Consider the following 72,089-nt stretch of genomic DNA (forward strand, 5'->3'; position numbering starts at 1 on the left):
GCATGTCTCTCATCTCAGAGCCATTATGCTTCCTCCATAGACCTCTAGGCTTGATATTTAGCGATCTGATCTACTGGCTGTGTTCTTTTTTTTATTAGAGGTACTTTAACTTCTTCATCTTCTTCAGCTCATTGGTATTCAAAGGGGATGTCTTCCATTCTCTTGATCTCCCCACCTAGCTCAAAATCTAAATCAGTGCCCTCATTGTTAGGTTGTTCTTCTCTTTATAGGAGTGGTTGATGAGCTCCCTACTATTCTCACTACATGCTTGATTGAGCTATGACTCAACTTCATGCAAATCCTTGATCATCCCCAATGCTTGGTAGGCTATCCTGGGTTGGCCCTGTGTTCATATACATCTTATTTTTGTCCTTGTCCTTCAAGTTCTCTTCCACTAGATTCTCTAGAATGTAATTCCCGAGATCACACTTGATTACTTTCTTTTTGCCAACCCAATGGACAACACCACTCCCACATGAAGTATTGGTTCCGTGTACAGAGGTAGCTTTTGGACCTTCCAATGCTAAGAGATTAGTCACGAGTGCAATTTTTTCTCTGAATATATGAGGTCCTTGTACATGATCTTGTGCCCTTACTGCTTGTTGATAAATGCCTTGTCATTATCAAAAAAAAAAATTGTGTAGCAGGTTGTGACTTCCTATGTTGGTAGGTGAAGTGCCTGGCGTACGAGTTCGCTGGTGATTTTGACTCTGACAGTAGCTCCCGTCTTTGTCCATTAGGGTAGCTTCTCCTTTGTATTGAATAGATCTCATGATGCCCTGTGCCTTTTGGAAGTCTGTCCCCCAAGGAGCCTAGCCTCAATAAGCTATCAAGTTGGAGGCATCTGGCACCATCTAGGACTTCAAGTTTCTAATGTAATGTCTAGAGCTCCTTTGGGGAAATTATTTCTTTTACCTTTGTGCCATCTGCAGCTTGGAACTTGCCTATAAAGATGTGTGCTAAATTTGTGCAAGCTCTTCATCAATTATGTGGGCTTTCTCGTTGTATGATGTAAATAGTCGACTTCATATAGTGCTGCCTCCCACCCTTCCATCAACGCGATGTCATGCCGCTTTGTGGGCACACAGTGAAAGATGAGGGTATGCTTGTATTTTCATGGTTTTGCCAAACTGATGATTTAAATCAGATCTTGCTATAACATCGAGAGATGACTGAAATGTATGCTAATTGTGGTTTGAGGCCATCAAATGAGGTTGCTGTCTACAGACCATGAAGCAATGATGATTGTCAAAAAGTGGTCCCATAGGCCAATATTGTGATGTTTGAAGTGATTTTCAAGCTGGTCAAGACGGCTCATCAAACGGAGCCCTGGTGAGAAAGTTATTGCAATTTAAAGCTGGAGTGGTTATAAATTTGAGACGGGCGGGGTAGGTGGTGCTAGATAGTCAGAGCCATTTGTAGTGGATAGATGCGTAGTGCTTGATTTATGGAACTTGCTTGTCTTTTTAGAGTGGCAATCTGAGTCACGTGTATCAAGTTATTAGCTGTTGAAGTTTTGTCGGGGCCAGGTTTGTGCCGGGTTAGCCACCAATACCAGTATTACTAGTACTAGTATTACCAGTACCAATATGACCAATACTAGTGAGACTCGTACCAGTATTACTAGTACCAATGAGACCAGTACCAGGATTCCAAGTTATCAGCAGTTGAAATTTTACCGAGGCCAGGTTTGTGTCGGGTTAGCCGCCACTATAGTTGTATAGTTGCACCAGTACCAGTACAACACTGAAAATCTGAGATTAGTACCAACTCACAAGTGTTGAGTCGTGGAGCTTAAGGCAAGCTGAGAATAACATCTATAAAAAAAAGGGCGGTGCACGTGAGAAGGGTCTTAAAGATAGGGAAAAGTGAGGATTACACATGCCATGGAAAAGCTAAATAAAGAAAGGGGGGGGGGGGGGGGGGGCTAAAAATAGGAGGTATCATGCGCCCTAAGGGGGAGTTTTTGTTGGGACAGTTATTATTATTGGGCGAGAGCTTTTTGGAGGAGGAAAAAGGAAGAAGAAGAAGTGCACGAGAGGGCTTAGGAGGAAAAAGTTTATCTAGCAGATTGTGGATTGTTTCCATCAGGTTTGGGATATCTAAATAAGGGATTTCAAATCAACAAGCATACTGATGTTGGCGTATGCAACCGATTTGTAACAAGAGTTCCAGATATCTGATTAAGGGAAACATCTTCTGATTGCCAGCCTCAATTAAGTGTTAATATCTATTCTAAGTTATAGTTCAGCCATTAACTTTGTTCCGATCTGTGATATTCTCGTGCAAATCTCTCTAAGCATCTTTATATCATCTTATTAACACTAAATTGGCCTTAACCACACTAGTTTTGGTCGGTTTTTTCATCTCAAATGCTTCTCCGTCTACAGCCAGAAGCTCGGTGCTTTCTCGATCGACCCTGGAGAGACGCGCACTCCGACAGTGGGATTTTGCTATCAAATTTTCTGTTGTTTAGGGCCCAGAAGTTGATTCTTCAAAAGTCAAAAAATTACAAACTTGACCATAAAATGAAAAATGAGCATAAATTGAGGAAAACAGTTCCAAATTTGACAAAACTTCATCAGTGTGACTAGGACAACTATAGGTACCAGGTCAAACTATTTCAAGCCAATTCTAGGTCATATGTCAATGGATCGTGATCCATTTTGGAACCTCTTTGGAACACATTTTGAGGTGTTATCTTCACCATCTAGTTTAGCTTGCTTAATAGATTCTATGGGTGAAAAATTTTGTGATTTGGATCACTCGTTTGAATTTTATCTCATATGAAATTTTTTTCACAGGCTTGGAGGTTTTTGGCATTTTCAAAAGGGTTTTGATGTTCAAATGGATTAAAACTTGGGGGTTAGACTTCTTCTATAGCCTATCCTAGCATACTGGTGGAAACTTTTCAAATTTGGATCTATTTTACCCAAATTCTCAGTTCATGGCCCAGTTTTTCAGGCTTTGACCATATTGGCTTTTGGATACTTTGGTTGATCCTTGTGGCTAATGGGTGTTAGTTGTTCTTGATATGATGCTTGGAGACTCATCACCCCCATTTCTACCTATCTGTTAATTTTCACTATTATCAAAGTCTGATTGGTCCTCTTGGTCTGACCAACAATCTGGCCCCTTTTGCAAACATTTTTGGGTTAACATTTGACCTTTAGAGCATACCATAAGTTCACTTTCCACCTCAAGGCTTTGCTTTCTCAAAAAACCTAATTTTGCACTTGAAGTTTCCCATCTCTTGAAAGTCAAACAACCTTGCACCATTTTCTTGACCACTTGATGACTTTTACATCTACACACACTATGGACTTTGAATTGGCTAACTCTGCTCCCGGGGTACATGGATCGTGATCCATGTTTTGGGCACAAATCCTATCAAACTTGAGGGAAAGTATCTAGACAAGTCTCCAAAGCTTATGGTCATAAAATTTTGGTGTTTAGATCAAATTTTCATGTCATAGGTCAAAATGATAGTGTTGGAATTAGGGTTGCAGGGAAACACACACAGCTTGCAAAACACGAAGCAAGATCAAGGCACACAATAGAGAGTATATTACTTAGTGTGCAATAGAAAGATGAGATAGCCCTATAGTGATGGGTATACAATGCACGGGGAAAAAACATCCTAGTGAGGGAAAAAATGCCCCGATGGTCCTAAGTGTGTTCACACACATCACTGCCACATGTATACGGTAACAAATCCCCCGTGGGAGTGATGCGGTGAGCGAGAGCTGGCACATAGAGTATAGGGAAGTGCCATGCCCTAAGGACATGATAAATCCACAAAAGGGAGTAAGCCCAAATCTTTGCAAAAAGCTTCAAACTTCTCACGAGACGACAATGCCTTTGTGAAAAGATCTACAAGGTTGTCCTGTGTTGGAACAAAAGCCAAGCCGATCTCTCCTGCTGAGATTCTCTCCGTGGCATAGTGGTAATGCACCTCAATGTGCTTTGTGCGAGCATGAAAAACTGGGCTCCTTACAACTTCCAATGCACTCTGAATCTTAGTGTTGATGATGTTGGCAGTGTCATGTCCAACACCCAAGGCATTTGCGCCATACACACTCAACCGTAGCTGTGAAGACCACCATGTACTTAGCCTCACAAGTGGAAGTGGCCACATTATCATGCTTCTTGCTCAACCATGATATGCATGAACTGCTAATCATGAAACAAAAACCACTTGTGGGCACTCACGTTGTGAAGGATTTGGGGGTGGCCTCTATAACACCTCCATACTCACAAGATATATGAGGAAAAGTAAAGTAGCTCTCACAAGAGGATAGGATCCGATCTCCACTCTCAAACACACTCACCCTTGCATGCAAAAAACCCCGCCTACACTCGACTAGCTTCCCTCTATACTGTCATAGCCCTAGCTATGATCAATTGCAGTCAAGGAAGCAAAAAAGGCACTAAATTTTGGGAAAAAAACCAATGAAAACAAAGAAAAATCTCTGAAATTTTGTTCATAAACACCATACCCTCACACCATCTCAGCAGACCTTGCATATGCAAGAAGGGGCTCCATAGTCGCTCCCAACCATGCACACAAACCCATCAAAAACCATGCCAATCATGAGTTATACAAAAACTCATGATGCTCAGCCAAAAAACTCAGAAAAAACCATGGAAAACATGGGGAAACAATCTCCCATTCACAACAATAAGAAGGGGCTTTCACTGCCAAACCTGAGTAGCAGGCACAAGCGTACAAGAGAGCTTCGCTTCACGCAGCTTCCATCACCAAAAAGAGAGAAGAGGGGTGAAAGTGCAGAGGTCACCACCCATGTTCATGTCCTTCTTGATGAGAGACACACTCTCCAATCAAGGCTCTAGGCCCTCGCACACACACACGGGCACCTCCACTACACAACCCCCACGCACCACCGCAGACTGCAGCAAGAGAGGCTTTTTTCTTCACATCTGAAAACTCCCACTCACTCACGACCCCAAGATGATAAAAGTTTAGTTTTTATTCATATTTTTAAAGCACTTACTCACATTTTGAAGTCTCGACACTTTTATGTACAAAAACAGCAAAACTATGTACCCCGCACAACTGGCACGCATGCGTAGAGACAGCTGGCACACACCGCCTTTGTACACTTTGTACAAGCATGCTTTATTAACATCCAAGAGGTCTAAGAGAACCAAAAAACATCTCGCAAAGACTTTGGGGTGGTCCGTACCATTTTGCCAAAACACGTCACAACGTGTCAAAGCAACTAGTCCAATCTGAGTCTGAAAAAGCATGTAAATCTACTTAAACTATATGCCCAAGTAATGATCCAACAACCCCAAATCTTTCATCTTGAGAGTAACATTCAATCAACCTTAAATTCATCAATATGTGCCTCATTTGGACCAGTGATAAGCGAATCATCCACATATAGAACAACGATGAGAAGTACATTGTCCTCACGATTACATACAAAGTGAATTTTGTTGGACTGTTACAAAAGCCTTGGTTGACCAAATGAGTGTCAGCTTTCTCATACCAAGCACGAGGAGTTTGCTTTAACCCATACAAAGATTTCTCTTGTCCTTTCTTGAAAAAACCACAAGGCTATGTTACATAAACTTCCTCAAATATGTCACCATTCAAGAAAGTAGTAACTATGTTTGATTGATGTACATCCCAACCAAAATGAGCAGCCAATGCACATAGAAAACGCACAGTAGTCATACGACAAGTAGGAGCAAAAGTCTCTTCATAATCTATGACTTTCTGCTATGCATAGCCTTTTGCAACAAGTCCAACCTTATAGCGATCAATTTGACCATCCGGCTTACGTTTCAAGTTGTAAACCCACTTAGTACCAATGGACTTTTTGCTAGGAGGAAAATAACATAAAGTCCATGTGTCATTTTCTATAAATGCATCATATTCTCATTGCATGGCAACCATCCAATTTTTAGAATTTTGTGCTTCATCAAAAGACAAAGGTTCCTCAACATCACATAAATTGGACACAACCAAAGCAGAGTAATCTGATTCATAAGATGCATGGCAAGACCCTGAACGAGTACGATTAGACAAAGGTGTATCCAATTTATTGTCACACAAAGTATGCACCAACCATTTGGCATACCTCTAACCTACTCATTCTCATCCCTTCCCTCATCAAGTATATCATGTACATTTGCATCCGAAATTGGCTGATCTGTAACATTTTTAAAAACCCCCATAGGCTGTACATTTGCCTCATTGGAATTTACATTCGAACTTCCACCACTGAAAAGATGTAATAAATTGTCATAAATGTCGTATGAGCTTACATTATTGTCTCTAGTACATGACAAGGGCTGAACAAAATCTTCCATAAACACAACATCTTGTGAAACCAAGATACTCTTTGTTTGTGAATGGTACAACCTGTAACCTTTGCTTCCGGCATTATAACAAAAAAACACACTTGACAGCCTTATCATCCAATTTTTTGTGCTGCATTTGTGGCACCAAAGCATAACCCAAACACCCAAAAACACGCATATGATCAATAGATGGCTTTCTATCATGCCATGCTTCATATGGAGTCATAGACTGCAAAGGTTTTGTAGGACACCTTATGAGTACATAAGTGGTACACGTAATGGCCTCAAGCCAAAACGAATGTGGCAAAGCTTGACTCTTGACCATACATCTTGCCATCTTGGTAGCAACTTGTTCTTCCTTTCAAAAACACCATTTTGCTAAGGAGTATACGGCACTATAAATTGGTTTTTTATCCCACGACTAGCCAAAAATGCATTAAATTCATGAGACATATACACCCCCCCTCAATCGGAATGGAGGGTGCCCATAGTACATTTAGAGACATTTTTAGCCATAGGTAGAAATTTCTTGAAGCACATAAACACTTCGAACTTTGCCTTAAGCGGATACACCCATGCGTGCCTGTAGTAATCATCAATGAAAGTCACACTTGTCATAAAAAGTGAGCTTATACAGCCAAAGACATAAAATGCCTGATGCAACACCAAAACTGAGATCATGAAGTGTACATCTGTCATCCACAAATTTCACAACAAGACCAAGTCTAGAAAGTGCAGATATAGACAAAAGGTTCTACTTGATCCTAGGTACATAAAGTGCATCAACAAGTGTGAAATAACTACAATTCATAGCTATTAGCACAATCTTTCCAACTCCCTTGACCGGAGAAGAGGCATTGTTGACACAAGTGACTGAATTCCCATGAGGGACATACTCAAGAGAGGTGAACAAGTCATGATGAGAGGTAATGTGCTTTGTAGCACCACTGTCAAAGTACCACACATAAGCATCTTCAGCAATTGACATACATGCATCATGGATAGAAGGATCATAAGGGCACTCTGCACTAAAATTCCATTATGCATCAACATCGGCATCACAATCTCCTTTCACAAAAGACTCAATAATAGCTGCATTTGTAGTGGAACCAACCTCTTTCCTCTTAGCCTCTTTTTCCTTCAACTTATGATAGTTCTTGATCAAGTGATCATTAGCTTTACAATAATGGCAACACGTCTTCTTTTTGCCCTTTTCACCAGAATTCTAGCTGAAGCATTAAAAACAGGTGATTTTCCACTCACCGAAGAACCATGAGAAGTGGCTACATTGCTGTTACCACTTGTTCTTTGAGCAGCAATAAAGGCATGTTCAGATGCACGCTATTCAGCCTCATTTTTATGGAAAGTGACTCTTGCAACAACAACCTACATAATGCATCAAACTTGACAACTTATGGATTTCCTTGAGTCATAAGTCTCCAATTACTAGCAAAAGTCTGGTAAGATCTAACTAAGCGTCAAGAATAGTCTGCACAAGGGAATTGTCAGAAATGACTTTGCTTGCAAAAATAAGTTGCTCATTAATATCCTTGACACCATCAAGGAAAGTGTCTATCTCATCTTCCTCATGCATAATCTTCGACTCCAACTCTTTTTGTAGCAATGCAATTTTAGCCTCATTGTGACTTACATAAAGACCAGTGAGAATATCCCAAGCCTGTTTTGCAAATTTTGCTGAAAGAATGTGAGGAGTAATAGTGCGTTTCATAGAAAATACAATCAATGCATGAGCATGTGCATCTTTTACATCCCAACGAGCTTGCTTAGCCGTAGACAAAACAACTATTGCAATAGCAACCCTGCCACCAAAACCTGCAACATCCTCAACATCGCCTATATCCTTAGAACCAGGATGTACATCAATGCCATGCACAATATTACAAATGCCCTTTGACACAAGTACATGTTGCATCATGTAAGCCCACATAGGATAATTGTACCCATCCAATCTACCCTTAGCAATAAACATCTTGAACACATCTGTGTTGTTGTCAGCCATGATGAATGCCTGTACTTGATGTAAAAACTACCTGAAAAGAGGAGAAACAAAGTGGAACCAACACGAGCTATATAGAACAATCCGTATAAGACTATAAGGTACATGTTATGCAAAAAACGGCATTGACAGAAGTTCTGCAAAAATGACAAAATTGTCTACGCAGCACTGCCTGTAGTGGAATCAGATGCCAAAATGAGCCCGTGTCGAAAATCTGAGCAAACCTAGCTCTATGAGCTACCTCAAAGTATTTGTCGACCTACTAACACTCACCAAAGATCATTAAAATTTGGAAAAGTGAGCAAGTGTGTGCTGGCAACGCAAACAACTAAGCCAAGGAGTACGCAACCTGCTCTGATACCAATTGTTGGAATTAGGGTTGCAAGGAAACACACACAGTCTGGAGAAGATGAAGGAAGCTCAAGGCACACAATAGAAATTATATTACTTAGTGTGCAATGGAAAGATGAGATAGCCATAGAGTGATGTGCATATATACAATGCACGGAGGCAAAAACCTACTACTGAGGGAAAAATGCCCCGGCGGCCCTAAGTATGTTCACACACATCACTACCAGATTGAAATCTCAAGATTTTGGGGTTTTTGGGTCTAAAGAAGTCCATATATACCAAGAATTGAAGGGTGAGTTCCCCATATTGTGCTCTAACTATAAGTGATTTTGGCTTGATTCTGGCATGGTTGGGAGCATGGATCACAATCCATGTTTGGAAACATTTCTGAACTATAATTACATCAGTAATCAGGCACTATTGAGGGCATTCTCTAGTTGAAATCTTTTTTGATTCTCAGGTGGGAGAACATGGATTTCAATCCATGTCCATCTCCAATCCCAACTTTGATTGGGTGGTTGGATTCATCTTTTCTTGGGGAGCCCACTAGAAAAAACCTTTAAGATTTGGACTTAATTTGAACCCCCTAATCACCTCTGTGAGCTTGCTAAATCTTTGACCTTGATTTGATACAATTGTTTTGATGTTTTTTGTGTAGTATGGCTTACATGCATTTGTGAAGGGATGGTAGATGAGCATATCTGTAGAATCTCGTGCCCTGTGGTGCCCAAAATGCCTTTCGCAAGCAAAAACACGGCAGCAACTCTAGGTCACAATAGGAACTCTCTCTCTCTCTCTCTCTCTCTCTCTCTCTCTCATCCATGCAATTCAAGAGATATGGGTTACTACCAATTACAATATGCTACAACAAGAGCGCCACCCTCCTCCTTGCCAGTTGTTTGGCTTGAATGCAGGCTGAGCAAGCTGCAATAGGTGCACCTTTGAGTGCAATTTGAAAAAGGGAACTATTCCCTCACCCCAGGTGATTTTATAAAAGATGTTTGACATGGGTTAGAGAATTCACGAGGAGATTGCGAGTCAGTGGGTGTGGGAGAACGGTCCCCTGTGAATCAGGGGTTGTGGCCACTTCACAAGAGGGAGGGGCAAAGATGAAGGTGTGGGTGAGGGAAGGGAATATTACATGCTACTTGATTTTAAAGTCATACCAATAAGTACATTTCAACGAAATAAAAAGAAACCACACTTGCACGTAAGACAAGAAGTGTTGAAGAAAACGTAACAATGATAAGAAGAGACAAAAAAGTAAAAATAATGTGTAAAATACACACAAAATTAATCAAACAAATGATATCAATATTTCATGGCCTAATTCATCCTAAGAGGTTTCTTTTACTAAAAATTAGTGTGCAACCCTTGAAGTCCATGTCCCAGTAAGATGGACGCTTTTGTCAAGTTATTTGGAAGCATCATCTTTATCTATAACATAGACTCTAAACCACCATGCACCATTATTGTTGTGCAACCAAGTGCTACTAGAGGTTGGACCAAGTGAGACTATGTGTCGGAATATGCAAGACAATATGCCTAGCGTTCAAGGGTGAGGACATCATCGCAGAGGACGCAGGCAACTGGGCCAGTATGGATAGGCAAGCAACCACTTATAGCACATCAATGGGATGTATTGTTAGCATTATTTACTCTATTATTGGGTGGTGTAAATCTCAAGCCTTGACCCTCTCTCGTGGTTAGAGCTTGGTTACGGTCTACAAGGTTACCCAATGTGCTAAATTAGTATTGAATGTAAGATAACAAGCACATGCCTTGTCCATGGCATGCATATCGTTTAGATTATCAGGAGATTATCTCAAGTTAAAGGTTTCAATGATGTTGACACTTCAAGGCTTCAAGAGAGGTCTCATGGTCAATTATCTTCAAGCCCCTAAGTTGCTATTTTCTTTGCACAAATGTACAATATTATCACGCTTGTCATGTGCCAAGTTGTTTGCATCGTACTCTCCCCTTTCCATTCTGAGTCGTCCCAGACGAAGATTTATGCAATGTGTATGGGCGTGAACACCGTACCGTGTCTATGCATGGTCGTGTAATGTGACTCTATTATGTCGATGGAAGAGATGTATAGGGTAACAATATGTTGTTCAAGATGTGGGTATTGAATTGATTGTTCGGTGGCTTTTGCTAGCGAGGTTCCATCTATACTACATGATTCAAACAAAAGGATTTGAAGATGATGGCATGCTTTTGTTTTGATTGTTGGCTTGTTGAGTAACATTGCCGTGATTGCCATGGTTTGTGATGTTTATGGTACCCAATGGTATTTGTTTTGTGGAGAAGGTTGAGATGATTGTAATTTGGTTGCTTTGGTCTCCATTGCCAAGTTGTCTTGGTTGGCAGAGGTTGTTTGCGTTGTGGATCCTTCTATACTTGGGTGGATTTACTTGAGGTTTTGGTTGTTGTTGGACCTGCCTAACTGCATCGAGGTTGTTGAGATTTTACAGGTTGTTGCGGCTACTTTGTTTTGCTAACTTACGGAGTTATTGCTGCTTCGGTAATCAAATCTGTTGTGGCTTATTTTCCATGATGGACACTTTGACAGGCCTGTCTTGTGGTTTTTTTGTTGACTTGTTGAGCAAGTTTAGGCTTCATCAATGGTTGTGGTTCTATAACAATGGATTGTACTTCCAAGATGTGATTACTTTGTACCAAAGGAGTGACATAAGAGATTTTGTTAAGGTTATAATTTAAGGTATCCTCTTGCCAATCCAGAATTTCTTTGTAAGTTCGCATCTAGGACACACCTAGGATGACTCCTAAATTAAGATTTATTCCTACCATTACATAAAATTGGTGTGGACATTAATGGCCGTTGATGTTGATCAACAAATTTGCTTGACCTAAACTGACCATCGTCTCTCGGTTTTAAGCTTTGAGCTCAATCTAATTGGTCATCAATTGTACATCTGACATGTTCATGAATGTAGAGTAATTCATGGCATTGGCTCTATTTCTAGTGTCTACAAGTTCTCGCTCTATTGATCCATCTGCTAGCTGTATACGAGTCCATACCTCCAAGCCAATTCGGCATTGTCTGAATTGCTTGAATAGGAGGAGGTGCTATTGTTGGTTGTTGAAATTGACGTTGTTTTGTTGTTGATTACGCTTTAAGATGCACAACTTTGCTTCCTCCTGAGCCCTTGCTCGATTAGCTTTGGCTTGTTTTTGCATTTTTGTTGCGAGATCTATCTTGTCCAGCATTTTTGTGGTTAGTGGTAGATGATATTTCTTCAACCTGCAGCCAGTAATCCAGCTGGACATCTCTTCTCCCTCTAATGCTGCAAGTTTTATGGCACTACTAGATGATATGTCACCAATCACAAATGGTCCATTTGTGGTTAGTGGTAGATGATATTTCTTCAACCTATAGCCACTAATCCAGTTGGACATCTCTTCTCCCTCTAATGCTACAAGTTTTATGGCACTACTAGATGATATGTCACTAATCACAAATGGACCATTTCCTTGATATTTAAACTTTTTGGAGTGTCGTTTTAAGGTGTAGACAAATACATAGTCATCCTTTGCAAACTCCTTGTTGATCATGGAACTCCTTCATGCATCATTTTTGTGCATAGATTCTTGCAAAAACCAAGTGAACTTTGTTTAGCTTCTTGAATCCATTTACCCTTTTTGACAGCTCGTGGCTAGTTCCCTCTAAGTTCTTGGTGATTACAAGTGTAAATATCAAGAATTCCATAGAAAATATGGCATTAAGTCCAAACACTATATTAAAAGGTGTTGCATAAATAGCATTTTTATAAGCAAACTCAGTATGTCCAAAGAGTTGAATGTAACTTTGATTCTAGTGTGCTCTTGACTCATTCACTATCGTTGTGAGCATTGTGCGCATAGGATTTTGTTTGTGCTCTCTGCTTGTCCATTCGCTTAAGGGTAATAGGGTGCTGATTTGAAAATGAATTACCATGAATTCATCTAGTAAGAATTCAATCACGGTCACTATTTTGATCGGTAGCCCATATCTTGTAAATACACAATAAAACAAGAATTGTGCTATCATCTTTGCATTGTTTTCATGTGTACTTTTGGCTTCAACCCATTTGGTTAGATATTCTATGGCCACAATGATCTATTGAGCATACATATAATATGTGGGAGGTGCTATAGGTTTGATAAAGTCTATGCCCAACTTGGGAAAAGCTCTTGCCCCTATCATTGATCGTGAATATATTTTGTCTCTCTGTACAGGGGCTTTCGTTTGTTGACATTCATCACATATTTTCATGTATACTTTTGCATCCATGAACAAGGGCGGCCACCAAATTCTTACAACAAGAATTGCTTTCACAATTTTATATGCAGAAAAATGTGTACCTTGCTTGTCTAGCATGAGCTTGCTTGAGAATTGGAATGTATTCATCTTCCATGGTGCACATTTGTAATTGATTTTCCTTTTCTCTCTTGTAGAGGTGATCCTCAATCAACACATAATTTTTTGCTTTGGTTTGAATAGATTATATTCTTGATGTACTCAACCCCTCTGGAAGGATTCCTTTTGCAAGGTAATCCACATTGTATGAGCGCCACTGAGGTGCAACCACTACTCTAAACAATGTTGCATGTTTTACAGGTGCTTGAGTTGCACAAATGTCACATTAACTACTATAGTGTTAGGGTAAAAGCATTGCAACTTTGCTCGAGACTGGACGTCCGCTGCCCACTGTAGGTACATACACATTCCTTATTCTTCATATAAAAAAAGAATAGGTAGCTCCTCACCACATTATTGGAGGTTGCTCCACCCACACGGTGTGTCTTCTACTCTTCTCCTCCCTCGCACTCCACACGCACCGCACATCGCTTCCGCACCTAGTGCTCTCACAAGTTCTATCCGAACTTTGATTTTGCACGGATGTAGTGGAGCGGTTAAGTCAATAGCTTTGCAATGACAAGCACTAGTAGATTCAAGAGAAGGGAACAACTTGGAAATGTGTGCACATACGTTGTAAGAGATTTTGCTCGTGTACATGGAAGCTTCTACGCCGGTATTGTGTACACACAGATTGTAGTGCAAGAGAAGCCCATATTGCAGATCTGAGCTTAGTCATGTATATTCAGCTTGTATAGAGCCTGTGTAGCAAGCCGTTGCTGATTTTTTAGAGTGACATGCAAGATTGGAATCTACAGGGCCGCTTGCTGAGCATTAGGTGGTGAAGCAAGCAAAAACCAAGGCAATGCTAGAAGTCAAAATTTAAAGGCTTGGAAATTCACCTTGCAAGGTAGCACTGCTTACAAGTCTTGAGCAAAGCTTGGCAAATCAAAAGCCTTGATTAGCATTGAACAAGGGTTTAAGGGGGGACTTTGTCTTAAGAAACATGAGCATTGTTCTATGAAGGTATGCATACACACACACACACACACACACACACACACACAGGTTTTTGATAGAGACAACAAAGAAGCACTCTAATTTTTTCCTCTATGAGTGTGTTCCCACACTTGGTAGCGATCAAGAGAACGAAGAGTTTCTTTCAAAGACTACCTTTTGGCAGCTCATCATTGACACCAGAGCAGAGAGTGCTTTAGGCTCTTCTGTGGGCAGCCATGGCACAACACTAGTGGCTACCACTTTGGCAAACCCTTCTTCACGGCAATTTACCTTGGCTTGGCATGGTGATTCATGGCAACTCTCGGCATTGGAGAGCTAGGACACCCCCGTTGAGAGAGTTTCTCCTCGATCGTTTTGCTTCTTTCCGGCATCAATTTTTGGCATTCTTCTTGAGATTCACGGCAGATATGGCATCAAGCACTTTCATTTGGCGGAAAAACACGACATCAACCTTCTTTTCCCTTTGATCGGCAAGAAAGCACAAGCAAAGAGCAAATTCCAAAGTTGCAATTTTAGAGATCAATGGAGGAAGCACAGAGGCTTCAAGAAGGGAGGTTAGCAAAGCTAGTCGCAAAGAAAAAATAAGGTAGAAAGGCCTCCAAAGAAGATGAATAAGATGATGCCGATATCGACAAGAAGCTCAAGAAAACCAAAGAGGAGCGGGTAAGAAGATCAAACAACACAGATGCCACAACACGGATGAAGAAGACAAGCTAGCTAGAGCCTTCAAGGAAAGGATTCATGACGTTCTAAAGCACAAGGCCAAATAGAGGGTATAAGAGGATACCAAAAGGCAAAGAATGACAAATTTAGAATCCGTGATGGACTCACCAAGACGTCAAAGATCTATGCATAGGGAATCTTCTAAAGACAAGCCTACCACGACCCAGCAAGAGGAGATGCAATTTGAGTGAGAGAAACAATGAGTCTCACATAAACCACCAACTCCTACTCTTGCTCAAGAGAATGAAGAAGAAGTGAAGGAACAAGAAGACAAGACAAAATCTAAAGAAAAGAAAGAGGACATTCAAACTGAGCAAAAAGATTATGAGACAAAGAAGCTGGACAAAGAAACCGAGAAGAGGAACAAAGACAACTAGAAGAACATCTGAAGAAAGATCAAGAGAAGAAAGAGCAGATGCCGGAGAGTTTGCTACCAACAACACAAGTGTAGAGAGAAGTACCACCTCTCTCAAGAGCGGAAGTTGAAGCCGCTGACAAACCCTTCAAAGAATTTGAATTAGAAAATCACTTGAAGATGATTGAGCTACAAATTCGATGTCAAAGGGCAATTTTTGATATGAGAGAATCAGATGCACGAGATGCAAAAGAAGAGTCCAATGCGGCCATTGGAGAGATTGATAGACTCCATCAACAAATAGAGTGCCTACAAGAGGCTAAGGAAAATCTAAATGCTGCCATGGAATGAGAAAAGCAAGATGTGGCAAGCATCTTTCATGTTTTAGAAAAGAAAATCGAGGCAAATAATGAGCTTCAAGTGGAGCATTATGTGTTGGACGAGACTTTGGTAGGAGATCAAAAGAAGTACACAACATTATGCAGCTCATATGATGTTGTCAAGCACACCTTGTCAAGCCTCCTGGCCATGCAAGAAGTCCCTGCTCCTGCCTCGACCTCTCAAGCTCCTATTGCCATCATAGAAGAGATCAAAGCACTTAAAATAGAGTTGGCCCAAGAAAAGATTAAAAGGCAGATGATGTTGGCTGGCTAGATGGCTATTCACAATCAAAAGGAGTAAGCGATCAAGGAGCTCCAAGAACAATTGGCCAAATCTAAAGAAAATCTCACCAACTAGGCATAATAGCATGCTAAGGAGTTACAAAGTAAAGAGTTGACAATCAACACCTTACAATCAAAAGCCATAGTACTTGCCCAACAAACACTACAACAATTGGTGGAGTTTAATAGCACGGATCTATCCCCCGTGGATCTACCAAGCACATCAAGAGGGGGCGGAATACATGATTTTGAAGAAGAGATAGAGCAAACAAATTCCCATGAGGAGCTAAAGAAATGGATATAGGATATGCCAGATGGATCTCACAAGGAATACATGTTATATGAGCTCAAGCTGCTTGAATCAGAGCCCTATTAATGATAAAGCCAAATGAGGTGGTAAAGAACTTTGGTCATGAAATGATCCCACTCCCAATGATGAAATATAAGGCTACCATCATTGTAATCCAATGCCAAGGGTGACTACGAGGACATGTTAGTGGCAACAAATCAGGTACTACCAGTCCGTGAAAGTAACCCCTGTGGAGGAAGAAGTGGTTTGAGAAGCAACCACAAGATGAAACAATGTACAAAAACGCGCTGCATCATCTCAAGATCGACCCTACATATTTTCCAATTTCTCATCGGCAATCCTAGGATATCTATTACATATGGAAAAGCTCGCCTTTAGTATTGAATTGCCTAGTGCTTTCAAAGATAATCAACAATTACAGGCTGGCTGAATCATACACGATCCATTCTATGCAAGCATTGATTTTTTTAGATGAGAGATGTTCCAAACCTGACATGACAGACGCTGACCAAAATAGCAAAGATGATAATAACTTGCATACAAGCTTTTGAAGATATTGATGCAGCAAAGCATCGATGGTAGGTTTTTATGGAAGGAACTAAAGGTATTGCCTGGAACTTAGACACTGAAGAATGAAGACCAATTTCTTTCACAGCTACCACTTGAGGCGGCAACGGACAATACTATCACAACCACATGTTGAAGTTCCATTTTTTCTCCACCATACTCTTTCCACCAAACTGGTGCACTCATCGCCTTGATAGCATCTATATGCCAAGGATCCCCAAACATTCCTTCTCTGCTAGTATAGGCCGTCTTTTGTGTATATGCCAAAAGCGTCAATAGCTCTGTCTCTTTAACTTGGGACAAAAAGCATTCGTTCTTTCTTTCTACTATCTCATTTTTATCTCACACCCTAGCTAGATCCTATACGTAGGGCAACTTCCAATATATATATGTTCTATGTAATTTTCATATTTTTTTTAATAGCTACTAGGAAGGAATCAAATCCTAGTGGGACACTAGCTTGCATGATTTTCAAAGATACACCTATTTTAATGCATTATTGCAAGCATGATTACAAAACTTTGTCAAGGAGCAATGTCATGCTTTCATATTGCATGAGGTGTCCATTGGAATCAAACGGAAGTCTAGGCTAAGGGGACCACAAGAAGACTTTTGCTTCCAAAATTGTACCCTATTTTGGTGAATTTTTAACACAAGGTTTCAATCCAAATTGGAAAAAGTATATTTATGGAGTCGTAGCTAATGAGATGAATTTTTTGCTTCTATTTTATTTCTTTATTTAAAGCCACAATTGAGAAGATATTATCAAAATGGTGGACCCCAATCTGTCCACATCATGCAGGGAAATCTCATTTTAAACTTTGCCTGTTCCTGTTCACGCTGGCTCTTCTCTTTCGTGTATAACCCTTGGGGTTTCCTTTCACCTATAAAAGGGGACCTCTTCTTCCTTGTAAACTCTTCATGAGATGAATTCATGAGAGAGTGAGAGTAGTAATGCCTAATTGTACTTAGCCATAAACATAAGCCTAAGCCTACACTTGCTCCTAGAGTAAGACTAGCCAATCTTATAAGCTATCCTTGGAAGGTCAATTCTAATCAAAGAAGGTCTTGAACTTGGCGCATCAATCAAGGCTCGAAGTCTTCTCTCTTCTTCTCTCTCCATCAAAATGGTGAATAACTCATGAAGAGTGTCAAGTATGATGTGTTTTACTTTGATATTTTGTTGGTTTCTTGTTGTTTTTTTTTCATCTCTAATCCAACACACACACACACACACACACACACACACACACACACATATATATATATATATCTAATTTCATCTCCCTAACCATATTTATTTGTCTCACTCTTAGAAAGCCATTTCTCTATAAATTCTAGATTCTCCTTGCTACAGGTACATCTCTCCTCATAGTGTCCTTATTGCCTATGGGCAAGAATAGGGTTTGGGAAGAAGATTCTCTTTCCTTCACTTCTCTCATGATGTGAATTTCTATCGCTTCCACTCTGTACAATCTATTACAATTAACGTATGGATTAACCGTAAAATACACTTTCAACAACGTAAAGTGTTTCTCTTTGGCCTAGAGAGGCTCAATGAAATACTTCTTTCACCGAATCCCATCATACTACCTCTTATAGACTATAACTTCTCTTTTGACATAAGTGTAGTTATCTTTCTATGAACCAAGAGGATTTGTACACACAATTAATCCCAATCACTAGACAAAACATATATATTATGATAAGCAAAAAACTACAATTCCAAAGAACAATTTGTAGCATGTTTGGTTGGTAAAGATTGAACGTCATTAACTCATCTATTAACTCTTTCATATTACCCATGATACGATATGACCATAGCCTTGATGTTTTCATCTTTGTGTTGTTTTGCAAAATATTCTCTTTTGTGTCCTTTCTTTGTGTGTGTGAGTGCAAGAGAGAAAGAGTGGGGCTTCTTTGATTGCACTTCCTTCCAAACCCTAGACTTCATGGCATCTATGGTTTAACTCCTTCATATAGTTTTTGGAGTTCTCTCTCAAACTCTCAAAGTGAAAAGCCCGGTGATTTCCTAGCAAGACCACAAATTTCTCGACAACGTGATTGAATTCCCATGAGGGACATCCTCAAGAGAGGTAAACAAGTCATGATGAGAGGTAATGTGCTTGGTAGCACCACTGTCAAAGTGCCATACATGAGCATCTGTAGCAACTGACAAACATGCATCATGGACATAAGGATCATAAGCACTAAAAGCCCATTCTCCACATCAACATCACAATCTCCTTTCAAAAAAGACTCAACAATAGCTACATTTGTAGTGGAATGAGTATTAGTAATGGAACTAGCTCTTTCTTCTTAGCCTCTTTTGCCTTCAATTTTGGACATTGCTTGATCAAGTGATCATTAGCTTTACATAATGGCAACACATCTTCTTTTTGCCCTTATTACCAGAATTCCTAGATGAATTGCTGTCAGCAGAAGCATTAGGAACAAGTGATTTTCCACTCGTAGAAGAACCATGAGAAGTGGCTACATTGTTGTTACCACCTTTTCTTTGAGCATCAATAAAGGCCAGTTCAATTGCACGCTCTCTAGTCTTGTTTTTTCTAAAAAGTGACTCTTGCAACAACAATGTGCATAATGCATCAAACTTGACAACTTCTGGAATTCCTTGGGTCATAAGTCTCCAAGTACTAGCAAAAGTCTTGTAAGAATCTAGCAAAGCATCAAGAACAATCTGCACAAGGGAATTGTCAGAAATGACCACCTGTAGAAATAAGTTTCTCATTGATATCCTTGATACCAGCAAGGAAAGTGTCCATATCATCTTCCTCATGCATAATCTTTGACCCCAGCTCTTTACGTAGGAATGCAATTTTTGTCTCATTACGACTTGCATAAAGACCAGCCGGAATATCCCAAGCCTGTTTTGCAGGTTTCATTGAACGAATGTGAGGAGTAATAGTGCGCTTCATAGACAACACAATCAACGCATGAGTCCATGAATCTTTTACATCCCAATGAGCTTGCTCAGCCGTAGGCAAACCAACTATGGCAGCAACAATCCTGCTACCAAAACCTGTAACATCCTCAACATCGCCTACATCCTCAGAACCAAGATATACATCAATGCCTTTCACACTATTCCAAACAACCTTTGACACAAGGACATGTTGCAATATATAAGCCCACATAGGATAATTGTCCCCATCCAATCTATCCTCAGCAACAAACATCTTGAACACATCTATGTTGTTGTTAGCCATGGTAAATGATGCATCTGATGTGAAAACTACCCAAAAAGAGGAGAAAAAAATCGGGAACAACACGTTCCATATATCACAAACCGCAGAAGACTGTAAGGAACCTATCATGCAAAAAACGGCACTGACAAAATAGCCTTCGCAGTACTGCCTATAGTGGAAACGAAGGCCGAAATGAGCTCAAACCAAAAATATGAGCAAACCAAGCTCTATGAGTTTTCCCAAAATATTTGTTAGCCTGTGGACACTTGCCAAAGCTCACAAAAATCAAAGAAAGTGAGTAGGTGTGTGTTGGAGCTGCTGGCGACTAAGCCCAAGAGGACACAACCTGCTCTAATAGCAATTGTTGGAATTAGGGTTGCAAGAAAACACACACATCTTGGAAAAGACAAAGGAAGCTCAAGGCACACAACAGAGAGTGTTTTACTTACTGTGCAATGGAAAGATAAGATAGCCCTAGAGTGATGGGCGTATATACAATGCACGGGGAAAAAACCTCCTAGTGAGGGAAAAAATGCCCCAACATTCCTACGTGTGTTCACACATATCACTACCACATGTATATGGTAACACCAAGGACTTAATATTGATATCAACAGTGATATTGATGATGATCGGAGCTCCACTTCTTCTTACATCCATGATACCTATTACATTTAGCGTGATTCTCTGGAAATTACATTATATGAGTATGAGGATACTCCACCTATGGCCTGCAAAGAAAATACAATTAACAACTTTATTAAGAGGGCGGATAAGATTTTCAAGTTGGAAGCATCCTTAGAAGCTGAGTTGAATTGAGGGATCCGATTGTTGCATCGTGTCAAGAGTATCAAGATATTTTTGCATGGGATTATTCTAAGCTTAAGGGTTTTCCTCCCGAGGTTGTTGTGCATCGCATACCCTTAAAGATGGGAGCCGTTCTTGTTCATCAATGTTAGGCTTTAGCGGAGATTGTGTGAGCGTCGCAAGGGGGTATACATGGAGATTAAGAAGCTTTTAGAAGATGGGCTCATTTTTCTCGTTGATAAAACTGAGTGGGTTTCTCCAATTGTAGTTGTGTCCAAAAAGAATAAGCAACTTCATATTTGTGTCAACTATGAACAATTAAACATAGCTACAGTGAAAGACTATTACCCTTTGCCCTTCATGACCAAATTTTAGATGCATTAGTGATAAGGGGGAGATTTATGCATTCATGGATGGTTTTTTGGGATATAATCAAATGGCCATAACTGAGGAGGACAAGCTTAAAGCCACTTTTACAACCATTTTTGGAACTTATGCATATCACATCATGCCTTTTGGGTTGTGCAATGGTCCAGGGTCATATCATTATAAGGATGGGTGTTTTTAGAATGACCTGAATGATTTCCTCAAAACTTTCATTGATGACTTGGGAGTGGGCACATCTAAAAAGAACTTGGTAGTTGCATTAGAGTATGTGTTTAAAAAGTTTCGTGTGAATAATCCATAGCATTGAATGCAAAAAAGTGTGCTTTGGGGGTAGCTCATGGCATTTTTCTTGGGCATCTTATTAGTTAGCATGGCATTGCAATGGATCCACAAAAGCTAGAGTCTGTTCCTGCATATCCAACACGTATCACTGCTAGGTAGCTTAGAGGATGTCTTGGAGCTGCAAAGCATTATAGCCATTTTATGAAGGATATGACACATATTATGTTACCACTTGATACTCTTTTAACAGTTGAGCATAGGTTTATTTGGGGTGAGACTCAAATCATTGCTTTCTCCTACCTTAGGATTTCTTGGAGTGGCAAAGCATTATAGACATTTTATTAAGGATACGACACATATTATTTTTCCACTTAATACTCTTTTAAGGGTTGAGAAAAAGTTTATTTGGAGTGAACCTCAAATTATCGCTTCACTACTGCACCCGTTCTTAAGCCACTTGATGCATCTAAGCCAATTCATTTATTTTCTGCTTGCTCATATTATGTTGTTTTGGCATGTGTTTCACAACTTTATGAGACAAAGTTGCATCCTACTGCATATTATAGTAACAAATTAGAAGATGCAGAGACTCATTATACATGAGTAGAGAGAGCCTGCCTAATCATTGCAGAAGAGACTAGAAAGTTTTGTACATATATAGCCACTCAATATACTATTATCTATGTTTCCAAGGATTGATTATGTTTGATGATGATTAAGCTTGAGCCTCATGAGTGCATTATGAGCTTTATTTTACTAAATATGACCTTGAATAAAAACCCCCTGCATTACAAAAGCTTGTGGATTGCTTAGCCAATGTTCCTACATGTGACGATGAGCCCAAACATTTGAGCCGAATTTGTTTTGCATTGAGCTTTCTAGGGAATGGTAGAACCAAATTGATAATATTGTCTCTCCACACTTGAATTTCCTCCCCAAAGAATAAGGCTGAGAAGAAATGTCTAGTTACCCATGCACAAAGGTTTTCTATCATTGACAAGGATTTGTATCAAAAGGGTTTTGAGGGATTATATCGAAGGTGTGTTCGCAAGGAGGAGATTCCTCATATTTTGAAGGGGTGTCGTGATAGTTCTTGTGGGGGAGATTTTGTAGGGAGGTTGATTGCATTGAAAATCTTGAGAGTGGGATATTGGTGGTCGACTATTTTAAGGATTCATTTGAGTGGTGTAAGCGCTTTGATATGTGCTAGCATGCTACGCATCTCGAGAATCGTTTGAGACTATTAAGCCTACTATGGTTGCATTACCTTTTGAGAAGTGGGGTATTGACTATGTTGGGGCGAGGAGTGATGATGCACACAATTCTTGATTGATCATGTTATTTTTCATTGTGGGACACCAACTCAACTTGCTTTTGATGGAGGGCAAGTTGAGAGCACCAAAAAAACTTTGATCACCATCTTGAGAAAAAAAGTTGATGTTAAAAAGAGGGATTGGGATGAGAAATTGTCAGCCATTGTATGGGCATACAACACTAATTTTAAAGAGGCCATGGGTTTCATTCCTTTGTCTTTGGTGTATAGTCAAGAGTGTGTTGCTTATTGAGCATGAACTGATACCTTGAGATTTTTGCATGAGCACTCTTTGCCCTTGGAGGAGAGTTTGAAAGAGAGGTTGGGTACATTAGAGCACGTAGATGAGTGGATATTGCGAGCCTATTTCCATCAAGAAGTAGCAAAGAAGAGTCAAACAAAAAAAAGAGCAAAGAAAGCTGAAAATTATGATTTTGTGGATGGACAATTTGTCCTATTGTATGATGTACCTCATGAGTTGTTCCCTAGAAAGTGGAGCCATATTGTGTGGTCTGGTCCTTATCATATTGTGAAGGTCTTTCCTAGGAACAAAGCCCAGCTTGTAGAAATGGATGGCACATGGTTTTCTACCAAAACCAATTTTGATAAAATTGAACCATATTGGATGTAATTTTGTGCATGTGACTTAATCTTATTCTCCTATTTAGTTTTGTTAGTATATGTGCAATGCCCACTTGTCAATTTTGCCATCAGTACTATGGCTGATGGTTGGTGGTCGATGCACGGTGGTCGGTGGCTAGTGATAAATGGTTGGTGGCCGCCGTGGATGATGGGTTGACATTGTCAATACCACATATGCCACACACACACACACACACACACTGATCTACCACCTACCCATAGCATTATAAATGGAGGCCATCTCCATGAACCCAACATCCATTATTGAAGGATAACCAAACCTTGTACTTCTACCTACTAGCTCAAGTTGTCTATATCACCATCTAAGCTCTACCTTGAGAGTGCATGGGTGGATGAAGCCATCACTTTGTAATAGTTCTAATCTTAATTTTGATTTTCCACTAATTCACTTTGCATCATATCTCTCTCAACTCTTCTTGCTCTACAAGATCCTACTTTGTTCTACATTTCTTACAAGATGTAGATGCTCGTGATTCTTCTTCGTCTACGTGGTATCTCTACTTTGATGACGCTTGTCAATGCATAGAGAAGACGGAGAGTTGCAACATTACCATTTATCCACCTCATGGTTTTACTATTCTTTTAGGATTTTTGCTAGAGGATTACTTAAGTAATGATGTTGCAAAGTATCAAAACACTATTTATTGGGTTGAGAGCTTTGTATATATTGGGAGCTACACATGTGCGTCTTTATGGAGATACACAACTTGCGGTGCACAAATTCCATGGAATGTATGTACCCTTCACCCTTTGATGCACTGTTATAGCCAAATAGCCCGTGATTACTTCACCCATTTTACATCACACACCCTCACCTGTTTGCCTTGTCATGAGAACATTGTAGTAGATTACATTGCATTGATGGACCTATCTAGACCCTTTACCCAAAACTTTGATTTTAACTTGGTAAATTTCACCACATCACCTTTACCCATGGGAGTAAGTGCACAATATTAATTGTTTGGGAGTTGAAGAGTTGTGTCGCCATTTGAGAGATTTGAGAGCATCTAGCCCTTCTACCATTGAAAGCCTTATTTTCTCTATGACTAGACGCCTTATACATTTATGAGATGTCACTTTCTTGACTATAGACCACCCTACCCATTTACTTATGCTACTTTAGTTGCATCAATCTAACCTGGGTTCACACTAGTAGGCTAGTTTTCCTCGTAGGATGCCATTGTTTGTGCCGTTGAATGCATGTCATCTTCATATGTGTTGCATTTCCACTATGTTGTGTTTGTTTGCATCCATTTGATCACCATAAGCACTATTTTTTCCATAAAACTAATGCTTCTAACCTTGGGTGACAAAGATGCAAGCCTATTTTGTAGTGCAAGAGACCGTTTTGAAGCAGTCAAGAGCAAACTAAGCACAATGCAAAGTTGACAGAAAATCGGCTTTACTTCATTTTTAGTCGGCTATAAAGTAAAAAAAAATTGGCTAGGTTTTAAGCTTACCTTGGGGGAACACAAAAAATATGATATGATGTCATAAAAAAAACAACAAATGCTACAATTTGCAACCTCAAAATCGGATAGGGAATAAGTCTTGGGGAAAAGCATTGGTCATATATGTGGCAAAGGTCTAAGGGTGATTTCTTTTAAGCTTTAATCTAATGGTTGTCACTTTCTGGGGGTGATTGCTCATGGAAGAGAAAGAGGGAAGGAAGAGTCATTCGTCTCTTTGTCGGGTGCTTGATTGATGCATATGTGAGCATTTCTTTTCCGCCAGTTGCATAGGGAGCATGTTGTGAGCACGCTATGTGTGTGTGTGTGTGTGTGTGTGTGTGTGTAACATTTGAGAGGAAGAGAAAGAGAGAAACAGTCTCCCTTGTTGCAATTCAAAAGAAGGTGAAGTGAGAGGGAGAGAAGATCTCCATTGCCATTCAAATATAGAGAGAAATCATTGTTCCACAGTTTGAGGAATAGAGGAGAGAGAAGTCATGCTGATTAAAAGAGAGAGAAACAAGTCCTGATGTAGCGCTATCTAGAGCAAGAGGGTTCATTTGAGAAGGGGAGATTTTTGAGGATAGAATGAGAGGGGTGCATAGTGTGTGAGAGAAAGGGAGGGGGAGGGCCTCTTGTAGTCCAAAATCAAAGAGAAATTCTAGGTTGTCAAAAACGAGAAAAGAGAGAGAGAGAGAGAGAGAGAGAGAGAGAGAGAGAGAGAGAGAGAGAGAGAGAGAATTGCTGTCGAGCAAGTTGTGTAGGAGAGAGAGACCCTGTTGGTTGAGTGCAAGGAGAAAGAGAGGACCTCACTGTAACCAAGTAGTAAAATTACATTTACAAAAGGGAATATTAATTTCATATTATGAAAAATCCAATAAGGTTCTCATAGGTGATCCCCCCAATCTTCATTGATTACCATACAAGGAAAGTATGGTTGTAATTTTCATGAAGGATAAAAGTGAGGTATTTAACAGATTTTAGAATTTCAAAGTCATGTCTAAAAAATAAATTGGTAGTATGAACAATGCCCGAGGTCAAATAAAGATGGAGAGTATGTCTTTGATGCATTTAGGCTTTGTGAAAAAGCATATATACTTGGCAGAATAATGGTGTTGTCGAGTGGAAGAACAAACACATTGCAGAATTTGCAAGGGAGTTTCATTCATGCGTAGACAACTGTATAGAATTCCTCGTCCCCATAATAATGCAGCATATTGTTCTCATTCATCATTTCCCTTGCAAATTCTGCATTGATGAATGAGAACAATATGTTGCATTATTATGGGGCCGAGGAATTCTATACAATTGTCTACGTTGAACGAAACTCCCTCCACTACTTTACACAACATGATGCAAAGAGGATAAGTTTAGTGGTAGAAAAGATGATTTACTCGGCCTCACATTGTTTGGATACAAATCATATGGTTAATTCTATAAGTGGAAGAGAGGTTTCAGTCTACTAGCACAATTGTTATCCATGTTGATCTTATAGGTCAAAGAAAGCACTTGATTATCCATGGTAGATTGGTTGTGCCAAGTGTTGTATGGACTGATGAGTTGCTCATAGTATCCACATTCATGGTCTTGCACAAGACCTTAACATAAAATTCCCTCCGTTGTTGCATTGCCATGGTTATAAGATTATAATTGCATGGCAGACCCTCCACTCTTTAGTTATGACCTCCAAGCATACCTTGTACTCATAATAATTCAAGGTGTAATGACTTAGGGTGTGTGTCCTGAGGCATGTGAAGTATCATTAGTTGAATCTAATTATGGATAGTAGAGTACTTGTCCATGCTGGGGATATTCCCTCAATTTGAGTAGAGTGAACCTTAGACCTTTTGGAGAGTAAGAGGTTGTTCACGCAATTGTTGTAGAACAAGAGAAGGGAAGTTCATATTAATGCTGGTTGATCCATACTGTGTGTGTGTGTGTGTGTGTGTGTGTGTGTGTGTGTGTGTGTGTGTGTGTGTGTGTGCACTTTGTGTTAACCCTAGATTATTTGTGGATCCTCATATTGTCCCATACGCATAGCTTATGAGCTTGTGCTTAGATGAAGTGGATGCTAGCCTAGTCTGTTGCACATACGCTCGCTTGCACAATGGCTTTGGCCACAAAATGCATAGGAAGAAGACGCAAGGATTGCAGCCTTGAGCGCCCGTTTTGAGGCTGCCTGCACAAAACGAGCCGATTGCCAAGTTAAAGGTCTTTAAATTGGGGGTTTTACCCTAGTGACCTCTTTTTGCTCAAGAACATGGGGTTTGAACGCAAGAGGTTTTCTTATATCTATATAGATTTATCATTTATATATAAGAAAATCTACATTCATTATATATATATATATATATATTGTGGTGTACACAAGATTAGGCCCAAACTGAGTCTACCTTCTCCATGAGTAGGCAGCTCCTTATGTTGATAACCAGAGAGACTACAACCAACTAATTATCTTGGCATCTACATGAGGGTAGGTTCACACCAAGGCCGTCTGGCCACACACACCACACCTCCCCCCTTAGGGAGAAAAAGATGAACATCTTTTTACTAGTTTTGGATTGGGTAGGGACTCTACATGACTGAAGGGACTGCATCAACTCCAACGCCTCATCCGGGGGGAGTGATCATACAACGGCTTGGGGGCTAGGGACTGAATTTGGGGGCTAGAATTGACATCATGCCGATCATCATCAAGACATGGAACTCGTATCTCTCACTTATGCAAACATTAGGTCGCTCCCAATGAAATGGACAAGACAAGGAAGGACTGACTGAGGATTGGGTGCAAAATTTTTGCGACATGCATCCCTCCCGAAGGAGCTTGTGTGATGGTAACTGTTATTCAACAAAAACTAGATTGCGAAAGGAACCAAAGATAAAAAGACTCCCACTAAACACAATGAAAAGTTGAGCTTCATGATTGAAGCTCTACTTCATGACAAGCAAGACTAGAAGATCAGGTACCTCTGCAACAATCAAGGTGCAGCAACTCCCGTCTTTTCGAGCATGCTCAAAACAAGAACATTTGAAAACCATATGCAAACTGCAAAATGTCCCAAGAGAATCTGTTGTGTAGAGCATGTTGAGTGTAGGTTGTCGCATGAAACACTCACCAAAATCCAAATGCATTAACAAGGTAGCCACTCCTTTGATGGGACTGTCTGCCAGGCGTGATCCCGAAAGCTCCATGAGAGAGGGTTCTTGCTCTAGTCCAATTCTTGGACCTCTTCTTGTGTTCAGCCTTTTTCTTAGGCTCTCAATCTACATGAACAACTGAGGATTTCAAAGCGGAGGAGTTCAACTGGGAGTGACTATCCACAATGGAAGCTTTGGACGTGTCTGCAAAAGCTTCAATGGCGGGCTTGCTAGTGAGAAAGAGAAAGGCATGGAATGAGCCAGTGAAGGGGATGAGAGCTTTACTGGTGGAGTCAGGGACAGAAGCGAGAGGAAGGGTAGCGGGCTGTGGTTCAAGGTGAGGGGGGAGACGGAGTTGACCTGGAGCAGAAGAGCTTGTTGCACAAAGTTGGAACTCGCCACCGTCCTCTTCTTCATCATCATTTTCCTCCTCCTCTTCTTCTTCTTCTTCATCGTCTTCGTCAGAGGGAGGCTCATGGGTATTAATACTAGTCATTCTCAAAACACTACTGTAGTACTATCCGTGTCGAAGGGGAACGCCATGACTAGTGAAAGTAAGCCCAAGAACCTATGGATAACTAACCACCAAACAAGAAAATGTGCCCGTCTCCTCCACCAATGTGGTGTACACAAAATTAGGCCCAAATTGAGTCTACCTTCTCCACGAGTAGGCAGCTCCTTATATTGATAACTAGATAGACTACAACCAACTAATTATCTTGGCATCTACATGAGGGTAGGTTCACACCAAGGCCGTCTGGCCACACACACCACCAATAAAAATAAATAAATTATATGACACTTATTTTATAGATTTATATAAAAACAACTCTAATATAACAGAAAATGTGTATAGTTGTTGGAACCCATGTTTCACCAGCTTGACAAAGATACGACACTTATTTTATAGATTTATATAAAAACAACTCTAATATAACAGAAAATGTGTATAGTCGTTGGAACCCATGTTTCACCAGCTTGACAAAGAAGACTTCAGCAGCGATGGGGGATGAAGTCCGATGCGAGTGGCACGTCCGCTCGTGCTCATCAGAAGCAGAGGTTCATGCCGCCTCAAATGCTCTCAAGAGCGAGCTGTATAGGATGTGGCAAACGGCGCAGCCTACTGAAGAAGCATGTCTCGTTTTGGAGGCCCGCCCCCCTTCTGCCTTTGCTGGGTTGGAGATCGTGAATGCAGGATCAGCGCTTGTTGAACTTTATGGCCTACCGGATAATCACGGTGACAATAATGATGATGATGGCTATGTCATGTTGCTCTCTGCCCAACAGCTTATGAGCACCAAAGATGTCATCAACAAAGAAAACCGAAATCGCTCCTTTACCTACACTTGTTCTGATAAGCTTTCCAAGCTTGCATTACAACAAAGGTAAGTTTATTTGGTTTTGACAGTAAATATAGGTATAGGTATGACTGTGTGCTTGTTTTAGTTGACATGATCCCCTCCAATGGCCATAGCATGAAAATATTATTTTCAGGTCCAAGTATGCCCAAACTGGTGTGAGATCACGAAGAGTTTCCGGATGTTTTGCCATCCTAAGACAGGGTTTTGTAACATTTTAGAAAAGAGTCCTTTCACAATGAGGCTTGTGCCTCCAAATTAATAACACATTGTGGTTGCTTTTTTCCTTCAGCTCTTCTCACTCTGTTCTTCCAATTTGTTGTATTGTATGTATGGGACACACCTTTGTCTTCTTGATAAGTCAATGCTTTAAGCATCACTAGCTACATTGTTCTCAAAACATGTACACGGATACAGTCACTGTTGGCTACTTAACTTATTTGTAACTTACGATTGCTAGAACTAGAACTTCCACATACCCAAATCAGCCCCAAACTTGAGAAATGGCATAAAAAAACAGCAAGCTCCTTCTCTCTCAATCGAGTCCAATACGGCACTGGATTGGCCTATACTGAGCATCAAAGGCGGTCGAGACACCAAGGCTCTAATACCATCTTATAGATTAGACAGCGGGAGATGCAATGAAGACACAAGCTGGCCTCCGATCCGGTGGACACCTCGACTCCAATCTAACTCAACTCTGAAAAGATCCTTTAACACTAGAGAACATCTGTAATGCCATATACATCTACAAGGCAACTGTAAGGAAGAGATATTACTGAGGTAGAATGAGACAGGACATCTGAGCTGCTGCGTACTCTTCGCAGTTAGTGCAATACGTCTCTAGGGCAACAGAGCAGTGTAGATGCGCCTTTTGGCACACATGGGTAAGATTGTCTGTTCTTTTCAGTCAGGACTATGCTCACATCACATGGCATTGAACACCTCCCCAGTGGTTCATTTTACACTCATCGTACAAGCCACCTTGACGCTTACATAGCCTTCATATTGTTATCTCACTTTTGTATTTCCTTTGGGTGATAGGCCATTGAGCATCTCTTTTGTACATAAATTAAGCGCCCCCCCCCCCCCCCCCCCCCCCCCCCCCCCACACACACACACACACACACACACAAAAAAACAAAGAGACAGGACATGAGAATGTGTGTGTGTGTGTGTGTGTGTGTGTGTGTGAGAGAGAGAGAGAGAGAGAGAGAGAGAGAGAGAGAGAGAGAGAGAGAGAGAGGTCATATTCCCGCTTTCGGAGGTGCCGCCTATCATCCATCAACATGAAGCCTGTCATGACTGTTGTCTCTGCTTGGAGAAGGTTGCTTGCGTGACCTCGCCTCCCACACCAACCATCCTCCTCTTGGTGTTGTAGACTCCTTGGCAATGGTTCGGGCGTTTCTCCCTCTGGTGGTCCAACTGCTTCATCGGTGCCTTGCTGGTTTCGGGTTTGCTCCTTTTTTGTTTCTTTCTTTTCTCTTCTTTCCTTGTTTCTTGGTTGTTCTTGATTGTATCTTTGTGTGTGTGTGTGTGTGTGTGTGTGTGAGAGAGAGAGAGAGAGAGAGAGAGAGAGAGAGAGAGAGAGAGAGAGAGAGAGAGAGAGAGAGAGAGAGAGAGAGAGAGAGAGAGAGAGAGTGGATGCATGTTTTTCAAGCTTATTGTTCTTTTTTTTCCTTTCTGTTGCTTTTGCTTTTTGTTTTTGTTTTTGTTTGTTTGTTTTCTCTCTCCTCGCTCTCCCAAGACTCTTCAGACGGTTTTGACTTGGACGCAGTTTTCAGAGCCTCCTGCACAATCTCCTTGGAGTTCCCTCTTCAATGATCACCTTCAACAACTGGACTGCTTGCTGTTCTTTATGAAAGCTCCTTGTCAGCTCCGGTGTAGTGCTTTGTACCCACCTTGTGTCATCTTGCTGAAGTCGCTTGGTGATGTCACTTACCTCTTCACCCTCACCTTCGTCCCTAACTGCTCTTTCCCTTCTGCTCCTCCATTACCTTTTGTTGTCAGATTTTGCCAGTTGGCGGGCTTTGCCCGACACCGAGCTTCTTGTGGTTGCTCACTTCATCTTCACCGCTGGTGGCTTTTGGTGGCTCTAGTTCTTGATTTAGAGTTGTTGAATGGGCTTTTGGTCGAAGTGCCTATCTTTCAGAAACCACTGCTATCCTCTCTCCATTTAGCTTGCCAGGGCACTTTTTACTCTCTTTAGGAGAGGTTTTTCTGGCCTTCAGTCTTTTCCATTTGGCCATGTGCCTAGTTGTATCTCGTTTTATAGCTTTTCGTTTGATGCTTACGGGCTTGCTATGTAAACAATGATGTACTTGCTCTCAGAATAGGCACCTTTTGGGCGTTCTAATAGAATCAGCCTCTTTTTTTTGCCACAGAGAGAGAGAGAGAGAGAGAGAGAGAGAGAGAGAGAGAGAGAGAGAGAGAGAGAGAGAGAGAGAGAGAGAGAGAGAGAGAGAGAGAGATGGATGGATGGGAAAGGCTCTCCATGCTGATACAAAGCTGCATATACAAGTGACCAACTTAGCCGGACATAGCTCACTCGATGCTTCCGTCACCCACTACATGACGCATCAAGAAATACCCATCAGTTGGTCTCTCCTTCACTGAACTTATGGAAAAACTACTTCCAATGCTCTATGTCACTCATCCTATGACGCATCAGAGATGTTTATCCTAGATGGTTGAATACTCATTCTTGATGATCTATGTCACCCATCTGATGTGACGCATGAGAAGTATCCATTTTTGGTGGCCTAGGAGATATTCCCGTTCACAATGCTCTCATCATTTCTTTGAATGATGCACTAGGAATATTACTTGGATATCTCAAGCGAGAGAACTGTAACAAGGGGACGGGCACCACGTGCCAACGGAAAAGATTAAACTGAACACTTTGAGCACTTCAAATAATACTGAACTGAAAGAGAGAGAAAGAGAGAATGCACGGCACACGAGACGGGGAGTGGTGGAGTTTCACCCCGAGAGCACTGTCTCCAAACCTTGGCGCCCCTTTCGGTATTTCTTTATATTGCTTGAACTCTGTGCAATGCCTGTACCCCATGCTTTGCACCTCACGCAGAGCATGCCAGAGAATGAGCCCTTGGCCATGAAAAGCAGTTACATGAAAAGCTTCAAACTCAAAAGCATGTGGTTTCAAAAGCAACCCAATGCAATTTACGGAAATCCGTACAACTGCCACATTATCAACGTGAATTGCCGAAATCCGTACAGGTACCACGACAACATGTCAACGCATTTTGCTGGTTGTCCGTACAATTGCCACGTCATCATCTTCTATGCTTTGTGTGTGTGTATATTGGCCCTGCCTTATTTTTAATACCTTTAGGTCCCCTAGGCCCCATCGAACAGGGTTTATAAGTTGGTAGGACTTCTTCTTGTTCTTCTGCTGCTTCTTCTTAGGGTTTAGGCCCCTTGACCGGGATCTGTAGGTTGGCTCCGTTCTTTAGTGGCTTGACACATCAGCAACTTGTGACATCCCCCCTTCTTGAAAGAAAGTAATTGTCCGTGATTACAACATATCTGCAAAACAACTCAGGTTACCTGAAAAATTTCCGAGGGTCATTTCGAGGGACAATCCGAGGGGCAATTAGTTTTCTCATTCCAAATCGAAGTTCTTGATTTCCTAGGTCGTTGATTTCTCAGAAGTATCTTATTCAATAAGGAGTCTCATTTCAGATCGGAGCTCTTGATATCATGGGTCATTGATTTCCCAGAAGTATCTCATCCAATAAGGAGTCTCTTTCCAGATCGGAGCTCTTTATCCTGGTTCGTTGATTTCCCAGAAGTATCTCATCCAATAGGAGTCTCTTCCCATATCGGAGCTCTTGATATCCTAGGTCGTTGGCTTCCCAGAAGTATCTCATCCAATAAGCAATATTCAGTGGTTGGCACATCACAATGCAACACAAATGCTCACATATGCATGTTACAAGACACAACGAACAACGCCGTTGAGCACTCGTTCAAGACAGATGGTTTGCGGCAGAAGCTACTTAATGACTACCTGGTCACTCCCCCCGCAAATAACCTAAAAAGGTCCAGGCCTTGAGTTCAGAGGATTGGTACAACCAAACGCTCCCCAAACTGCAACCAACATCGCTTGGAGGTTCAAGCATATAACCAAACGCTCCCACATCTCGTATGCATCCAATATACAACAAAACGCTCCGCAGACGTCCTGTCTGCGTCGTTCCAAGGTTTTCAAGCATACAACGAAACGCTCCTGAGACATCTCGTCTGTGTCGTTCCGAGGTTTAGACAATACGAAAACAATATTTCTCATTGCTCCACCCGGGAGTAAATCACCAATCATTGTAACCAGTATTAAAACCAGAGTCAAACAATTCAAATCGGCACCAAGACAGGTTCAAAACAGATACTATTCTTTTCAAACAAATTCCAAACAGGATCACCAAACAATTTCCCAAACAGATTCAAACTTAAAAAGCAATCTCGACATTAGTCGAGCTCGAAAAGTCGACTGACTTTCCATCTTGAAACCTGCACCAGAGAGAGAGAGAGAGAGAGAGAGAGAGAGAGAGAGAGAGAGAGAGAGAGAGAGAGAGAGCTCCCTGCCATCGCGTGACCTGCTCCCTGCCGTCGCGTGAACCTGCAGCTTGTTCTCCTGCGCGCGACCTTGCAGCCTGCCCTGCTGTGCGCCCTACTCCCTGCCGTCGCGCCTTGCTCTGCGCACGTTCTGCTGCCTGCACACCCTTGCTGCCTGCGCACGCTCTGCTGCCTGCACACCTTTGCGGCCTACGCGTGCTCTGCAGCCAGCCAAACCCTAATTCCTTGCAACCCTAACAGTTTCAAAAACCCTAATTCCACGAAACCCTAAAAATCCAAAAACCTAACTGTCCCAAACCCTAACCGCGTCTTCTTTCTATCGCCTGCAAGCGAAAGCGAGAAAGAGAGCGAGAGAGAAAGTGTCCAGCATTCCATTCGGGTCGTGCTTTCCCCGTTTGTCAGTTTCGTCCATTCTTCATGGCGGCTTTGCTAGTCTCGAGTGCTACACACGGTGCTCCATCACCACTTGCCTGTCGCGTGGACTGTACTGGCGACCTGTTGACACACATTGACTCCAAAGTACAACACTTGGCACAGCATGCCTTGGTTGGCCGGATGATTGGACAGTCTCCACCTCGATCTTCTATCCGCGATTGGTGTCAGACTGCATTGGGCACTACTCAGGGACGGATCTCAGAGCTTACATTCCTTGGCAGAGGCATATTCATGGTACGTCTTTCCGATCCCGCCACTGCATCAGCTCTCCTGGCTCGCTCTCCGATACTCTCTGATCGCAGGATGATATACCTGACGCGGTGGTATCCCGAGTTTACTACTGAGGAGTTTGACAGCCGACACCTTATTCCCAGATTCCCTCTGACCCTCTCCTTCCTAGATATGCCTCTTCATTTTATTGATGAGCATCTCCTTCAGATGATTGCTGCTCACTTTGGCACAGTAGTTCCGGGATCCTGCATCTTCTCCTCTGGTCCACCTCACATTCAGGTTTTGGTGTTTGGGGATACTTCATTACCAGATTCAGTAAATGTGGCTGTGCGCGATCGAGACTACTCTTGCCGAATGGTAGTCACTGGCCGTCCAGGACAGTGCTTACGCTGTCACGAGATGGGACACTTGGCGCGAGAATGCCCCACACTGCCACGCCATCGGCAACAACAGCAGCCGGCTCGTGGCTCTCATGCTCAGCCACGTGGTCAGCGCCAACAAGCGGCTCCTCCTACTACTCGAGCACCTCCTCAGCCTGCAGGTGCTCCTAGAGCTTCGACCCTCCATGTCCCTCCCTCTGCTTCGGCTCCTACTGAGGCAGCATGGAAGACAGTGGGTCGTAACCATTCCTTCCGTCCTCGTCTGCAACCTCCAATGCATGCAGCTCCTAGTGTTACCTCTCCTGCTCCCTCTCAAGTTTTCACCACCCCCTTACCACCTGCTTCTCCTCACCATTCTTCTTCTTCAGCACAGGATCACTTACCTTTGCTACTAGCTCCTCCTCCACCTGTTGTTCCTCCTCTCGCTCCTCCCCCTCTTCCAGAGGCTCCTATTCCCATGCAGATGGATCATTCACCGCTACTACCTCTCCCTCCTCCTCCTCCTCCTATCTTAGCTCTCCCCCCTCCACCTTCTGGCCCCCCCCCTCCCTCAGCAGCTCATACTTACGTCCCATGCAGTTTTCTCAGCTCTTGCCCTCTTTCCTTGGGCACTCATCGGGCTGAGATGTGCGGTGACTCCGACGGACCATTGCGGGTACAACTCTACCTTATGCATCACAAGACAGGTTGTGTTCCTTCTTTGATTGGCAGTCGCTCTCAGCCTACGCATTCCTTTTTCCTTCCATTCCACGCTTCTCAGGAATGGTCCGAGGATCAGGTTCTCCATTTTGTGCACGCCCAGACTATGGCTCACCTACATTTATGGTTGTCTACTTCTGCCCCCGATGTTCTGTCTCCTCACTATCCTTCATATATTGGTGCTATGGAGTGGAGTGATGTTTATGCTTGCTATTCATTGCCTATGGTCATTCATGTATCCTCAGATGTGGTGCTTCCTATGTCTATGTGCATTTGGGGTGTCAAGGCTGCAGCATCGGTAATGCAATGTAAACAAGCTGAGGTTCGTAGTTGGTGCAATGAAACACTATATTTTAGAGAGGGCTTGCGGGTTGCTTTCCTACCGGCTGAAGCTCACCCCTTGGATGGTCCAGCTGCCTCCAAGAAGATGCGCAGTTAGTCAGATATTATACCTACTCTTTCATGCAGTCTATGGATTTACATGTACTTTCTTGGAATGCTAATGGTTTACAGACTTCTTGGGTAAAAGGGTCCCGTAAGCTTTTACTTCGTAGAGATTTACACACTCATGTAGTGGGCACTGTGGACATACTACTAGTACAGGAGCATAAGATTGCCGCTCCTTTTGGCAATCTCATGCCATCGGGCGCCCGCACTTTTTGGGAGCCTGCTGTGGGCATTCATGGTCAGAGTTGTGGTGTATGCATCTCAGTGGGGTCACGTTTCTTGGCCTCAGTTCAGCAGCATGGCACACTAGTCGCTGGTAGAGCAGTTTATGTTTCTATTCGGATTTGGGAATCTATCATTGGTTTTATGTCAGTCTATGCACCCACTACCCCTCGAGAGAGGGCTACTTTTTGGTCCTCCCTGGCTGCTGCTCTACCTGCTGTAGACTCTTGGGTTGTTGGAGGTGATTTCAACAACGTTGAGAGCGATTCTGATTGGCGAGCCACCACACCTCCCGTTCTATCATCCATTTCTCCCGATGAGCAGCCAGCTTGGGATCGATTTCTCCTAGCGATTCAAGGTGTGGACGCTTGGCACATAACCTCTTTTGGTCATCACCCTGCTACTCTTCATTACTCTTGGGGGTTTCAGCGACAGCAGGGGATATTATTAGAGCGACTTGACCGTTTTTACATTGGCACTTGGGCAGCAACTCTAGGCGGATTTACTACTATATGGAGAGGAACCAGCCTCTCAGATCATTTTCCCACATCATTATTCCTCTCCTTCACTAGATCCTCTGCTCAGAGACGAGGCTGCCGCATCCCTGACAGTGTTCTCACCACTCAATTATTACAGCAGCAGATTCATGACTTGTGGTCCTCGGATGCTTCTTATAGTGGACCCCGTGGAGAGTTTCTTGCTCACTGCATTTCTCAGTCTAGTACTCACTGCCGTGATCAGACTGCTATCATTCATCGTCAGTTGAGAGTCCGTGAGTCTGATCTTTACATCCCTCTGGGTTCCACTCAGCGCTTGCTTGAGGAGTGGCCTCAGGATGCTTCTCGCTGCTAGACAGACGGAGCTCACAGAAGAGATTCGTCGCGTACAGGAGGCTAGGTCTGAGTTCACGCATCATGCTTCAGTGTCTCATTGGATCGCTAAAGCTGATCGAATGAATAAAGACTTCTTCGCGGCACATAAAGAACGCCCTCCTGGCACCACTCTGCGGACTTTGCGCGATGCTCAGGGGACACTACATATGCATCCTGATGTTATTCTTGATATGTCTGCAGATTATTTTGAGACAGTGTTCACTGCTGATGTATGCACTCCTGAGGTTTTACTTGCCCGTGAGCAAATCTGGCAGCACACTAGACATCGTTGTACAGACACTATGGCAGAGATCCTGTTGGCGCCTTTCACACTTACAGAGCTCCATGCTGCTATAGACAGTCTTGATCCATCCTCCTGTCCAGGCGAGGATGGTCTCACTAGAGCCTTCTTTTTGACATATTGGGATGTATTGCATACACCATTGCTTCGCGGTTGTTAGGACATCTTTGACTCAGGATATATGCATCCGGCTCTTTGTTCAGGTCTCATATCTCTTATTCCGAAGGGGGGTGACACCACTCAGCTCCGACAGTGGAGACCTATTACCCTACTCCCTTCGGTCTATAAGATATTAGCGTTACTGATTAGCCACCGCTTGCGGTCGTTCCTACCAGATATTATTCATACTTCTCAGACAGGCTTCGTTATGGATCGATGCATTCTGGATAATATCTTCACTTTTTATGAGGCAGTAGAGTGGGCAAGATCATCTTCTGAACCCATGGCTTTTTTCATCCTAGACTTTGAGAAAGCATACGATCGTGTTGACTGGGACTTTCTCGAAGGATCTTTAGCCAGGATGGGTTTCCCTATGAGTTGGATTTCAGGTATTTCCGCTCTCTTCAGAATTGCCAGCAGCGCTATTACCATTGGTGACCGTGTCAGTCGCAGTTTTGAGCTTTCTCGATCTGTTCGTCAGGGATGTCCTTTAGCAGCCTATCTGTATCTTTTTGTGGGAGAGACTATGTCTGACTTTCTTCGTGCTCAGAGTCATGCATTTCGGGGATTGACCATGCCAGTACCTACAGCTCTAGACCTTATCGATCAAGAGTTTGCTGATGACACTATGCTCATGTTGAGCTATTTGCTACCCGCTCTTGATGCAATGCGGGAGGCCCTACAGGTTTTTTGCATTGCCAGTGGTGCACGCATTAACTGGCATAAATCCTTTGGGTTATTGGTTGGCAGTGATGACATACCTACTTGGGGGCAGCTAATGGTTTCACATGGCTATAGCCGGGTCAGACATGCCGATACCTGGGCTTCCAGGTTGGATTTGATGTTTCCTCACAACAGCAGTTTGCACCCGTACTACAGTCTTCGCAGGAAGCTATGCCATTGGTCTTCACGTCATCTGTCGTTGGCTGGCCGTGCATTGGTCGCCAACCAAGTCATTCTGGCTACAGTATGGTATACGGCTTCTTGTTGGATGTTACATTCTGGTGTGATAGCTCAGCTCCGCCGACTAGTAAGGAACTTTTTATGGAGTGGCACAGACGGGACTATTGATACTCGTGCTAGAGTTTGCTGGTCCACGATCATTTGTCCTAGATCAGAGGGAGGCCTTGGCATCATTGATCCAGAGTTACAGAGCCGCGCACTTCTTACCAAGCTTATTGTTCGGGGTCTTTTTCCTGGCCAAGAACCTTGGAAGATGCTTCTTCAGGCTGCTCTTTGCACAGTGACTCCACGACTCGGCACTAGAGACGGTCATACTTGGCATTCAAGGTATCGTTTTCTCTTTACGGATGCTCCTTTGTCTACTTCCACCCTCTCACCCTTTCTACGATCGCTCCTTCAGATTTGGGTTTCCATGAGACGGACTATCGTACGCTCACCTCCCTCATGTCGTGAGGAGATTGAGCGCCAGCCTCTCATTTGGAATGCTACAGTTCTTGATTCTTCGGTTCATCCACCTCGTCAGCTTAGAGAGAGGACTCACATTGATTGGGCTGCTTGGGATTCTGGCCCTGCAGCCTCTATGCGGTTGTTTTATGAGACACGTATGTTGGATGCAGATTTTGTGACAGAACATTATGACATTGGTCGTGGGGTGCCAGACAGACTGCTTGAGATTGATTCTGCCGTTCCTTCACAGTGGGATGCAGTCATGCGCGGCACGCTTGAGATGCCTCCTCATTGTGGCTGGGAAGGCCTCTTTGACCGCAACACTCTCTTATTAGTTCGTTTGGACTCCATGCTATTCACAGTTGATACTGACAATTCTCAGGGGATTCATGCTCGACTGACATACTCGGCCACTTCTCCACTACTTATCTCCTCCGGTGCTCGATGGGAGGCCATACGAGTAGTTGGCTCACGCGGGAAGCGTCGTTGTGTTGATCCCCGTTTTGCTTCCGCTGATGCTGCACTTTGGAGGCTTTGGGAGGGCCGTGCCCTATCGCAGCTTTACTGGGACCCAGGAGAGTGGCATTGGCCTCACTCAGATCCCATAGGGGCACGCGTATCTTTCTTTGAGTACACTGTCCGGATTGGAAGATTAGCATTGATGAGACAGCAACCTCAGCAGCCCACTCGAATGCGTTTATGGTTACATTCAAGCCTCTCTCATGCCTATCTGCAGCAGTTTTGGTCCGCGATTTGGGATTTACATGTTGCTCGTCGTATTTCCTTTTTCATGTGGATGATTGCTCATGCGGGACTACCAGTTGGGACTTGGCTAGCTACTATGGGTCATGATCCGTTATGTACTCGCTGCCCTTTGCGTCAACTTGAGTCACCTGCTCACTGTCTTTGGTCATGCTTAGCTTTCCATGTAGTGTGGCTTGCAGTTTGCTCTCTACTCATTAGATCAGGTGTTCAGCATGGATTTCTTACTTGGGGATCTGTCTCATGGTTGATGTCGATGCCCGGCCCGCATCTTTTCTACGAGGGCTTAGCCACAGATCCAGCCTTCATGCTTACCTCCACTGGTTATCGACGAGGGACTTTGGCTATGATACTACAGATTGCTTGGCAGGGAGATACGCACACGTGATGCAGTTTTCTCAGTCATCACTAGTATTACACTATGGAATATTTGGAGAGCTCGTTGTCTTCACATTCTCAGTGCGGCTCCACAGCTGCTTCAGGATATCCTCACTGCCATTTGGCTAGACACCATTCACACCTTGATTTGGCAGTGGGATTCCTCCTCCGGTACATCTAGAGCAGCCGAGGCTCGTCGATTTGCCTTTCTTCGACGTTGGGCACGATCCCAACTCTTCTTCACATTGACAGGTGGTCAGATTACTTGGCATTATGCCCCTCCTCAGTGGTTTCTCCTTCATTCCTCACACCGACCACCATGAGATTGTTCTAGTTGAGTAGTCACTATAGTGGCTCTCCTTCTTTCATTCAGCTTGTACACCCCGCGTGATAGGCTATTTTGGCATCCGCTGGGATTATTTTGTACTCAGTAATATACAGCCCTGACTTTTTCCAAAAAAAAAGAGAGAGAGAGAGAGTGCAGGGCACACGAGATGGGGAGTGGCGGAGTTCCACCCCAAGAGAGCACTGGTCTCAAACCTTGGCCCCCCTTTCGGTCTTTCTTTATATTGCTTGAACTCTGTACAACGCCGGCACTCCATCCTATGCACCTCATGCGGAGCATGCCAGAGAATGAGCCCTTGGCTCATATTTAAAGGCCCTTGGCTATGAAAAACAGTTACATGAAAAGCTTCAAACTCAAAATCATGTGGTCCCAAAAGCAATCCAATGCAATTTACGGAAATCCGTACAGTTGCCATGTCAGAAATCCGTATAGGTGCCACGTCAGCATGTCAACACGTTTTGCTTGTTGTCCGTACAGTGGTCGCGTCATCATCTTCTACGCTTTGTGTGTGTGTGTGTGTTGGCTCCGCTTTAATTTTAATGCCTTTAGGTCCCCTGGGCCCCATTGGACGGGGTCCCATAAGTTGGTAGGACTTCTTTTCCTTGTGCTGCTGCATCTTCTTAGGGTTTAGGTCCCTCGGCCAGGATCTGCAAGTTGGCTCGTTCTTTAGTGGCTTGACACGTCAACAATTTGCGACAAAACCCTATCACTTATGGTCCATGGATCCAGTTATTTCCAATAATTCTTTTAGCATTATATTTCTTCAAGAGAAAGCTAATTTAGCAACATGAGTAGATGACCGATGCTATTTCACATGATAGAGAGGAGGTCTAGTCTCATATTCGGCTTGTGGCCACTTAGGGGTCAGGGGCAGCCTGTCCTTGTTTATAGACGACGGGTAGTGAGACATTGGATTGATGAGGCAGAGTAGCCCTTGGATAGACCTCTTGATGTGAGGCTACTAGAGGAGGATCAAGAGGGTGATCCGGAGTAGCTCCAGAGCAACTGGAGGCAGGTAGAGCACTGTTAGACTTGCACCACTCTGTTGCTTCACAAGTCTAGGGCATACTTGTATGGCTAGTATGTCTCCGGGCTGGCCACCCATAGTCTTTGCTCCTCGTCCGGCCGCCGGAGTTTGGGGCCGGCCGTCCACTTTGTCCAGGAGCCCTCATATATTTCCATATATCATTTTTCTGTTTTGTCATCGGGATTTTTATCAGGCCTTGCCCTACCTCCCCTTGGGCACCTATTTATAGGGCAGGGGGGTACCCACTTCCACATCTCACAGAGATCATTTGGTCATTGTGTATTGGGTCTTTTGCTCATGGTAGTCGTGGGGGGCTGATCGTCGCCTCTTCACCATATCTTGCGTTTGTGGTCTCTCTCTCTCTCTCTCTCTCTCTCTCTCTCTCTCTCTCTCTCTCTCTCACGCTTCCGCACGTGCACTCACATGGTATCAGCAGCTTCAGGCTCTGCCTATTCTGAGGTGCTACATCGCATTAGGTTCTTCTCCCAAGGGTTGGATCAGCCAGCGTTTTTTGCAACTGGAGCTAGATCTACTAGTGTTTTTACATCAGCCAGGCAACCGCAAAAACGGGAGCCATTTCTATCACGGAGGACCTCACCTCAACCTGCGTTTTTTTGGAAGAAACGTCAGATCTGCTGATTTTCCTGCTAACGCTACCATTTCTGGACATCTTTGTCGCGGAAAACCCCTCCAGATCCATTTGCGTTTTTGACCTTCATCTGCGTTTTTGGGTTTTCAGCCCATTTTCGGCGGTTTTATTGGTCACTTTGTGTCGTTGACACCTTCCACAAGTTGCTGGGCACCTAGGTACCCATCAAGCCTTTGTTTTATCAGCAAACAAAAGGTTTTTGGTGCCAACAAGTGTAGCAAAAGTGGACTGCAAATTGACCTGCGTTTTTGCAGCAGTAGGGCAGCGCTCAGCTTCTGAACCCTGGATCTCGCCACCACCTACCCGGCTTTGTATCTGGTGCATTGCCGGCGAGTATTCTCTCCGTCTTGATCAGATTTCAGCCATTACCCCTTGCTGTTTTCTCTGTTTTCAGCCCATTTGGGGTAGTGACAGTGATTCACCACCCTTCCCATACTCCTCTGCACCGCTCCGGACCATGCCGAGAGCGTACGAGCATGCTGAAAATTGCTGGACAGCAGCGTTTTCATCACCTCGTAGTTGCGTTTTTTGGGCGGACAGCAGCCACATGGCTTGTGTTTTTCACAAAGGGTGAAGTTACTTCCTGCTAGGACACCATCCGATGGTGGTCCGTGCGGTCTCTCTTAGTGACTGCTGTAGTACACAGTATCTTCGACATCGGCTTGATCATCTACAGGCGTACGATCCTTGGGAGATCCATTCATTCTAGTCATCATTCGGCGGTTGCACACTCCAAAGGGGGTGGTGACTTGTGGTTTGCTATGGACACACCTATGCACTCATCAAAGGAGTTCACATGAGATATGGCCATGCTCAAGGCATATGGGATTCCGACATTCCTAGAGAAGACACCACTATCTTGGGTGGACAGACACTTACCACTTGACCTCGACACGTTAGATCACTTGCTTACACATGAGCATCTACATGGACTTAGGGAGGTAATTTTTTGTCAATACCTTAATTTCTCTCTCTTTTTGAAGTATTGTTCATGCCTATCTAACGAGGGGTTATGCTTTTGTTGCTCTCTCCAACCAAGCACTCTTGCTATGCTCATTAGGAATTTGTTCTTAATGAAATGCTCACTATGTCTATGTTATTTTCCGCTTCTATACCATCCTCATGATTGATTGTATCCTATCATTGATATATCTTGTGGTTGTGTGGGTGCTTTTCCCCATGATGTCATATATTTAGGGTTTTTTCCATATATCTTATATTGACCTATGGTTGAATTTTATGTAATGCTAAGGGTAAAAGCCCCACTTTGAGGTGAACACAGCTTTTGGTAGATTTGTGTAGTCTTCCCGAGGCCAATTTGAGCTTCTATACCATCCTCATGATTGATTGTATCCTATCATTGATCTATCTTGTGGTTGTGAGGGTGCTTTTCCCCATGATGTCATATATTTAGGGTTTTTTCCATATATCTTATATTGACCTATGGTTGAATTTTATGTAATGCTAAGGGTAAAAGCCCCCCTTTTGCCCCGAGAGAGAGAGAGAGAGAGAGAGAGAGAGAGAGGGAGAGAGAGAGAGAGAGAGATTTTATTAACGTGACTTGTAGGAATACAGAAAAAGTTAACCTTTAGTTGAAAAGCTCCACTTGTGGAGCTCTACATCATACACAAAGATATCCCATGTTTGTTGAAGAAACTTGTTTCTCTCTTCCTAGCCTTCAAGTATAGAACTAATGTCAGTATAGTTGGTTGAGCAAACTTAGTATGTCCTTATGTAGGAGTATGATAATCAGGATGTGCTCATTTTTACTTTGAACTCAATGTTGGCCAGGGCTTTGTTAAGAATTAGTAATAGTAGAAAGGATAGACATCATGGACCATGGTGTGTCTACACCCACTATTGGGCGTTGATTACGTTAGTGGCGCTGTGGTAGTATTTAGTCAACACTATGCTTGATGAAGCTGATGGTTATATGGTCTTATGGGTGTCTAAAAACTACGATGAGTCTATAGCTGCACTTTCCTTCATAGGTGAAGTTGGGCTCTTCTTGGATTCATCTAGGTACATGTTTTAGTCGTACTAGCGGACATGCAGATTTCACATTGTGAATTTTTTGTACGAGTTGCGACCAGTGGATATTGTGGAAATTCTTCCTATTCTTAGTGGTGTATATGCCTTATCAACTTCCTCTTTTTTGTTGCATTAATTCTTTCTATCTGAGCTTTTTTCTAGTGCTAGGCTTCATCATGGTGAGTCTCATGATAAAAATTCATACGCTGAACTTTGTGTTGATGTATGCTCATGTGTGTGCATGTGTGGTGTGTGTTGTGTTGGGTGCATATGTTAGTGCCTAGTTCTACACCCACTATTGGGCACTAATGACGTTAGTGGGGATGTTGTAGTATTTAGTCATTACAAAGCATGATGAAGTTGATGGCTATACTATCTTAGGGGTGACTACCATGAGTCTATAGCTGCACTTTCCTTCATTGGCGAATTTGGGCTCTTCCTGGATTCATCTAGGTACATACATGGTGTGTGTATGATATTAAAGACAATTGGCAGTCCGACTGTGGTGGCCATTGTGTGTTCTCTTTGTACAAAGTCATTAGTAGTTTTAGTGAATGTAACATGTGGCTTCGTATTGATGTTAGTTACAGTTACATGCAGAAAGGGAAGGGGTAAGCCTTGTAATAGCTGGTTAGTTTCCTCCAGCATATTGGTCGTCTTATCCTTTCGGTAATTCAAATCCAGGTGGAAACGAATCAAGGTTGTGTGTCGCCAACCTTTTGGCTCAGAGGACCAAAAGACATGTATTGGACTATCAAGGCTTAGTTTTACAAATCGCAAAACTTTGGCAGAAGTAGCGGCTGATGCTGCCGAGGCTCGTTTGCAGCAGAACTTGAAGGCGGGCTTGGCGAAGATGTTTCCAAATGGCTCATCAAATAATGAGTGTGAAGTAGTTTCACAGGTGACAGAACCCTCTAGGACAATGCAAACATGTCAGGTTGAGAAAAACCTTGGTGCCAACGAAGCAAGGCATGGACCCGAGACCCCTACACCTCTTCGTGGTAAACGGAAGCTTCCGATCTGGCAGTCTCCAAGCAAGCAGATGAAGAATGGGGCCGGAGGGAGAGGAGATGCCAGTCATGGAGCTGTCTCAAGTGAAGAAAATAGGGAGGTTGAGAAAGTGTCTCAAAAACGGAACTCTGAACCAAAGGTTGAGAGGCCTGAAAAGAAACAATCCTCGACCTCAAGTAAAAGGATTAGTCCTCCAGAAAGACAAGAGAAAGAGCTAACCACTAGAGGGCCACCTTCACAGGTTACAAAAATTCCTGAAGCACAAGCCAATTCAAGACTAGGTTCAAACCAGAATGCTAAGGGACCACTCCATCAAAGTAAGAAAATTTCTGAAGCGTGTAAGACTGAGAGCACTTCAAAGCCAAAAGCAGATGGTGCTTCTCAATCCAAACAGACTAGTCCTTCTCTTAAGATTGTTGATCAGCCCGGATCTTCAAGCAAAATGGAGAAGCCACCTAGCTCTACTGGAAAGAAAGAAGCGACACTGCCAAAGTCATCCCCCAAGGAAGTCAGTAAAAGGGCAGTGCAAAGCAGTCCAAATTTGCACGAACCCAACCGACCTAATGCAATAACACTCTCCTTTTCGAAGTTTTTGGTAGGCATATGACTACTAAAGCACATTTTCTGCTTCTGGTTCATCTCTAACTCCTTGCTATCTCTTTTCTGGCACCAGGATGGGGTTATTTTTGCAATATCTGGCCTTGTCAATCCTGAGAGAGCAGAAATTAGGGATAAGGCATTGGAGATGGGTGGGCAGTATCGCCCAGATTGGGGTGCTGATTGTACTCTTTTGATCTGTGCATTTGCCAATACTCCCAAGTTCAATCAAGTACAAAATGAGAATGGCACCATTGTTTCAAAGGTATGTGGAAATAGCTCCCGAGTATTGATGCCTGAATTTTGGGCTTGGATGCATGCACATTTTCATGTTGTGTTGCTGTGTAGTCTTTCAGGTATGGATCCTGGAGTGTTATCAACAAAAGAAGCTGGTAGATATTGAGAAGTACTTGATGCATGCTGGCAAGCCATGGAGACAAATCGGAGCGTCTGCATTGGCTGGTAAATATGACGCTATATCTTGTTCAAGATCTGAGATCATGTTGTAACGGTCATGCCTTCTAATTGGAGTAATTTTCAGAACCTGATGATGAGGGTTCCTCACCAATTGATCCTGAGGGTGATAAGTTCAGGAGGACATTAGCAAGCTTGCGAGACATCGAAAAATGGGTTCAGGAGGATGTAGCCTTAAGTATTGCCTGGCTTAAACAGCAAGAAGTTCAAGTAAGATTTTATGCATGTATTTGTGCTTTATGTTGTGTTTTCGGTGACTTCCTGTCTCTCTTATTAGTGACTAATTTATTTGCAGCCAGAAGCCAAGGAGCTACATTCTATTGCTGTTCAAGGCATTCAACTGTGCTTGGATGATGCAGTAGAATGCTTGAGAAACAAGCAAGTAAGTTGCAGGCTTTCAAGGTGCCTTTCTTTTGGTAGACTATATGATGACATGACACGGATATCTTTTTGCCTCTTGCTATCAATGTTGTTGTCGAAAATAGCCAGTCGCGCTTGCATTCACAGATCTTTGGAAATAGCTGTCATTCAATGCAGCAATGGTGCAAGGGGTAGCTGCATATGCCTATTTCTGTTGGTTGTAAGGATAAGAATGTCATATTCACACTATGATGAGATAGATTTTCAATTTTATTTCACACATGCATTATAGTAGCGCAGCATGTCAGTCGTACTTCTTTGATGCTTCTCAAGTCTTGTAAGGATAAGATTGTGATATACACACTTTGATGAGATAGATTTTCAATTTCATTTCACACATGCATTATAGTAGTGCAGCATGTCAGTCATACTTCTTTGATGCTTCTCAAGTCTTGTTTCGGAGAGTATTTGAATTATACAGCATTCATGCTGGTCTCAACTCCTCTTTTCCAGAGCATAAAGAAAGTCATGGAAAGCTGGGATTTTGTGCCGCGGGCAGTCCGAGAGCTTGCAGGAAGGGAAGACAAAGCTGGGAAAGCAAGAAAGAACAACTTTTGGTCGGATATGCTAGGCGAAGCTGAAAGGCTGAAATGGATATACTCAAAGGAGTTGAAGAAGATGGCAGCAACAGAAGAACAGCGTGTTGAGCAAATGTCGAAGGATGGGGAGGATGTTGATACAGAAGATGTTGATACAGAAGATGCTGATACAGACGTTCTGACTGATGATGCATCGAGCGAGGATACTCAGGTTCTCGATGAAGATGACATTAGAGAAGCAAAAGAAGCCATTAGCAAGATGATATCAGGGTTTACTTAGCGACAGTGTTACTACTGTATTCTTTCTTTGACTTCATCATCTCCAAGTCAACTTTGTTCTAACTACTCTACGAAATTTTGAGAACGCCTCAGAAGGGTTGTATTAAGTAGTAGTTAGTTCTTAAAACTGGTATACCAATGCATAGCTTGTAAATAACACAACTTTTAGATAAATAACAGACAAAATTCTTAAGCTGCTTATATTGTTACTCTCTTGAGTGACCATTTTGGCTCTATCTTTTCACAATCAGGCAAGTTAAAAGTGCTTGTCATATTGTGTTTAAAAAGGTGTTTACATTTTGCTAATATTATGAATAATAAACCTTCTGGTCTTTATCATTTGAAAATTAATGATTGTGTTAACTTGCCATGGGAAACTCTATTTATTGTGATCTTTGCAGCTATCAGTTAGGTTCACATTGAGGAAGTGAGTGTCTTTATCTTTGCTAATGTCTTCTCGTGCATAATGGAAACATGAATTTAGTGTTTGTGTGTAATAACTTAGATATTTGGGATGCAAACCGCTATGGTCTACCTGTGAATTGTTTCAAGGCGTTCATCGTTCAAAATTCCAAGAGAGGCGCTTTTTATGGTGGTAAAGATAGAAGTTTGATCATAGATTCTCCTTAATCTGTATAGCAGTAATTGCCTCCTCTTTCGCTCTTTTTTAAGATAGCCATGCAAGGTCGAAGGACATAAGGGTGAGTGCTTCTTCTACACAGTCCCAGTATCTGATATCCAGAGAACAAATAAAAGGCAGGCATGATAAATTCCATTTGGATGTCAAGAGCTGTTATAGGAGAACCCTACCTCGGAGCATGAGCACAAAAGAGAGCTTGTAACACTAAGAGACATTCATACCTTAAGAAAGGCTCCAATGCATAGCTAAAACCCACTCATGATTTTCACTCTCACATGACCTATTTTTAATCCCATACAACTAGCTATACTTAAATTTACGCGTACTTCACTGTTGATTACAAATTAGCCAAGGGCTTTTGTGCAAGCGAGTTCAACATAGAGAAAAGGAGATTTAAAAAGCCTCTGTAATGTATAGCACCATCTAATAATATGTCCAATCTTAGGACCATTTAAGAGGAGGCATCAAACAAAATGGTGGTGCAAGAGAGGTAGTCATGTAAGTTAACAAGAAAATGGAAGCGATAAGAAAATGCTTAAAAGATGTCTCCCCATCTCCATTGATCGTTGCAAAGCTTATCAAATATTTGTTTTGGCCATATCTTCAATGTCTCTTAAGATTCTTACTCCGTAAGAATACACACACGTGTGTGTGTGTGTGTGTGTGTGTGTGTGTGTGTGTGTGTGTGTAGCTTTCAATGAAGGGAGCTAAGGACATCAACTTAACACAAGTACTGAGCATAGATTCTTCAAAAAAAGAGACACTTCCATTAGGTTGGTAGTTACAATAGAGAGCTTAGAAGAATTTGTGTGTAGAATATAGAAAGCTCCACAAATGATACATGCATCCATTATGAGAAAAATAACAAGTTAGTACTTCACTCATAGACTGCAGGTGTCGTGTAAGTGGGGCACTAGTTATCGATGTCTACTATATGCTAAACACATATAAAAAAGTACTTGCGTTTTTCTTAAACCTGAGTGGGAAGATCCATGTAGAATTGGTTGGCGGTGTAAAGCCCAATGAGGAAGTCTTGCAGGTTGAGAGCCTCATGATCAAAGACCACCACCTTCATATATAGTTGAAGGTGCTCCATGCATAAGAATACTGGCAGTTAGAATTGGGGCGGTGAAGGAGTGGGGATAGTGGGAGAGATGGTGGACATGCAGGAGGTTTTCTCTTCTTGCACCCTCCATGCAAGGTTAGGTCCAGAGAGTGGGATAGTGGTTTCATGTAGGGTGGCACTTTGATTTAGCCCCTCTTGTATAATAGCTGCATACATCACTTGGTACCCTTACAGATTTTGCCAAAAATCCTTAATGATAGGAATTTTAGAACTATGGGGAGGTTCCTACATAAATCTCAAGTGAAGCAAAATTTTGGTGCGTGTAACCCTCCATCCGAACCTGCACTAGATCAAGAGTATGTAGAGAGTCATTAATGGGGGCACTAGGCTTCCATTAGGGACCTAGTGCCCACCCTTTGAGGCATGAGTTGACTTTGTTGAACTCTTTGCAAACTTGCATTTCCTCTGAAGATTCCAGGTACTTGTATATGATTCACCAGAGCTTGATCTGCTCAAAACCGTTGCTGCAAAAATCCATTACAAGGTCTTTGATGTCTTTGCTTGCTTGCTTGCTTTGCTGAATGATTGCTGGATACGATGGGTTTTATTTGAGAGACAATGACTTTGTGTGTCCATCTAGTCATTCTATTGTTTCTCTATGGATAAACTTTAGCACCTTTACTGGCACCATCAACTCCTTACTGATTCTAGTTCTTTGAAGCTGGTCATTGTGAACTATCATCTTCATGGTTAAGAAGGATGTGCTTACTCCAATTGTACCTTCAAAAATAGTGGCACTTTCATCGATGGGTAGGCAAGTGGGATAGATTGGTTTAGTAATTATGAAATATTTTGGGACTCCATTGTTAATCCAAAGGATTTCATCAAAGTACCGAAAAGGAACCTTGAGATGATGAAGGTGTAGTCGGGATTGGGGATTTTTAAAACAAGAGTAGATGTAGTCATACTCTAGTGCATGAAGATAAAGATTACACCAATTTGGGAAACATGCAAGTCCCATAGGGATGCCGTTGACTTGCCGATAAAATTTTCCATTGCATTGAATGTACATATGATAACCAGGAATTAAGCTCCATTGCTTGAGATTTGGTAAAAAATAGGTGGTTCTTGTATGATTTATGTGACCATGTTCCACATATATATCTGTTAGGAAGCTTTTAAAGGAGATGAAAGGTCCTTGTTGATCAAAGGCATAGCTAAGTAGATTGTTGATAATTGTTGTGACCGGGTCTATATCTCAATGATGTGGGATATTTTCATAGCATTTCTTAATGTTGACTAAGTAGATTGAGTTGAATTTTTTTGGTAGGTTAAGGACAACATATAGGGAATTGACTACCCACCATGATTGTAGTTTAATATTGAAATATAGGAGCTTTTTTATTTAGTAGGTGAGCTCGATGTTTTAAGCATGGAACACAAGTTTTTAGTATGCAGGCTAAGAGTAGTGAAGCTTCAATAAAGCAGCAATTAGACCCACAAGTGATCCATATGAAGGTTTTCTTATGAGCTTTGTATGTCCATGAGATATGGGAGGGGAAGATAGTTTTGGGCTTGAAATTTATGCAAGAAGAATTGAATTTCCTGTAGAGTGGTGGAGGGGGGATTGTTACTAGGTAGGAAATCATTGCCTTCCAATCTCTTCCAGGCTTCTTGTATTATAAAGGATGGGCAGATGAATACGGGGTTGTTAGCTGCTTTGTCTAGGCAAGTAATAAAGACTTGCTCTTTAGATTATCAATGTAGGGATCTAGTGGGGTTATCATTTTTGAGGACATTTTTTATGGAAGGGAGGTTTCACAGTACTTCCAAAAAAGACTTTTAACATAATCCTAATGTAAGTGAGGGGGTAGTATCACAATGCCCTCTCTTATGATTTTCACAAGACACAGCCAAAGCTCATTGGTGGCAATATGTTTACATAAGGGTTAAGTGGGAATGTAATTCAATCCTTTCATAAGTGTGCTCCTTAAGAGATTATCTTCAAGAATCATGAGATCAGAAAAAAACACGTGTTTAAAGTCTTGGTGATAACCAATCATTGCTTTATTACAATGACATAGAGGCACTATAGGGGGAGTATACACATCCTTAGCATTACATACCATAAGCTTGATGGGGTCAAGAAAAGACCATGCAAAACATATGTCATCCCATATTGCATTAGTTGAAATGTTGAGTCCACACAAAAATAGCCCAAAAAAATCTTGAACAGACCTTAAGTCCATGAAGGCATTCTGATAGGTTAAGTGAAAGATAATACAGTTTCGAAGTTGAGTTTGGGGGAGTAATCTTCAACCGACTGCATCCTTGATAGTGACATATAGCCATTCAAAAATATAACTAGGGGTACAACCACGTGTAATTGCAGAGTGAATTCTGGATGTGGGTGTAGGGTTTTGATTGAAGCCAGGGGTGGATGGTGACTACCTTGTAGCTCGGTTTGTAGGCCGGTCGAAAGTTGAGTGACTAGCTGATGATTCCGAAGGGGAGAAAACAGGGTTCCAAGTAGGTGGTTGAGCCAAATAATGTAGGTTTTTTTTTCTTGTTTTTACCTCGACCGTGGTCTACCCGCCCTCTCTTTCCATGCCTAGAGTCAAAGCTAGATTCTTTGGTGGGCAGAACAACCTTTTGGAGAAATGCATCTAGTTCATTGTTTTGAACATCCAAGGGCAATTGCGGGAAAAGGGCAACTTGCTTGATGAAGCTATTTATCCTCTCCCTATACATAAAGTGAACGAGGAAAGATTTGATGGCATCCTACGCCTCAATAGAGGCCCATTTCAGAGATTTGAGTGCGCTTTTCTTTACTGAGTTAGGTGGAAAAAAAGGAGGTGACATTAAACATCATGAGCCATAAAGCATGGTCAAACCAAAGTACATTGCCATCATGACAATGGTCCCCTTCACCATTAAACTCACAGCCACATTTGATAAATGGTATGTGAATATTCCACAGTTATGTAGTGTAGCTAAGGTCTCGGCCTGTGAGGAAAATGACTCGCTTTACTCCAAGGACACAACCCAAGTTGATAGAGCATTTTTGTGTCTCAAATTGTGCCATAGTAAATGGGTAGCCAATGAGATAGGGCTCAATGATGTTGGAAGAGTTGGTTACCAGAATGTGCTGCAAACCAATTTTTGTTGCATCCTTGTAGGAGAAATTTCTCATTAATGGGAGCTAGTAGGGCATAGTTCCCAAAGACCCATACCTTTTGATGGGTGTCTTGCAACATAATAGAGACCTTCTCTAGAAGAGTTCCAACAACTGAAATTCCTCCTTGACAGTTTCTTGCTCATCATCCTCTAGTTCTCCTAGAATGAGGTTACATATAGGGTTTGAAGGTGGGGAAAAAGATACCATAGGGGTCCCTTACAACATGTTTTTCTTCATTTGCCTGATTAGAGGGTCATTTTTTAGCTTCTTCCCATGCATCTCCATGAATCTCCTCATGATGGAAGGGGAATTCCTCCCACTATTCTTTGTTTTCCCGAAAATCCTCACTGAGAATATTAGGGGTGCTGGTTATCATTTCTTGAACCTTCTCAGTGGCTAGGGATGGGTTTTCCCGGGCTAGGGCATATATGCACAACCATGTTGGGATGTCCGAGATGACTAACAGTAGTGTGTCCAATCCTGCTCCAACATTGACACATGCCAAATCATGTTCAATGATGGTGTTGTGGAAGATAGGGTCCCTTATACAAAGTAGTAGGCCTTGCTTGTATGAAAGAGGCACCAGTAGGTAATCGGTCAGAGTACTATTTGACACCTCCTTTTTTGGAGGGGATCTACAGTCCCAGATCATTGTTGAGGTGGACCGCCCAATCCATTTGGAGGTAAAAATATGGGTTGAGTGGGATTTTACCTCATGACATCCCCATTCTAAGGCTATTCATTGCTTTGCCACTACGCTATTGCACGTGCTTTTAAAGGGATGGAGAATAGTAGCCTTATATTGCGTAGTTTTTGCTCGTCGCGATCTTAGTTCACATTGAGTTTACAATGAGTTCACATCATAATAATATAGTGCACATAGTTCGCAGAGTTCACATCTAGTTTACATTCAAGTTCAAAACGAGTTCACATTCGTTCGAGTTTACAACTAGTTACATCACATTTGAGATCAACGATTGTGATCTTTGTCTACAAGGGATGCCAAGTTTCAACTCTAGATCCCCTCTAAAATTGAGGTGTCAATTAGTAACGAGGGTAGGAGTGTTGGGGTAGTGCCTATGAGCATGCATGCAACTTGTTAATACACAACAAGGGAGCTATAGATTATCTATTATTGTGCTCCACCCTCTCTCTCTCTCTCTCTCTCATGCATGTGCACATGTTCGTCACACAAGTAGTATCCAAGCTTCGATTGTGGCTCACAAGTATAGAGATTCTACCTGAAAACTCATTGCAGCTAAGATTGAGCTCAACACAAGTGTGCGCAAAGAGAACTTTGAAATCTCATAATTTAACGCGAGCCCTTTAGAAATGTCTTTATTATGGAGCCCAATATACATAGTTTTGATATTTCTCTTTCTATTCAGTAACCTTGCATGACCAATTAATAAAGGTGGTGCTGTTACTTTTGGTAATCTTGTCCTATGCTTGGTTTACTTTGCAGCAACTGCCAGTATGTTATTTATTATCCTTTCAGATATATTCATCACATTTATGAAAAAAAGAAGAAGCAAGAAGAGCCAATCTACATTCATAATAGGACGGTGAAACCTGTTCATTGTCTTGTGAAAGTAGCACATACCCACCTTCTCAAAATACCTGTCGAATAGAACTCAATGGTGGTGCATACTTTCTGCACTACTGCCACCCCCAGGATTCTGCACTGTTGAGCAAGATCCAATTGGGTCTCTGCAGTAGCATAAAGAGCATCCCATATTTCTTCCTTTCCTCGATAGTGAGGAACCGTATCCTAGAATTTCTCACACAATTTTTTTTTAGTTGTGCTTGGGTTATTGCCTCCGAATGTTTCCATGGCTTTTGGTTTTCTCAGCTTCTTTGTGGCACCTTCTTCAGATTTATCAATTGAACCGGTGCACCCCATTGCTTGCAGAACATATTGTTTGTCTACCCTTCTGGGTTCACATGCTCTCTCTCTCTCTCTCTCTCTCTCTCTCTCTCTCTCTCTCTCTCTCTCTCTCTCTCTCTCTCTCTCTCTCTCTCTCTCTCTCTCTCTCTCTAACTTGTGAAGTTGAGCTCAACGTAAGGAGTGCAATTAGTGCACGCCGTCATGCAATATTTTCCAAGCCAACGTGTGTGGTACCTTAGCAAAGGGCTGTGTACTTAAGCTCAACAGCCAGGTGGTAGGACATGGAGCAACGAAGTGTGGAGTCAATGTACACCGGTGTGCGGCACTTGCACAACCTGTGACTTGTGGAGGAGTTGAAGATAAGGAGTGGATGGAGTGCGGTATTTGCAATGGAAATGGATGTGGTGTGATATCATGTGGGGCATAGTTAGATCGTGGTCATGCAAAGCTTAGTTTTCTATAGTGCATAAGTAATCCTAACGTGCTTGGACGCAGTTAATGCATCCAACAATTCTCTCTGTTGTGGTCACACAAGGTTAACAACTATGGGCACTAAGAGGTGAGATGGACAAATTTGCATGACAATTGCGAGAGAGAGAGAGAGAGAGAGAGAGAGAGAGAGAGAGAGAGAGAGAGAGAGAGAGAGAGAGAGCTCCCACAAAATTTATGACAGTTTGTTGCCTCATTTCAATGGTGGAAGTTCGAACATAAATTCTGATGAGGAAAATATACAACCTATGGGGGTTTCAAAAAATATTACAAATCAACCTATTACCAATGCTGATGTACTTGATGAGGAAAGGGCTAAGAATGAGCAAGCTAGAGGTATGCCAAAATGGTTGGTGCATACTTTGCATGACAGTAAATTGGATACACCTTTGTCTACTCGTACTCATCAGGTTCTCGCCATGCATCTTATGCATCAGATTGTTATGCTTTGGCTATGTCTAGCTTATGTGATGTTAAGGAACCTCTATCTTTTGATGAAGCACATAATTCAAAAAATTGGATGGTTGCCATGCAATCAAAATATGATGCACTTATAGAAAATGAAACATGGACTTTATGTGATTTGCCTCTTGGAAAAAAGGACATTGGTACAAAGTTGGTTTGCAAGTTGAAATGCACTATAAGACTTGACTTGTTGCAAAAGGTTATGCACAGAAAAAATGCATAGATTATGAAGAGACTTTTGCTCCCACTTGTCGTATGACTATTGTGTGTTGTCTACGTGCATTGGTAGCTCATTCTGGTTGGGATGTACATCAGTCAAACATTGTTACTACTTTCTTGAATGGTGACATATTTGAGGAAGTTTATGTAACGCAACCTCACGATTTTGTCAAGAAAGGACAAGAGGATAAAGTGTGAAAATGTAAGAAAGCTTTGTATGGATTGAAGCAATCTCCTTGTGCTTGGTATGAGAAGGCTAACACTCATTTGGTCAAGGCTTTCGTAACAATCCAACAGAAAGCACATTGTATGTAAAGCGTGAGGGTGATGTACTTCTCATTGTCATTCTCTATGTGGATGATTTGTTGATCACTAGACCAAATGAAATGATACTTTCAAGATGAAAGATTTGGGGATGTTGCATCATTACTTGTGCATACAGTTTAAGCAATGTGGTGGTGGTATTGCCTTGTGTCAGACAAGTTACATAGAGACATTGCTATGTAAGTTTGGACTTGAGGATTGCAAACCCATTGCCACTCCCATGGAAACAAGTTTGAAATTGAGTCTTCATGATACTGGTGATCTTGTTGATGTCACTTTTTACCAAACTGCTGTTGGATGCCTCATTTGTGTACGCAACACGAGACTGGATATTCAATTTGTAGTCTCATAGGTCAGCAGATTCATGCATAGCCCAGGGTCTAAGCATTGGCAGGCTATTAAGAGGATTTTTTGCTACTTGAGTGAAACTTTACATCTTGGGTTGTTTTATCCTAACAGGAGATCATTGTCGATAGATTTACATGCTTTTTCGGACTCAGATTGGGCTAGTAGTTTTGATACGCGAGTGTCCACAAGTGGTTTTTGTTTCATGCTCGGCACTTCATGTATCTCATCATTGATCAAGAAGCAACTTATTGTGGCCACTTCCAGTTGTGGACTGAGTACAGGGTAGTCTTCATAGCTACAGTTGAGTGTGTATAGATCAGACGCCTTATGGCAGATTTGAGATTGGATAGGACATTGCCAACACCATCTACATTGACAATCAAAGCGCATTGGTAGTTGCAAGGAATCCAGTTTTTCATGTTCGCACAAAACACATTGAGGTGCATTTATCACAATGTTAGGGAGACGCTCTTAGTTGGAGAGATCATCTTGGTTTATGTGCCAACACAGGACAACCTTGCAAGTCTTTTCGCAAAGGCATTATCTTGTGAGAAGTTTGAAGCTTTTTGCAAAGCTTTGGGCTTGGTCCCCTTTGTGGAATGATCGTATCCTCAGGGCATGGCAGTTCCCTATACTCTATGTGATAGCTCTCGTTCATTGTGTCACACCCAGGGGGGGTTTGTTACCATATACATGTGGTAGTGATGTGTGTGAACACACTTAGGACCGCCGGGGCATTTTTTCCCTCACTAGGAGGTTTTTTTCCCCGTGCATTGTATATACGCCCATCACTCTAGGGCTATCTTATCTTTCCATTGCACACTAAGTAAAACACTCTTTGTTGTGTGCCTTGAGCTTACTTCGTCTTCTCCAAGTTGTGTGTGTTTTCCTACAACCCTAGTTTCAACACTTGGGTGAGAATAAAGGAAGGATAGGCTAGAATAGTCAAATGTCAATAGCCTTGGCCAAGAAACAATCACCCCCTTGGGATATCAATAACATAGTCAGTCTTCCATGTCCATGGACACCCAACAACAACTGGTAGTGGCCTAGTCCCGGACTCAACCTCCAAACATAGTACTCAATCTCCATAATCTATCCTACCACAGTATTAGGTAAATTCTAAACATAAACCTCTTCTTGATCAGAATTATTATCTCCCATCCTCAATACCAACAAAGGAATCCCATTAAAAGATAAACCCAATTTGGTAAAAGTGGAATAGCTCAAAACGCTCACCCTAGAACCACCATCCACAATAGCATGTAAAATAACAAGCTCATGAATCATACACGCCACTTGGGGACACTCTCTTTTTGCAATCACAAGATCTACTCTCTTCACTGAAGTTAGAGCCCCACTAGAAGACCGTGAAGTTCCAAGCTCTCTGCAGTACCTCCTCAAAAGTGTGTGACCACTTGGGTATATGAAAAGGTATTGTGGAAGGGACATGGTCAACTCCAAAATGTTGAGTGTAGATAAAAGATCATAGGAAGGAATAGTGGGAAACAACTTTCTTGTAGGCACATGAGGATGTATATGAAGGTTTAGGTGATGGCTCAGGAATAGGATCTGCAACATGGGTGGGTGCGTGGATGAAGAAGATGCGGGTGCAATAATTGGTGGTGAAACCTCCTCACAAAACTAAACTATTTATGCTCCTTCCCTTTCATAGTGATTGCTTCCACATAAGGTGTAAACAACTCTATCATATTCATGGAAGGACTCTCTCTAGATGGACCAGCCAGAGGATCTACGGATGTCAAGGTGCCAATGACTCCCCCTTTTTGGAGAAGAGTCCAACTAGGCCTGGTGGTTTGGCACTTCCACTTCGATGATTTATTGGACAAATGGGGTGGAAAAGGGCTATTTCTATTTGTCATGTGATGCATTTTTTGATAACACATATCCTCAATGTGAGCTCTTCCCAAACAAGGTGCATAAGTGAAAATACCAATGGGGCAATGCTTGGAAAGATTTCAATGTAATTTACAAGCTCTACAACTTATCTCAGTGGGGTTAGGCTCGAGGCAAGGTGTTGCCAAACAGGTTTTATTGATGCTTCAAATAGTTATCTAAAGTGAGAGACTTTACATTTTCATTGAGTTGGTTCATGTAGTTGTGAAACATGTCTTTCAGACCACTCATGCTGGATGCACTGCTCTCATAACCATCCCCACCTGGAGGTTGTGTGGTTGATGAAGTGGCGGGTGTAGGGGTATAATGAATAGTGGTAGGGTGTGTGGAGGTGGAAGCTAATAGAAAAAGAGGTAACATGGAAAAAGATGCGGGGTGCAGAGCGTGTCGGTTCACAACAAGTGGAGAGGATATGGTTGGAGTAGGCGAGGCTATAGGAAAATCTAGTGGTGCTTGGAGTAGGGAAACATGGGAGGGAGCAGTCATTAATGGTTGAGCTTGAAGTAAAAGGTGGATTGGGTAATTGGGGTGGGTAAATGGCATGATGTAAACAATGTTGTTGTAAAGATGGGGCATATGAGATGGGTGGCAATATCATAGTTGGAGTGGGTTGGGATGAAATGACCGTATATTACATTAGGGGGTATTAAACAACCATATATACGGTGACATGTCACCTTTAGAAATTCCTAATGCCCGTATAATACATTAGGGGTATTAAACAACTGTATTATACGATGACATGTCACCTTTAGAAATTCCTAATAACCATATCAAAAACTTTAAGATGATCAAAGAATTCTTTGATCAACGTACAGGGAAATAATACAGAGAGCTGAATTCAGTGATGTGTCACCGTATAATACGATCATTTTATACCCCCTAACGTATTATACGGGCATCAAACGTGTACAATATGATCAACACTAAAAGATGTTCGTGGTGGAGACAGTTGCTGACAAGCGATGGGATGCATGGCTTAACGAATATTCCAGCTACTAATCTACAACATTAAGATTTCATCAATTCGTCAGTTCTCCAGTGTTTTGGAGAAATGTGGAAAAATTTGTCAAAGTTACTAACTGCACTTGGTGGATAAAGACTCTTTTGTCTTTGGAAAGGTATATTGGTCTATGTGAGAAGCCATTGAAAAGATCAAGGACTTTCAAGGATATATTGGTAGACATAAAACATTTCTAGTTTCATGCACAGAATCTTGATGGGCGCAAATGCACACGTCGTTACACAACGCAACATCCACATTGGATCCAAACTTTCAACTCCATGAACAATCCTCCAATTCAGAAGTGATGTGGGGTTTCAAAGCTATGTTTCATGCAACTCTTAGGGTCGGATGAGGGGAAAGATGCATTTCATCAACACTTTTATTATGCCAATAGGGTTGGCATGTTTGGTGGTCCTTGGCACATTGCTGCCATCAAAAAGTTAGTGCACCTATGTGGTGGAAAGAATATAATGGAGAAAAAATAGAACTGCAACACATAGCTGTCAGATTATTATCGATTGCTGCTTCAAGTGGTAGCTGCGAGAGAAATTGGTTTGCATTTGACTTCTTATACACTAAGAAAAGAAATAGATTAAAACCAAAACTAGATGAGGCTCTGGTATATGTGTTTTGTAATATGAGATTGTTGCATGATCCAACCAACGTTGTGATGAGAGAATGTTGACCCATGGATCAACATCACGACTAACTCAACAAAGCCTTATTTTTTGAATGTTATGAAATGTTGTGGATTATGGTTAAATTCATCATTTGTAATGAGTAGTTAGTCTAGCTGCAGAAGTCGGGGTGCAATGGCACTTCCAGATTGTACATACAAAGCCATTTTACCCCTTGAACTTTATTTTAGGTTTAACCTATGGTAGCCTTAGGTCATTTTGTAAAGAGAAATTTTTATCATAGTCAAGTGAAGCGCTCGTTGACTGTGTGTCAGAGAGAAAGAGATAGAGTGTGAGCTTCATCCTGGCACTACTCCCCATGTCTCATCACATTGGAGAACTGATTGCACCATCACAAGAGGCTCGATGAGAGCTACACGACAACCCCAAGCATTCCACGCGAGACGAAGCACTCACATACACACATCTACGAGCTATTTGAGGTTGTAAGTCTATCAAACGATGTCTATTTTTTGCATACAAGTAGTCATTAGAATTGTAGTGACATAAGCTATGCATAAGTACTCATAGACTTCAGTTATGGGCCCTTCTAAAATTCGGTTGTCTTCATTACACGTTTTTTTGCAGATGGGTTTAGAGTGAGGCTTTGGGACAGGTGTATCCTAGTGAGGGGATGGTGTTCCTTAAGTTTTGTATGATTCTGGCATGGTTTGGTGAGTTTCCTTCCGTTTGTGTGTGTATGTGGGTTGGGTGGTGTAGTTGAGAGCAATGAGATTCTGGGTTGTGGTTTAGTTAGCCTTCTAGAGTGTTGTATGCGTGGGATGGTCTCAGCTTGACAAGCTAGACTCTGTGCGCCTATCATGTCATCTGTGTACTTGATTGACATTATGTTGATCTAGGTAGTGTTGCATGCACTTTATACGTGGTGCAATTCGCTCCCACAGCATTGGCGCCGTTGCCGAGTATTATGGTTAAAAACATCATTTCTAATGAGTAGTTAGTCTAGTTGCAGAAGTTAGGGTGCAATGGAACTTCCAGATTGTACATACAAAGCCATTTTACCCCTTGAACTCTATTTTAGGTTTAACATATGGTAGCCTTAGTATACAAGGTACCTGGGTCATTTTGTAAAGAGAAATTTTTATCATAATCAAGTTTTAAGCTACCGTCAAATATGTGTGAGAGAGAAAGAGAGAGAGCATAAGCTTCATCCTGGTGCTACTCCTCGCTCGCTCATTGCCTTGGAGAACTGACTACACCATCATGAGAGGCTCAGTGAGAGCTACCTGACAACCCCAAGTATTCCACACAAGACGAAGCAAGCGGACCGATGCATCTACAATCTACTTGCGATTGTAAGTCTATCAAACAATGTTTGTTTTTAGCGTGCAAGTAGTCATTAGAATCGTAACGACATAAGCTACACATAGATACTCATAGACTTCAATTTCGAGCACTTCTGAAATTTGGATCTGTCTTTATATGCATTTTTTGCATATGGGTCTAGAGTGAGGGTTTTGAGTGTAGAGGCTTTGGGACAGGTGTATCCTAGTGAGGGGATGGTGTTAAGTTTCGCGCGATTCTGGCACGGTTGGTGAGTTTCCTTCCGTTTGTGTGTATGTGGGTTGGGTGGTGTAGTTGAGAGCAGTGAGATTCTGGGATGTGGTTTAGTTAGCCTTCTAGAGTGTTGTATGCGTGGGAGGGTCTCAACGTAACAAGCTAAAGAGATTGCCTCCATGTGCCTATCGTGTCATATGTGTCCTCGATTGACATTCGTTTGATCTAGGTAGTGCTGCATGCACTTTATAGGTGGTGCGATTTGCTCCTACAACATTGCGATCCAGAACTCTGAGAATAGTTGTCAACTTGCGAACGCTCACCAAAGCTCACTGAAATCAAAGAAAGTGAGTAGGCGTGTGCTAGAGCCTGCTTGGCAACTAAGCTCGGGAGGACGCAATGTGTTCTAATACCAATTGTTGAAATTAGGGTTGCAAAAAAACACACATAGCTTAGAGAAGACAAAGGAAGCTCAAGGCAGACAATAGAGAGTGTATTACTTAGTGTGCAATGGAAAGATAAGTTAGCCCTAGAGTGATTGGCGTATATACAATGCACAAGGGGAAAAACCTCCTAGCGAGGGAAAAAATGCATCGGTGGTCCTGAGTGTGTTCACACACATCACTACCATAGGTATATGGTAACACTTGGCAGCTAGACTAAATGGTTTCAAAGGGTGAGAATATCATTCCAAAAGGTATAATCTACCCCAAGGAAGGGAGGGAGCACTTACTCGTATCTGTCATTCTCTTGCTTCCCTATTAACCTTCCTTCCCTGATCTCATAACTTTTGGATTTTAGGAAATGTGTATATCTATACTCAATCACATTAAAAATAAAAACTAAAAGAGTAAGAGCAACATAACCATAAAAATAACAACACAAGATTCATGACGTATCGCTTAGACACTATGAGGAGTTAGAATGGCTCATATGTCTATTGACCATGAGTGATCCCTACCTAGTAGAGAACATTTTCCCAAGTGCACATACTTATCCTTTGTGCAAGATGAGTATCCACATGTCTAGTGAAATTCTTAGTGAGCCTATGTGTATGGGATGGCTAGGGAGATTTAACAGATTGGACAGATGAAACCCATGGTCTCACTGAAGACAACTCTATTTATCTTGACAATAGAGGTTTAGCTTTGAGACTACCAACCAACAAATACAACATTTTCTTACCTTCATCATACAATGATATCGTGACAATTGATAGGTAGGTTATTGTTCTAAACTTTAAGTCTATTTCTACTTCGAGTGGATAAATGAGTTCTTTTCATGTTGATGTGCCTCTTGCAGATATAGTGTTTTGTTAGTATATATGTACATGTAAAAGATGTTCGGCGTAGATCTACCATTCACAGTGTCAGGACCACTTCAAAAAATGACCCAAGAATATCCACATCAACATGTGGCCATCTTCATCAACAAAAGGTGATCCCCATTACAGAACCAGATTGTTGGTCGCACAATATGACTCTGCTTCACAACTCTTCCACTATATCTACTCTAGGAGACAAGTGCCATGATTATAGGTATGCTACTTTCTATAACTTTTGTTATGATTTTGGTATCTTGTATTTGGATACATGGTTTTACATTGTTGATATTGACATATGTGCATTGTATTTGCGGAGTAGATGCTTGCATTTTTTGCACATGCATAGGTTAATCAGTGCACTTGTTTGTTTATTAAGTTGCATTTAAATTATTAAGTTTTTGAATTTTTCTTAAATGCATGGTACTTCTTTTCATGACATAGTCTTAGAATTATATTGTAATGAGAGAGGCCTTGCTTGTGTCTTAGGCCTATTGGGGTTTAGACTAAGTAACACTCCAATCTAAAAATGGCTTAATCAAAGGATTAAAATTTCAAAAATACTCATTGGCTATTATATATTATTACCCACAAAAAGGGGTTTCCCATATAGTTTTTTTCAATGAAATAAATATATGGCTAGTCAAAGTTTGCCTCGTACACAAAAAATTGCCCCAACTCTATTAAATCCAAAAGCAAAAAAGTAAAAAAATGAAAATGAAAAAAGAAAAAGATACTTTCATGAGCTTCAAGTATGAAATTATTAGTTGCATGAGTTGTGAAATTTTGATCATTGAAAAAGCTTAGGATGCTAATGGGTCCCTTAATTATGTTATAATCCTTTAGCTTTACTAGTAATTAAGTGCTCATTTTAAGCTTAATTTTAAACATTTGACTTAATACATTTAATAGGTAGACATTTAGATTAGTTAATCAATGCATGTACATGCATTTTACTTTGGCAAGTCAATGACACTTTTTTGTACCTCACATATTATGTGCATGTTTTTTTTTCCCTGCTTGTATTTGTTGGATGTGTATGCTTTCATCTTGAATCATTTATTTTTACAATCACATTTCTCAATGCTACATCTTTGACATTGTGACTAAGGTCTACCACATCTGCTTATCAACAAGTGTTCCTGCTAAGCTTACACCTCACGAGATTCCAAGGACGGATTCTACATCAAGAAGGGGGGCTTGTTAATCCATGACGGAAAGGATGCAAACCTTATGAACTACATCATTTTGAGTCATGGATCATGCTTGTCAACTCCACATGAAGATAGTAGGCGATTGGGTGATCACCAATTATCTATAAAAAGTACACCGCAACTCCATCAGATAAGGCTCAATGTTGGCGGCCCAAGTGTGGACGCCCCCGTGTGTGAAATAGGCTTACCCCATATATAAGCCATTGTAAACCCAAAACTACTTTGTTCTCTAAAGTGTGAATGAAAATGTTCTCTCTCCTGATCTCCTTCTCCATCTACGTGTGTGCGCTCGAGTGTGTGCATGAGAGAGGGAGTGTGTGTGTACACGATCGAGCATTAGTAGTGGCACCAAGAGGGGCCAGGTGGTTGAGCAGCAGTAGAGCGAGCTTCTTCTTCTCCACGGTGCGAGGATACCTCATCCAAGGCAGCACAAGGAGGTGAGTGACACACCACTTATATTATGGTGAGCTTGTCAGCACCTTGGTTGTGTGCTTGTAGCCTCTGTGGATTGCAGAGAGCACAAGGCAAGTTCCTAGCTACGACAAATATGCAAGAGCGTACAATACATTAGAGCGGGTAGGGTTTTTTTAACTAGGCACATAATATAAATATTAAATGGATACTTGGGGTATTATGGTAAATTGGTAATTTTAAGTCTAACTTTTTTGATCGATTCTCACGTGCTTGTTGCAATATGAGATTTTGTACGTAGTATGCACATTCCACAAAGAGTCATAAGGCTTCACTTAGCAAGCATCAAAATCTTTTTTATTTTCTTTCACAATTTTGCCATTATTGTTGCATATTCTTTTTCGTATTTGCTTTGATGAAATATGTTTCTCAAGGTTTGGTAGGCCTTATCTATGTGAAGCCGCAAGATAGTCATCTTGCCTCACAAATGCAAATTTGAGTGTAGCTCTAATTAGGCACCCATCATTGTTGCTAGGAGTTAAGTGCATCTTTGCCTATGTTGTTGTTCACTTGCTCAAAAGGGGCAAGTTGATGACATACCACACATTTTTTATATGATGATTGCAATGGTTGACACGTGTCTTGCTAGTTGATTTGGATGGCAAGAGTTCTCCTTTAAGGGTCATGATGCAATAATAATTGTGGGTTGATTGGCATGGCTTATATATCAAACACAAGGAATGAACTAATGATTTTTCATAAATCTCATTATCTTGGCAAAGAAATTCAAGCTTATTCGCATGAAAAAAATAAATATATAACATTATTTATTACCCAAAACACTCTAGTATTTTCTCACTTCTTCTCACAAGCATGTTTCTTATCTTTGTATGATGTACATGACCTTGTAGAAATGTGATTGTAGCTTTTTTGTTGGTTGATTTATTCACTCATGCAAAGATAGCCAACTAGAGCTGCTTCCTACTGCGCACTTCACATAATTATTAGTATTAATTAAATAATAACTCTTGAGCTACTACTGCTACACATGCAAGCATGCACTCTTAAGCTTGCTTCTTTTGGTTGAGAAGCACATTGATGGACTAGATCCGGGAGTGCAAGGGAAGGAGAGAAGGGGGAAGGGGATGATGACAGTAGACACAATTTTGGTGGAGCTTTAGAGAGTGAAAACTCTCTTCTCCTCATTCTTTCATGTAAACAAAGAATTCAAGAAAAGATGGGCGGCAGCCATATTCGACCACGAGGCCTGAAACCCAACAATCTTCCACTTGAAAGCCAACGTGGCTCAAGTGGCTAAAGAATGTAACGGCTACTATGTACAAATGTACAAAATCATGAAGCATGACTGTAGCTTCACCCTACGTCCATCATATCTATGCAATGTGTGAACAGCTCTGAGGCTAGGCTCTTTGTTAGAGCATCCGTTGGGTTTTCATCCATGTGAACTTTGACTAACTTAATGCATTTGCTAGCCAAAATGTCCCGTACCACATGATACCTGACCTCTATGTGTTTCGACTTGGAGTGAAACACGACGTTCTTTGCTAACGCAATCACACTCTGACTATCGCAATGTAGCAGTGGAATCTGGTGTATACCAAAATCTCCCACTAGACGAGATAACCACACAGCTTTCTTACTGGATCTAGAAACTGCAATATACTCTGCCTCAGTGGTGGAAGACGAAGTGCAATTTTGGATACATGATCTTCAAGAAACTGCCGCTCCAACAAACAAGAAAACATAGCCAAATGTGGATCGCCTAGTTTCCACACAAACCCGCATAATCTAAATCAGTTTATCCAACTATGGGTGCATCATTGTTCCCAAAGCATAAGCACTTGCTAGCTGATCTCTTGACATATCTCAAGATGTGCTTCACTGCTTCTCGATGCTTTCTGTCTAGATTTGGCATAAACTTGCTGACCTATCCACTGTATATGCAATGTCTGGCCGTGTGCTAACCATGGCGAACATGAGACTGCCAACTGCCGAAGAATACGGTACTTTTCCCATCTCTGCCTTTTTAGCATCCGATTTGGGACAATCATGCTTGTTAAGTTTTTTGTATGCAGCCATTGGGGTATTCAATGCTTTCCCCTCTTGCATATGAAAATGTTGCATGACCTTGTGAATATACTCTTCTTGCGAAAGTTCAAGTATACCACGTTTGCGATCTCTCTTGATACGTATACCAAGAAAGTGATGTGCGTCGCCCAAATCTTTCGTAGAAAACTGCTTGCTTAAGCCATCCTTGAGAAGTGCAATCTCATCTTTTGACTTCGATGATGAGCATATCGTCAACATACAAAATCAGAATGATGAGGGGGCCGTCGTTCAACCTTTCGTTTGCTTGAAGTATTTCGCAACCAATCTTGCCTTATACTTCTTCTTGTACACCCATTTGCATGGCAATGCCTATTTACCCGCAAGTAACTCTGTCAATTCCCAAGTTTCATTGGCTAAAATCGTATTACACTCAAATTGCATAGTCTCTTCCCACATCACGCTATCATCCATTTGAATGGCCTCTTTGTAGCAAGTGGGTTCACCGCAATTAGTGTGACTAGTAAGTAGTCTAATCCTGGCTTAAACACTCAGGTGCACGAGATGTACGAGTATCTCCGAAGTACCCGAATGTTGGATTCCGCTCTCTCTGGACATTTGTGTATGTACTAGTGGAAAGTGCATCACTAGCACGTCCAACATTCTGTGTAACTGGTGGGGAGGAAACTGTTACCATATACATGTGGTAGTGATGTGTGTGAACACACTAGGACCGCCGGGGCATTTTTTCCCTCTTTAGGAGGTTTTTTCCCCCGTGCATTGTATATACGCCCATCACTCTAGGGCTATCTATCTTTCCATTGCACATTAAGTAACACACTCTCTATTGTGTGCCTTGAGCTTCCTTCGTCTTCTCCAAGCTGTGTGTGTTTCTCTGCAACCCTAATTCCAACAATTGGTATCAGAGCAGGTCACGTCCTCCCGGGCTTAGTCGCCAGCTGCTCCAGCACACGCCTGCTCACTTTCTCGGATTTCAGTGAGCTTTGGCGAGCGTTCGCAGGTCGACAAATATTTTGGGAAAGCTCAAAGAGCCTGGTCTGCTCAGAATTTTGATTTGGGCTCATTTCGGCCTCCGTTTCCACTACTGGCAGTACTGCACAGGCTATTTCGTCATTTTGTGCAGATTTTCTGTCAGTGCCGTTTTCTGCATAACAGGTGCCTTATAGTCTTCTACGGTTTGTGCTATATAGCACAAGTTGTTCCCGCTCCATTTCTCCTATTTTCGGGCAGTTTTCACATCAGGTGCAGCATTTACCATGGCTGACAACAACAATACAGATGTGTTCAAGATGTTTGCTGCTGAGGACAGGTTGGATGGAGACAACTACCCTATGTGGGCTTATATGATGCAACATGTTCTTGTGTCAAAAGGTGTCTGGAACATTGTGCAGGGCATTGATGTACGTCCTGGTTCTGAAGATGTAGGCGATATTGAGGATGTTGCAGGTCTTGCTGCAAGGATTGCAGCTGTTAGAGTTGTTTTGCCTACGGCAGAACAAGCTCGTTGGGATGTTAAGGATGCGCAGGCTCATGCATTGATTGCGTTGTCTGTGAAGCGCACCATTATTCCTCACATCCGTTCAGCAAAATCTGCAAAACAGGCTTGGGATATTCTAGCAGGTCTTTATGCAAGCCGCAATGAGGCTAAAATTGCTTTGCTGCGTAAAGAGCTAGAGTCGAAGATTATGCATGAGGAAGATGATATGGACACTTTCCTTGCTAGTGTCAAGGATATCAATGAGCAACTCATTTCTGCAGGTGAAGTCATTTCGGACAGTTCCCTTGTGCAGACTGTTCTTGATGCCTTACCGGATTCCTACCAGACTTTTGCTAGTACTTGGAGACTGATGACCCAAGGAAATCCTGAAGTTGTCAAGTTTGATGCATTATGCACATTGCTGTTGCAAGAGTCACTTTCTAGAAAAAACAGGACTAGGCAGCGTGCAGTTGAACAGGCTTTTATTGCTTCTCAAAGAAAGGGTGGTAACAGTAATGCAACCACTTCTTATGGTTCTGCTGTGAGTGGAAAAAATTATGTTCCTAATGCTTCTGGTGGCAGCACTTCGTCTGGCAATTCTGGTGATAAGGGCAAAAAGAAGATGCGTTGCCATTATTGTAAAGCCAATGATCACTTGATCAAGTCATGTCCTAAGTTGAAGGCCAAAGAGGCTAAGAAGAAAGAGGGTGGTTCCACTGCAAATGCTGGTTCCACTACAAATGCAGCCATTATTGAGTCTTCTGTGAAAGGAGATTGTGATGCTGATGTTGATGCAGAATGGGCTTTTAGTGCATAGTGCACTTACAATCCTGCTGTCCATGATGCATGCTTGTCAGTTGCTGCAGATTCACATGTGTGGTATTTCGACAGTGGTGCTACAAAGCACATTACCTCACATCGTGAATTGTTTACCTCTCTCGAGTCAGTCCCTCATGGGAACTCAGTCACTTGTGCCAACAACGCCTCTTATCCAGTTCAGGGAGTTGGAAAGATTGTGCTCACTGCTGCTAATGGCAGTTCCTTCACACTTGTTGATGCACTTTATGTACCTGGGATCAAGAAGAATCTCTTGTCTGTATCCGCACTTGCTAGACTTGGACTTGTAGTCAAATTTGTGGATGACAGATGTACAGTTCATGATCTCAGTTTTGGTGATGAAATTGTTGCATCTGGACTTTTGTGCCGTGGGCTGTATAAGCTCACTTTGTATGACAAGTGTGGACAAAATTTTGCAAATGTTGTTGCAGATTCAAGGGCTATTTCAGATGCAAAACTTTGGCATGCACGTTTTGGTCATCTGAATTTTGCCAGTTTGCTGCGTTTGCAGAAATCTGATATGGTTGCTTCTTTGCCGCCTCTTGAAGCACCTGTCAAACATGTTTGTGAAGGCTGTATTCTGGGTAAAATGCAGCGTTCTAAGTTTCCAAAGGATGGTTCAGTTAGGGCCACATGCAGGTTGCAGCTTGTGCATAGTGATGTTTGTGGGCCCATGCAAACTCCGTCCTTGGGCAATTACCTGTACTTCGTGACTTTCATTGATGATTACTCCAAGCATGCATGGGTATTTCCGCTTAAAGCGAAGTCCGAAGTTTTTATGTGCTTCAAACAATTTTTGGCTATGGCTGAAAATGTCTCAAAATGTACTATGGGCACCCTCCGTTCCGATCGAGGGGGGGAGTATATGTCTCATGAATTTAATGCATTTCTGGCTAGTCGTGGGATAAAACACCAATGTACAGTGCCTTATACATCTAAGAAAAATGGTGTTGCTGAGAGGAAAAACAGGTCACTAACGGAAATGGCACGATGTATGGTCAAAAGTCAAGCTTTGCCGCATTCTTTTTGGCTTGAGGCCATCATGTGTGCCACTTATGTACTTAACAGGTGTCCTACGAAAGCTTTGCAGTCTATTACTCCATATGAAGCATGGCATGATAGAAAGCCTTCTATTGAGCACATGCGTGTTTTTGGCTGTTTGGCATATGCTTTGGTGCCACAAGTGCAGCGCAAAAAATTGGATGATAAGGCTGTCAAATGTATTTTTGTTGGTTACAGTGCTGAAAGCAAAGGTTACAGGTTGTATCATCCGCAAACAAAACGTATTCTGGTTTCACGGGATGTAGTGTTTGTGGAAGATTCTGTTCAGCCCTTGCTGTCATGTACTAGAGATAGTAATGTAAGCTCACAGGACATTTATGACACTTTGTTGCCTCTTTTCAGTGGTGGAAATACGAATGTAAGTTCCAATGAGGCAAATGTACAGCCTATGGGGGTTTCTGAAAATGTTTTAGAACAGCGTATTACTGATGCAGATGTACATGATGTACTTGATGAGGAAAGGGCTGAAAATGAGCAGGCTAGAGGTATGCCAAAATGGCTGGTGCACACTTTGCGTGACAGTAAATTGGATGCACCTTTATCTAGTCGTACTCGTTCAGGCTCTCGCCATGCATCTTATGCAGCAGATTGTTATGCTTTGGCTGTGTCTAGTTTACATGATGTTGAGGAGCCTCTGTCTTTTGATGAAGCGCAGAATTCAGAAAATTGGATTGCTGCCATGAAATCAGAATATGATGCACTTATAGAGAATGACACATGGACTTTATGTGATTTGCCTCCTGGCAAAAAGGCCATTGGTATGAAGTGGGTTTACAAGTTGAAACGCAAGCCGGATGGTGAGATCGATCGCCATAAGGCTCGACTTGTTGCAAAGGGTTATGCACAACAAAAAGGCATAGATTATGAAGAGACTTTTGCTCCCACTTGTCGTATGACTACTGTGCGTTTTCTATGTGCATTGGCAGCTCATTTTGGTTGGGATGTACATCAATCAGACATTGTTACTGCTTTCTTGAATGGTGACATATTTGAGGAAGTTTATGTAACGCAGCCTCGCGGTTTTGTCATAAAAGGACAAGAGGACAAAGTGTGCAAATGTAAGAAGACTTTGTATGGGTTGAAGCAATCTCCTCGTGCTTGGTATGAGAAAGCTAACACTCATTTGGTTAAACGAGGCTTTCGTAACAGTCCAACAGAAAGCACATTGTATGTAAAGCGTGAGGATGATGTATTTCTCATTGTGGTTCTTTATGTTGATGATTTGCTGATCACTGGACCAAATGAGAGACATATTGCTGAATTTAAGGCTGATTTGAATGCTACTTTCAAGATGAAAGATTTGGGGCTGTTGCATCATTACTTGGGTATACAGTTTAAGCAGTGTGATGGTGGTATTGCCTTGTGTCAGAAAAGTTACATAGAGACATTGCTATGTAAGTTTGGACTTGAGGATTGCAAACCTATTGCCACTCCCATGGAAACAGGTTTGAAGTTGAGTCTACATGATGCTGGCGATCCTGCTGATGTCACTTTTTACCAAACTGCTGTTGGCTGCCTCATTTATGTATGCAACACGAGGCCAGATATTCAGTTTGCAGTCTCGCAGGTCAGCAGATTTATGCATAGCCCAGGGCCTACGCATTGGCAGGCTGTCAAGAGGATTTTCCGCTACCTTAGTGGCACTTTACATCTTGGCTTGTTTTATCCCAAGGGGGGATCATTGCCGCCAGACTTACATGCTTTTTCGGACTCAGATTGGGCTGGTTGTTTTGACACGCGAGTGTCCACAAGTGGTTTTTGTTTCATGCTTGGCAGTTCATGTATATCATGGTTGAGCAAGAAGCAACCTACTGTGGCCACTTCGAGTTGTGAGGCTGAGTACAGGGCAGTCTTCACAGCTACGGTTGAGTGTGTATGGCTCAGACGCCTTATGGCTGACTTGGGTGTTGGACAGGACACTGCCAACACTATCTACACTGACAGTCAAAGCGCATTGGCAGTTGCGAGGAACCCAGTTTTTCATGCTCGCACAAAGCACATTGAGGTGCATTACCACTATGTCAGGGAGAGGCTCTCAGCAGGAGAGATCAGCTTGGCTTATGTGCCAACACAGGAAAACCTTGCAGATCTTTTCACAAAGGCATTGTCTCGTGAGAAGCTTGAAGCTTTCCGCAAAGCTTTGGGCTTACTCCCCTTTGTGGATTGATCCTGTCCTCAGGGCATGGCACTTCCCTTTACTCATGTGCCAGCTCTCGTTCACCGCATCACTCCAGGGGGGATTTGTTACCATATACATGTGGTAGTGATGTGTGTGAACACACTAGGACCGCCGGGGCATTTTTTCCCTCTTTAGGAGGTTTTTTCCCCCGTGCATTGTATATACGCCCATCACTCTAGGGCTATCTATCTTTCC

The 72,089-nt window shown here is 42.1% G+C and overlaps 1 protein-coding gene across 1 annotated transcript; it reads left to right on the forward strand.

Moving 5' to 3' along the window:
- The first annotated feature begins 28,896 nt into the window (after window positions 1-28,896).
- ATXRCC1 (BRCT domain-containing DNA repair protein) lies at window positions 28,897-47,769 on the forward strand. The gene is made up of 7 exons (XM_086522031.1): window positions 28,897-29,332; window positions 44,935-45,856; window positions 45,935-46,123; window positions 46,215-46,320; window positions 46,400-46,542; window positions 46,628-46,714; window positions 47,206-47,769. Exons 1-7 carry the CDS (start codon window positions 28,950-28,952, stop codon window positions 47,569-47,571), a joined length of 2,196 nt encoding a protein of 731 aa, XP_086378157.1. The 5' UTR covers window positions 28,897-28,949; the 3' UTR covers window positions 47,572-47,769.
- The last annotated feature ends 24,320 nt before the right edge of the window (window positions 47,770-72,089 follow it).

Source organism: Adiantum capillus-veneris, chromosome 10, assembly GCF_014529385.1.
Source record: "Adiantum capillus-veneris isolate H3 chromosome 10, ASM1452938v2, whole genome shotgun sequence".
NCBI lineage: Eukaryota > Viridiplantae > Streptophyta > Polypodiopsida > Polypodiales > Pteridaceae > Adiantum > Adiantum capillus-veneris.

Coding starts and splice junctions, on each gene's coding strand:
- ATXRCC1 (XM_086522031.1), top strand. CDS start 28,950: ATGGGGGATGAAGTCCGATGCGAGTGGCACGTCCGCTCGTGCTCATCA. Junction 46,124..46,214: donor ATGGCACCATTGTTTCAAAG/GTATGTGGAAAT, acceptor GTAGTCTTTCAG/GTATGGATCCTGGAGTGTTA. Junction 46,543..46,627: donor TTAAACAGCAAGAAGTTCAA/GTAAGATTTTAT, acceptor ATTTATTTGCAG/CCAGAAGCCAAGGAGCTACA.